This window comes from Ctenocephalides felis, unplaced genomic scaffold (assembly GCF_003426905.1).
Source record: "Ctenocephalides felis isolate EL2017-DRISC unplaced genomic scaffold, ASM342690v1 CF-g0.4_SCAFFOLD_01886, whole genome shotgun sequence".
Taxonomy (NCBI): domain Eukaryota; kingdom Metazoa; phylum Arthropoda; class Insecta; order Siphonaptera; family Pulicidae; genus Ctenocephalides; species Ctenocephalides felis.
In genome coordinates, this window is record NW_020538040.1 from 18577398 (window position 1) to 18639249 (window position 61852).

The 61852-nt window shown below is 30.1% G+C and overlaps 2 protein-coding genes across 2 annotated transcripts; both read left to right on the top strand.

Annotated features, from left to right (window-relative positions):
* Positions 1 to 29380: 29380 nt before the first annotated feature.
* Positions 29381 to 42533, top strand: LOC113377095 (probable fatty acid-binding protein). The gene is made up of 4 exons (XM_026617289.1): positions 29381 to 29545; positions 41863 to 42029; positions 42117 to 42221; positions 42290 to 42533. Exons 1-4 carry the CDS (start codon positions 29473 to 29475, stop codon positions 42338 to 42340), a joined length of 396 nt encoding a protein of 131 aa, XP_026473074.1. The 5' UTR covers positions 29381 to 29472; the 3' UTR covers positions 42341 to 42533.
* A 4477-nt stretch (positions 42534 to 47010) lies between these two features.
* LOC113377535 (nuclear speckle splicing regulatory protein 1-like) lies at positions 47011 to 54499 on the top strand. The gene is made up of 5 exons (XM_026617885.1): positions 47011 to 47149; positions 47222 to 47369; positions 51798 to 51998; positions 53514 to 53679; positions 53761 to 54499. Exons 1-5 carry the CDS (start codon positions 47139 to 47141, stop codon positions 54327 to 54329), a joined length of 1095 nt encoding a protein of 364 aa, XP_026473670.1. The 5' UTR covers positions 47011 to 47138; the 3' UTR covers positions 54330 to 54499.
* The last annotated feature ends 7353 nt before the right edge of the window (positions 54500 to 61852 follow it).

Below are 61852 nucleotides of genomic sequence, written 5' to 3' on the forward strand. Positions count from 1 at the left end.
ATATATAAACAAAAATTTGTTTTTTTTATGCAGTTTCTATAATTTACTTAGAATATAATTTAGAAGAAAAAAGTTTAAGTTAAATAGCAATTGCTCTTGATCAGCGAAAAATAACTCAAGACACATTTAACAGATGTCGTGTAGGGCATGTACTTGCTAACACACGCTTTATGGTACAGCTCAAAGAGTTTTTATTTCTGAGATTGTGTCCTATTTTTTTTTTTTTTTTATTTTATTCGAGACGAGAGATCCAAGTGTCAATAGATTTTGTGAAATAAGTAATAAGTCCGGAATTGATTCTAAATCTTGCCTTTTTAAAGGCACCGGGCTTAATACTTACAAGGTAATATACACCTTGTTCAGTGTTCTAAATTTTAAAGGTGAACGTGCCTTTTGCTGACTCCTCTTTCCAAACACTGGGTCGGTGTTGGTAATGGTTAGAGGATAAGCGCATTTTAGAAAGTGATTTTTCTAAATTTATTTGTTTTAAGTACTTTTGATTTATTTTCTTAAAATCAGTGCCGAGTATATTGAAGAGCCCAAGGATATTCCCAGGCAGAAGCCTGGGAAGAAGATCAAAATGAGCATGGAGGTACAGACCAGCGGTGCCCTCAAAAACAAATTCAATGCACTATCGGACCGATCGGACATGGATACAGACAGGGAGTTGAACGATATAGAAAAGTGTCACGGAGAAAGAGAGCTAAGAAGAGGAACCAGAGGGAAATGTTGGACAGCAGCCATCCGAGTCTGGCAATCGAGAATCACCGAACAAGTTAAGCAAAACACCTGAGAAAATACCACCCATCATCATCAAGGCAAACTTAGAATTGAAAACAATAAAGTACATCAGAGACATAACTAAGATCCAATTTAGATATCAGTTTTTCAACACGCAATTACACAAAATTTTTACAGATACAATCCAGGAACACGAGCAAGTTAAAAAGGTATTGAGAGAATGCCATTACCAATTCTACACATACTCGATGAGAAAAGATTTGCCGAAGAAAATTACAATGACTGGACTTCATCCTTCGATACCCGAAGCTGAAGTTTGCGAAGACCTCTTATTGAAAGGAGTTAAAGTCAGACAAGTGATACAGATCAAACGAAAGTTATCGGATGGCAGCCAACATAAGCTGCCCATATACATTGTCTCTCTGGAGAAAGATCAAGACATGTCGGAGCTGAAGCAAATTAGTAACATTGGAGGGCACATCTTCTCTTGGGAGACATACAGGTCACAAAATAGGGCTCTACAGTGTCACAACTGTTTGAATTTTGGACACACATCGTACACCTGCGATATGAAGTACAGGTGTATAAAGTGCCTCGAGATGCACGCGCCAGGTGCGTGCAAGAAACTACTAACCGAGGCACCGATGTGTGTCAATTGTAAGAAAGAACACCCGGCGAACTATTCTCAGTGCTCCGCACTCCTTAATTTCATTGAGAAGAAGGAAAACGATACTCTTAAGAGAAAAAAGTATATGCGCAGCGCCACTCCAACACCAATGCCACTGACAAGAAGTTTCTCGTCAGCTCTAAATCCGACAAACACCGGCCCTAACTTCAAACCTGATTATCCTCAACTCTCTGTCCCACGGACATCATACCGACCTCCGCTGCAGTCCACACTATCACCACGGCCTGGCCTTCACCATCACCAAGACCAGCACCGATCCGGCCAACACCATCAATGGTCGAGTTTACAACAACCAACCAGTCAGATCCAGATCTCAACACTCCGGAAGGACTCTTTACTGCTATGGGCGAGATCAGGAAGCTATTTGCGGATCCCCAGGTAAAGCAAATTTTCAGTGAGCTATACAAACTGACAAAAACACTAAACACAAACATGACTTATAACGACAAATACACAACATTTTGAACTTTCTTACATCATCACAATAAACCAATCGCAAGACTTACAAATAATGCATTTCAATTCTAATGGACTTAAAAACAACATTGACGAACTGAGACAGACGATAACAAAATACGATCTGGACATAGTACTGATTAACGAGACACACTTCAAACCTACGGACAGACTCTATATGAACAATTACAAAGTTACAGAAACGACAGACAGACGGACGCACGCGGATGGGGCGGCACTGCGATTTTGATTAAGTCTAACATCAGACACGAGCAAGTGCCAAACCTGACAGCGGGCAGTTCTGAAATAACAGCTATTAATGTATACAAGAGAGGTCAAAAAGTAACCATAATATCGATTTACATCCCGGCAAGCAGACTAGAACATACGGACTTACAAAACTACTGGACTCGAACAGATTTGTACTTATGGCAGGAGACTTTAACGCACAACACACATCTTGGAACTGTAACTTCAACAACGCGAACGGAACAGACTTTACGAATACCTGACCGAACACAACACCACAGACGCACAACTACATTATCCTGACACGCCGACCAGATACGCCACCGTACAGACGCACCACCACAGTACGATCGATTTGGCATTGACAAAAAATCTACACGTAACATCCGAACCCATAACAAGAACACTTTTCAACTCCGACCATAATCCAGTTTTCATGACCATTTCAGACAGACTAGACGTCGACCAGACTCCCAAACGCAAATTTTTAGATTACACCAGAGCCAACTGGCCAATTTTCAGAGACATCATCACAGACAACACACGACACACTATGCCAATCGATACCAACACTGACATTGAGGAGGCTGTAACACACACCTTACACTGACAATCACAGACGCCGTACAACAGACTATACCGACACTAGACTCAAGAACAACACCAGCCAACGACTTGCCAGAACATATTTTATTGAAAATACAACTTAAAAATCATACAAAGAAACTGTGGCAACGTACCGGTGACAGACTACTCAAGGAACATGTTAACAGACTGACAAAAATTATTTCCAACGAAATACGTGACCACCGAAACAGCACTTGGACCAAAAGACTCGAGAACATAAATACTGACCCACACACAATTTGGCAGACAGCAAAAAGACTGACGCAAAAACCAACATCCATACCTCCACTCAAATTAACTGACAATAATTACGCAACGACACCAGCAGACAAGGCGGAAATATTGGCAAAAAACTTTGAAAACATACATAAACAAAATGCCAATATGTCAAACGCAGACCTGAAACAAGACGTACACGAGACAATTCAAGACTTCACTGACCTCCACAGGGACAAAGACTTACGAATAGACCCTGCCACAGTTTCCGAAATAAAGACAATAGTTAAAAAATTACCGAACAGAAAAGCACCAGGACCGGACGGACTACAAAACATAATACTTAAACAACTGCCGACGAACGCCTACATTTTACTTACGCGCATAATAAATAGACTAATGACAAAAGGCTGCTTTCCCGCTTCTTGGAAAACCTCCATCATATTTCCAATAGTGAAGCCAAGGAAACAGCCAGACATACCACAGAACTACAGACCGATCAGCCTCCTCAACACAATGAGTAAGGTAGCCGAAAAGGTACTACTCAAAAGACTTAACAAACACATAAGACACAACAAAATTATACCTGACACACAATACGGATTCAAAGAACGACACTCACTACACTACACCCACTGACAAACTCATAGAAAATACAGTACTCAACTTCAACAGACGAAACCATACCGGATTGGTGTGTTACTCGACTTTGAGAAGGCATTTGACACCATCTGGATGGACGGACTTGTACATAAACTTATCCAACTCAACTTTCCACCGTACATAACGAGAACTTTACACTCATACCTTTCAGACCGTAACTTCACTGTACAAGTAGACAACGGACTTTCGACGGTTAAACAAGTGACGGCGGGAGTACCGCAGGGCTCGATCCTGGGACCATCCTTGTTTAACGTCTACATTCACGACATACCCACTGACGCCGACACAACGTTACTGACGTTTGCTGACGACACTGCCATATACAAATCATCACGATCACCGACGCTACTGACTACAAAGATACAGACACACATAGACAAGCTGATGAAATATACTGACAAATGGCAGATTAAAATCAATCCGCAAAAGACGGAGGCAATTTTTTTACAAAGAGCCAAAATGCCATGACTAGACTGACTGACTTGGACAAAATTAAAGTATTGGACTGTGAAGTTGAGTGGTCGAAGGATGTCAAATATCTTGGTGTGACCCTGGACCATAGACTCAGCTTCACAAAACATATTAATACAAAAATTGGACAGGCTTACGGGATGTTGAATCTACTGAGACCTCTCTTGAACCAGAACAGCCCGCTAAGCGTGAAGAACAAGCGAACACTTTACTTGACACTAATAAGACCGATACTGACATACGCCGCTCCGGCATGGAACGCGACGACTAAGACTAACTTACGAAAACTACAGACATTACAAAATAAGACACTACGACTCGTACTCAACAAAATAAGGAACCCACTGACTAGACATTACTACTCTTCAAAATACATACACAAACAGACTGACTTACCAACCATACTAGACTTTATAAAAAGCTCACTGAGAATTTTTATCTAAAATGTGGGGATCATCCTAATGTTAACATCGCGGGCCTCGGCCAATACACAAGAGACGATATTTGGTATGGCAATCACGCCATGCCAAAATATATACTGATCGACCCATAGCGGTAATGATACTTGGATGAGAATAAATCTTTTATTTTTGTTTTTCTTTTTATTTGTATAATTAACTATTATTATAAATATTGCTTTGTGGTTTTTTTGGGGGAAAAAGTTTCTTTCCTCTTTTTTGCCACACGATTTGTCAAAAAGTTTTACATATACTTTAATTATTGTTTGAAAAACCAAATCCAATGAAGGATACAATACCTACGGGTAATAAACCCATGTTATAATATGCAATGTACATACTTTTATATATTGAAATATATAGTCTTTGAATTGAATTGAATATTTTTATTCGAACGCTGGCTACAGTGATTAAAATGACACATTTTAATTATAACTAGTTCCTAGTAAATTTGTTATGTTCTTTACTTGAAAAAAATTTCAGTACAAAGTTAAATAATTCACAAAAATGACCTTTATTTAAGGTCGAAATCATAAAGGAATAATTTACATGGGAAGAAGTTATTATATAAGTGTCTGCTAATCAAAATAATGAGCCTCTAATTTTTTGACAGCCTCTCGTAAAGAGAGGCGCACAATATCTATAATATATTAATAAACACTTTTGCTACGAGAGTGTTTTCCGCAGGAGTGCTGCTGTACGGGCAGCGTGCCCCCTAGTAGCGCTATTGAACGGATAAGACACAACATACATTAAAATTTTCCAGTAATTTCGAACAATTTAGTTCCAAAAAAAACTCTCGCTAACCTAATCAAGTTCCTTCTTTCCGAGTTTAATAGATGCTTTTTATTAAGTTCCCGTAGGGTAAGTTATAGTAATCACAAAAAAATCGAAAATGAAAATTTTTATATATTTTTACGTTTCAACAGTTTCCGAACATTTTGGCATACCTTAAAAAAATTGATGTATGTGTGTGTGTATGCGCGCGTGTGTGCGGATACAAATTTTCGTCGACGATTTCGGGAATACGGATCAACCGATTTGAATAATTTAAAAAACATTTTATTCGTATTAATAAGGAGTTGTTCAATTATAAAAATTAATTAAAATATAAATTAATTAGCCGCGTTTTTTTTACGTATTTTATTTCAATAATGTTCAAAAAAAATTACAAAATTGAATAATCTGCAAAAGTTTCTCACATTATAATGATCTGAACCAACTTGGTATACTCATAAATTAATATATCGATTTTTTTTATTGAATAAGGCAATTATTTACACTTGTCGGGAAGTTCATGCAACTTGCCTTAAGGTAAAATGACACTTTAAAGAATTTTTTTTACAAAATTGAATAATCTACAGAAGTTTTTCACATTCGAATGATCTGCACCAACTTGGTATACTTATTAATTACTCAAACATTATTATATTAATATTTTTATTGATTGAGTCGATTATTCATACATGTCGGAAAATTCATGCAACTTGCCTTAAGGCAAATTGACATTTTTAAGAAAAAAATGAACAAAATTGAATAATCTGCAATAGATTCTCACATAATAACCAAAACTTATTTTTTTAAAAAAGATAAACATTTTTGAAAAAAAAATTACTCTGAAAAAATTAGATTTTTGAGAAACTATAAATTTGAAAAAAAAAACTTTTTGAAGAAAAATTTATATTGAAATTTTCTTGACAGACAGACAGAAATAAAAATTTATTCAATATATATAGTGTAAAATACAGTGAATTATATGTGGGTTTGTCTACCCTGGGGGTATTTTACCCAAAAGTTTATGGTTTACAAAATTGTCTATATATTCATATTTGTACAATATTTTATTCATTATTTCGCAAGGACAAAAAAAGGAGACGATTTTTGTCACCTAAAAAAAATCCTTCATTCATTGTTTTATGGCTTATGTATTCACTGCGGGCTCGATCAGGTAGTTAGGCATGGCATAGTTCCCGTACCAGATCATTTCTGATGTGTACTGGCCTAACGCGCGGATGGTACTGTTATCGTGATCCCTACACTTCCGGTAAAAATTTTCAGTAAGCTTTTTTATGTGTTCTAGTATGGTCGGTATGTCCGTCTGTTCGTGTAAATATTTCGTTGGGTAGTAGTGTCTCGTCAGTGGGTCTCTTGATTTGTCGAGTACTAGTCTCAGTGCTTTGTTCTGTGCTATTTGTAGTCTCCGTCTGTTGGTCTTGGTTGTCGCGTTCCATGCCGGAGCGGCGTATGTCAGTAATGGTCTTATGAGTGTCAAGTAAAGTGTCCGCTTGTTCTTCACGCTTAGCGGGCTGTTGTGGTTCAAAAGAGGTCTCAGTAGATTCATCATCCCGTAAGCCTGTCCAATTTTTGTATTCGTATGTTTTGTGAAGCTGAGTCTATAGTCCAAGGTTACGCCAAGGTATTTGACTTCCTTGGACCACTCAGCTTCATGGCCCATTACCTTTAGTTTCGTCAAGTCAGTAAGTGTAATGGACCAACGGCTTTTTGTAAAGAAAATTGCTTCTGTTTTAGAAGGATTAATTTTAATTTGCCATTTTTCCGTGTAATCAGTCAGGGAGTCTATATGTCTCTGTATTTTTGTAGTCAGTAGCGTAGGTGAACGTGATGATCTGTAAATGGCAGTGTCGTCAGCAAATGTCAACAGTGTTGTGTCGGCGTCAGTGGGCATGTCGTGGATGTAGACGTTAAACAAGGACGGTCCCAGGATCGAGCCCTGCGGAACTCCCGCCGTCACTTGTTTAATCGTCGAGGGTGTGTTGTCTACTTGAACTGTGAAATTACGGTCTGCGAGGTAAGAATGGAGTAGTTTTGTGATGTATGGTGGAAAGTTAAGGGTTATGAATTTGTGTATCAGTCCGTCCATCCAGATGGTGTCAAAAGCCTTCTCGAAATCGAGCAACACCAATCCGGTATGGTTTCGTCTATTGAAGTTGAGTACAGTGTTTTCTATTAGTTGTGTCAGTGGATGTAACGTAGAGTGCTGTTCCTTAAAGCCGTACTGTGTGTCCGGTATAATCTTGTTTCGTCTGATGTGTCTGTTGATGCGTTTGAGCAATACCTTTTCAGTTACTTTGCTCATTGTATTGAGGAGGCTGATTGGTCTGTAATTTTGCGGAGAGTCTGGCTGTTTCCTCGGCTTCAGGATAGGAAATATGGTTGATGTTTTCCATGAAGCAGGAAAGTGGCCTTTGGCCATTATACGGTTAACCAGTCGTGTGATTAGTATGTATGCGTTCGTTGGTAGTTGTTTCAGTATTATATTTTGTAGTCCGTCCGGTCCGGGTGCTTTCCTGTTCGGTAGTTTTCTGATTGTCGACTTTATTTCTGAAACTGTGGCAGGGTCTATTCGTAGGTCTTTGTCGTTAAATTGTTCAGTAAAATTTTGAATAGAATTGCGTACGTCTCGTCTTAAGTCTGCGTTGGACATGTCGGCGTTTTGTCTGTGTATGTTTTCAAAGTGTGTTGCTAAAATTTCAGCTTTGTCTGCTGGTGTCGTGGCGTAGTTGTTGTCAGGTAGTTTGAGTGGCGGGATAGGTGTTGTTTTCCTCGTCAGCCTTTTGGCTGTTTTCCAAACTTTGTGCGGGTCAGTGTTGATGGTTTCTAGTTTTTTAGTCCAAGTGTCGTTCCGGTGCTCACGTATCTCATTATGAATAATTTTTGTCAGTCTGTTTACGTGTTCCTTTAGTAGTCTGTCACCAGTACGTTGCCACAGTTTCTTTATATTGTTCTTTAATTTAATTTTTACTAATATTTGTTGAGGAAGCGTGTCAAATGTGGATGTATTTGCGTGTCGCTGCGGTATTGTGTGTTGGATGGTGTCCGTGATCGTCCGTGTCAGATGTGTCACAGCCTCCTCTATGTCTGTATTGGTCTCTATGGGTATCGTGTGTCGTATATTGTCTGTAATAATTTCTCTAAAAAGTGGCCAGTTGGCTCTGGAATAATCCAAAATGTTGCGTTCTGGAGTATTGTCGACGTCGAGTCTGTCAGAGATAGTCATAAAAACAGGGTTATGGTCAGAGTTGAAAAGTGTTCTAGTTATGGGTTCGGATGTTATGTGAAGATTTTTTGTCAAGGCCAGGTCGATCGTGCTGTGATGGTGCGTCTGTACGGTGGCGTATCTGGTCGGCGTGTCAGGATAGTGTAGTTGTGCGTCCGTGGTGTTGTGTTCCGTCAGATATTCGTAGAGTCGGATTCCGTTCGCGTTGTTGTAGTTGCAGTTCCAGGATGTATGTTGCGCGTTGAAGTCTCCTGCCATTAAGACGTGTGTATTTGAGTCAAGTAGGTTTTGTAGGTCCGTCAGTTGCAGTCCGCTTGCCGGGATGTAAATCGATATTATAGTCACTTTTTGACCCCTTTTGTATACATTAATAGTTGTTATTTCAGAACAGCCCGCTGTCAGGTTTGGCACTTGTTCGTGTCTGATATTAGACTTGATCAATATTGCAGTGCCTCCCCATCCGCGTGAGTTTGTCGGTCTGTCGTTCCTGTATACTTTATAGTTGCTGATGTAAAGTCTATCCGTAGGTTTCAGGTGTGTCTCGTTAATTAGTACAATGTCCAAGTCATATTTTGTTATGGTCTGTTTCAGTTCGTCTACGTTGTTTTTGAGTCCGTTGGAGTTGAAGTACATTATGTGTATGTCGCGTGCGTGATTTATGGGCATGCCGTTAAAAAGTTAAGTATGGTTGTGTATTTGTCATTGTAAGTCATATTTGTGTTCAATGTCTTTGTCAGTTTATAAAGCTCACTGAAAATTTGTCTTACCTCGGGATCCGCGAATAACTTCCTGATCTCACCCATAACAGTAAATAGTCCCTCCGGTGTACTCAGGTCTGGATCGGACTGGCTGGTGGTAGGCCGAATTTGTGAGGATGCTGGCCGGATCGGTTCTGGTGTTGGCTGGATCTTCGGCGATGGATACTGGGAGGCCGGCTGTGTTCGTGGTGATGATGGTACCGGGAGTTCAGGAAACGCAGATCTGTTGTTATGGCCATCGTTGGTGGGTTTTAAAGCTGACGAGAAGCTCCTCGTCAGCGGCGCGGGTGTTGGCGCTGGTCTGTATGTTTGGTGTCTCTTTTGCGCATCTTTATCCCTTTTTGCTCTATAGTTAATTAGAGCTGGACATTGTGAGTAGTTAGCCGGGTGGTTCTCTTGGCAGTTCACGCATTTCGGTTCCTCGGTTGTTGGCTTCGTGCACACTCCCGGTGGGTGCACGTTCGTGCATTTTATGCATCTATACCGCATGTCGCACGTGTACGAGGTATGGCCGAAGTTCAGGCACTTGTGGCACTGTATAGTCTTATTTAGTGGCCTGTAACTCTCCCATTTGAATATATGCCCTTCTATATTGTTTATTTCCTTCAGTTTGGCCATCTCTTGTTCCTTATCTAGAAGGACAATATATATAGGGAGTTTGCGCTGACTGCCGTCCGATTCCTTCTTCTTAATTTGGACCACCTGCTTTACCTTAATGCCCTTGGCTTTCAGCTCTTCTAGAACCACCGTTTCAGTCATGTCTGGATTTAGGCCAGTGATAGTGATTTTCTTAGGGATGTCGTGCTGCATAGTATAGGTGTAAAATTGAAAATCACAATCCCTTAGTATGCTTTTTAATTTTTCGTGATCTGCAATCGTATCGGCGAAAATTTTGTGTAATTGGGGTTTTAAATATTGGGTCCTGAATATTATTTTCGTCGTATCTTTGATATATTTGATCACTTTTAAATCCAGCTGGCCTTTGACGATGATAGGTGGAATCTTTGGATCTGTTACGGTGGTGTTCTTGGGTGCTAAATTCCCCGTTTTCGATGCAGATGGCTTCAGAGTGTTAACAGTCTGGTTTCCTATCACATTGTCTGCGTTGTTTTGCTTCAACCGCTTCTTGCGTTTGACTGTCCGGTACTCGTCTATCTCTCGATCCGTGTCCATTTCACTCCGGTCCGATAATGCCTGGTACTTGTTTTTTAGGACGGTGCTCGTCAAGACGTCCATCATGTCTTGCGACATTTCCCGAGGCTCCCGCCCGGGAATTCTGGCGTTTTTCTTACGATGTCCACTGAATTTATTAAAATATAAAATACTGTACTGGTTTTAGAAAATTTTGAATAACACTTTCAAATGTGCTGACTTTCAATCCATTACCAATTCCGACCCAGAATTTGAAATGAAAGTAGCAAAAGGCACGTTCACCTTATAATTTAGCGTCGGAAGCGGAGCAAGCCCCTGACAAATTTGCGCTTTGTTTACAAAAGACGCAATACAAGACCGATACTTAGCGATCAATCCAGTTGTTCATTGAAATTTTCTGGAAATTCTGAACTTTTTTCAAAGCAATCGTACTGCTTTAACCGCATAGAAACAAAATATCGAAGCGCGTAAGCGCCGCGTCGCCCTCTAACGGATAAACACTGGTACGGAACCCTTAGGAATGTAAACAAAATGTATACTCTATAAAATATCTGATAATTTGATGTGCATATGTCTAATGATCATTTTTGACCGCCAAATGGCATTTTTTTCATTTTTTTTACTAGATCTCCGAAACCGCTAGACCTACCTTCATGAAAATTTGATCAGTTCTTCATCTTGTTAATACAAGTAAAATGTTTTTTGAAATATTCCGTTCTCTTAAAAACTGAGTTACCGTTTTTGGCACTTTTGTTCCCATATCTTCGGAACGGCTAAACCTGCCTTTGCCAAAAACTAATCAGCATGTCTCCTTATCAATACGAATCGAAGGTTTTTTGAATTATTCAAATCGCTTCATCCGTCCGAAATCGTCGACAAAAATTTGTATCCGAACACACACACATACACACACGCACATACATCAATTTTTCTAAGGTATGCCAAAAAGTTCAGAAGGTTTTGAAACGTAGATATATAATATTAAATTCATTTTAGATTTTTTTCGATTACTTTCCCTACGGGAAGTTAATAATATACAATAGTTTCTCACATTAAAATGCTCTACACCAAATTGGTATACTTATTAATTTCTGATTGATTTAGTCGATTATTTACACTTGTCGGAAAGTTCAGGCAACTTGCCTTTAGGCAAAAGTTACACTTGCAACAAAAAAAAATTGTATGATATTGAATAATCTGCAATTGTTTCTCGCTTTATAATCATCTGTACCAACTTTTGGTATACTTATTAATTACTCATAAATTAAGCAAAATGACAGTTGCAACTAGTTTGCAAATATGGCTTAACCTATGTTTAGAAGATTTGGCACATAAATTTATTTGAGATATTTATATAAATATAGAAATAAATAAATTAGTATTTTATTTCGTAATTTGTAAATAAAAACAAATTGAAGGGTATAATAACAAAAACAAGTAGTACTTAAAAAAATCACATGTTATGCTTCACATACCTGTAGCATATTTTTATTCTCTAATTACCCTCTACGCACACACGCCCCCTTTCGTAGACTCTGCTTTATTAAGCAATAAACACACAGTAACACATCGGACTTCAAACGAATACAAGAGTCACAACAAACAGATTTACTTGCTACGATTTTTTTATTACAATATTAACAAATTTTTTACTTTTGAAATTGTTCTGTAAAAATCAAATCGGGTTATGTGAGAGAATTAACCGTGTTTTAATACATCGAAACGTTTAACTCATACAAGTAATTGTCATACAAGTGGACTCATACAGGGAGCCTGCACGTAGCTGTTGTGTGTTTGATATTGATTTGCTACGAGCTACGAGCTACGAAAACGCGCTACGCGGCGGGATGCTGAACGAGCGATTGCTACTATCCCACTGCGTCAAAGTACGCCCACACGCTTTCTATTATATGTATATACCTATAATATTTATATACATACATACATACATATATATTATAAATGTATGCATTTACATGTAGGTGTTTACAGTTCAGAGCCGGCCAGGGGCTGGTGGCTGTAAAGAGCCCAGCGCTGGGCGAGGCAATTTTTTATTAACTTCCCGTAGAGAAAGTTATAGTAATCGCAAAAAAATCGAAAATGAAAATTTTTGTATATTTTTACGTTTCAGAGGTGTTTCTGAATATTTTGGCATACCGTAGAAAAAATTGATGTATGTGTGTGTGTGTGTGTGTGCTTGTATGTATGCATGTGCGGATACAAATTTTCGTCGACGATTTCGGAAACACGGATCAACCTATTTGAATAATTCAAAAAGCATTCGATTTGTATTGATGAGGAGACGTGCTGATTAGTTTTTGGTGAAAGCAGGTCTAGCCGTTCCGAAGATACGGGGCAAGAAGTGCCGAAAACGGTAACTCAGTTTTTAAGAGAACGGAGCGTCCGATTTGAATAATTCAAAAAACATTTTATTTGTATTGACTAAATGAAGAACTGTTCAAATTTTTGGAAAGACAGGTCCAACGACTTTGGAGATATGGAGGAAAAAGTAAAAAAATGAGCCATCTGGCGGTCAAAAATGATCATTAGACATATGCACATCAAATTATCAGATATTTTATAGAGATTTTAACAATAAGTATAAATTTTGTTTGCATTCCTATGGGTTCCGCGCTTTGATATTTAGTCTCTATGCAGTAAGATTGCTTTGAAAAAAAGTTCAGAATTTCCAAAATATGTCAAAATAAATAAAGTAATTTTTTGTCAAATTCCTAGTTTGTCAAAAATCTAATTTTTTTGAAGTAAAATTTTTTCAAAAATGTTAATCCTTTTTGAAAAAATAATAATATTTGGTACGGGAAGTTCCAGCAATTTGCCTTATGGCACGATGCCTTAATTGCCTTAAGATAGAATTCCACTTACAACTAGTTATTTAACACGTTTATCGCCATGTCAGTAGTATGCGTCTGACGTTTAAAAGTTCTACATGAGCCTCGTCAGACATATATGTCAGATATACGCGATTTGGTAGAAGGCTATGTCAACAATAGATGTCCAACGCAAACGATACATTTGCAGTATGTTTCGAAAACTTGGTGTATCAGGAACAAAAACTTAAAATTTCTTGGGTTCCTCAAAAAATTTGTGATATATCCGTGTCAGTCATGTATGTGTGACAAAAAGAGTATTTTCCCAGGAATTTTGTCAAAAAAATACGTTATTGGGCCAATTATGTTGTAACATAGACGATAAGATAGAATTGTTATTGCAACATTGTTATGCTTGTCCCTTGGTAACAAAAACTGAAAATGCTATCTATTTGCTGTGCTATCAGGCGTATTTTTACATATAAGCAAAGCAAGAAAGAATGTTATGATAACAGCAGTTAACTGATTGAAGAGATGAATGAATTTGTAATCTACCTACTATTTTGGCGTTAGGTTTGGGTTTCTAAACTTAAAATTGTTTTGAATATGTCAATAACTGTAGTTTTAGCACAGAGATCTTTTTATTTCCTGGAAGATTTCTTTATAGTGATCCAGTGGTTTCTAACCTTTTATGCACCGCGCCCCCTGCTTTATAAAAGAATGTAGCACCCCCCCCCTTAATTTTTTTCATTTCCCCCCCATTTCATAAATATTCAACTGATATCACCAGACTACAAATTAATATGCAATATTATGTAAAAATATGCACAAAAACCTTTTTTTTATATTGTTTCCAAAGTGTTTATTAAGGATTCTTTTCGATAATAGTATTCTGGAAACTGATGTACGCGCTCCCCTTAGAACAGCCTGGTACCCTCCTGAGGGAGCCCCCGCTCTACAGGTTGGCTACCGCTGTATTAATCCATACTCGCAATTGAAACTGAAATGGCTAATCCATCTTAAAAATCTTCAACTAGTTTTTTTAAATTTCAAATTAATTTGGTATGAGTATAATTTTTGTTCTTATTCATAGTATTAAATACATATTTGTATATTTTCGGAATTAAATTTTGATGTTAAAGGTAAATATTTGTTGCACGTACTATTGCTTGATTTATCAAGAAGAAAATAACTTTTCTTTCGCTGCCACTTTTCACCTGGCCCTGGGGGTCGTGCGGCTGGTTCTGCATATATGTATACATATAGGTATGTTTACATATGTATATATATATACACATATATATATATATATAAATAAATGAATTTGTATATGTATATGTACACGTAGAACCATGTTTACGTATGAGCTGATTGTGCTACGTCTGAGGGCTGCAGGGCTGCATATATGTTTCACATCAAAACAAATTTTAGTGTCGAAATATTCAGAATAGTCTCGCTTAACGAGCGTTAATTGATGACAAGTAACACGTATTAGTATCGAAGAGACCTGTTTGAAACATTTCTTATCGTTACAAAAATTCTATGCAAATTCTATAAACTTTTAATATAACTGTATCATTATTAGAAATATAAGATTTTTTATTTTAAATTATTTATGAAAAATCATGTTTTCTGCTGTATAAGGTAAAATTATGACGTTATTGCCTTTTGGAGGTTAGGTCTTTTGAGTAAAACATAACATCTTATAAATAGCAAATATTCTCGTTATTACACAAAATTCTACCTTTTCTCCATGATGAGTTCACTTCACTTCACCTCATTGGATGAAGTGCAACAATAAAAAAATTTTGTTGTTTATAGATGTCTGACATTTACTCTTACCATGTTATAACTAAAAAAGTCGAAATAATAAAACTTCTAATTAAAATGCATCTTCTTTTTGATGCAAAATAAAATATTGTTTAAATTGATTTAAATTTTATATTTTTTGTTTGTATTTTTCTTTCAAATATTTATTTAACAGCTATTGTAAATATAATTTATATTATTTAAAAAAAATATTTTTATATTTCCAATTCAAATCTAAAGATGTAACGGTTTCTTTCTAAATAACTAAGAAATTTACGAACAATCTATGTTTCAATCAATTTTTATATGTTTGAAATTTGCTTTTCTCAGGCATTCTTCCATTAAATTGAAAAATATTAGTATTACAAAAAATCTAATAATAAAATCTAATATGAATAGCCCATTCGTTGGGATATCTTCTAAACAGCCACATTTTTTAAGGAAAAGGCTTTTTAACAGCTTTTTTTTATTTTTATATTTTTATTTTTATCAAAATTGTGTTTATTATAGCTAATGTCTAAAGATCAAAGCAAAATTATTATTATACAAGTAGCCTAATGAATTTTGTTTATCTGCTTAACATATGTTATCAATGGCCTATAATTGAGGTAGATTAGATATTTTATTCTTGAATAATTACAATGTTGTATATTAAATAACTGATAAAGTCATATTAGTAGCAAATGACTTTGTTATGTAGTACGAAATGCAAATATGTTCCACATAATTATTTCTATATGACATATTTAATGATTTATATCCTAACGTTTATTAAAATCATTCCATCTATTAAATTTTAGCCAAGCACATCACAACTTGGCGCTTCGGTTGCATCAATAGATGGCACCACAATCTACGATGAAACCAACTTAAATTTTCAATTTTTTTTGGCTTAATGACTTTTTACAAAAACAAATTGGTACATCCACTATGCATAATAGTATTATATTTTAGGATAGCAAATTTTCTTCGAGAGTTCGAATAGATAGCTATTTAAATTATTAAAATAAGAGTGATATATGACTTCATATTGTGGTCTATTTTATATATACATCCATGACCTTTTTGCATGCAAAAATACAGCGTTTTTAATTTTTGCCAATGATACAGCTATTTAAACTACTACTAAAATTCATAAGTACATTCACAATCAGGAATACAGAAAAAAATATAATTACTAACAATGAAATCCACGTTGTATGTTCAGTTAGATATTATTTATTTTAACTGAAGGAAACTTACAATTCTTAGTACCAACTTTAGATCATAAACTTTATTGGTAAGCATCTACTAAGAATAAAATAAAATTATATTTATAATCTAGAATAAAATTATATTTATAATATATATAATATAAAAATGAAATAGTGCTTTTTTAACAGCCAGAACAACTCTTGTTTTATGCTACAAACGCCCAAAATATTGAAAATAATCAAGAAGGTGACCAAAGACAATACAATTTCCATTTTCGATGTCGTTCTTTAAGTTATTGTAAACGATGTCTAGGTTTCTAGGTTTAGGCAATCTAGTGATTGACCTTACCACTTGATATGTATATTTTATTTATTTTTGAACTCTATTGGAAGGCAACCCAAATAGCCCTTCTTTCTAATTACGATATAGCAGCAATGCACTGAAAAACTATTTTCACTTGATTCATACATATAGGAGTTAGTTTTAGAAGTTATTGTGAACGATCTTATTACTAGGTCTGGGCAATGCAATGATAGTCGTTACTACTTGAGATTTAAATTTAATTTACTTCTGAACTCTACCAGAAGGCAACCCAAACGGTCCTATTTCTAATTGTGATGTAGCAGCAATACCCTGAAAAAACTATTCACTTGGGAACATTTTTTGGGGGTTCTATAAGATGTTGTGAACCGTGATATAGTAGCATTTACCAGTCTATATATTTTCAAGTGAAAACTTCTATCACTACTGCTTGATATAAGGATGCTCTAAACGCGCATTTGAACCTGTAACTCCTGGTTACGCGGTTCGAACCCCCAAAATAGTAAACATGAAAACTTCATGATTCTCGCAATTAAACCAAATTGATATTTTCAAATCAATTACAATCAAACTCAAATTCTAAGAATAACAATAATCCATGGTTTCAAATTGATATTTTCAAATCGAATATAAGTTGTTTTAAAAAATTATGGATAATGGATAATAATAGTTCATGGTTTCAAATTGTTATTTTCAAATGGACTAAAAGTTGTTATAAAAACACATGAATAATAAAAGTCCTTGATATTAAATTTCATTTTAGATGCCGTTGCGTGTTGTCACAAAAACTTCTCGTTTTTAAATAAATTTTAATACCATGATTTTTGTTATTTGTTTAATCTTATGGGCTCATATACTTTAGTGTTAAAGATTTAAGTTTCGTTGTGTTCTTATTATTTTTTCTTAATTTTTTTAAATTTTTTTTTTGTTAAAATTATAATTTGATTCCATCATTGCAGTGATGTAGAATAATTGTATAGAGAATAATGTAATAAAACATAGCATATTGATGTATGGTCATTAATTTCAAAATGTATATATAGTATATGTAAATGTAAATGTAATATAAATAATTTCTGATAGTGTGATAGTCTACATATGTTTATGAACACTATCAAAATGCTTCGTATGACATGCCATATATGATTTAGTTTATCTTTATCGTTTGTTTACAAAATTATTTCATGTATCTGGATATATATATATATATATATATATATATATATATATGCATCTGTATAATTTTCTTATATGTATCATATTGTATATTAATTTGTTTTTAATCGATTTCGTTTCAGTACCATTTGAGTTGCAGTTGAGAGAAGATTTGATATTAGTTTTATTGGATTTGCAGTTGAAAGTTTATTTATCACAATGGTTGATACATATTTGAACAAAAAATATAAGCTCAGTTCGAGTGAAAATTTTGATGATTATATGAAGAAATTGGGTAAGTGCTAGTGTATTTGTATTTTATTTATATAATATTTGAACTGAAATTTTTGACTTTATATTTCTGACGCATGTTGATATTTTGCTTATATGGTAAAATATTATTTTTAACGTTTGTTATATGAAAACCGTTAATTAAGACAATTACTTACCAATTTTAAATTAAGCTTTCATAATAATAGTATCAATTGTGTCGCGTCGTGTCTCAATTTTTATTGATTGTGCATAATTATACCTAAAATATATATGTGTATACTTACATATAATATCATAAAAAGAAATATATATATGAAGTAACCTGGCCCATATTATAAGAAGAATATGATATTTACATATGTGTATGCACTTTGTGAATATTCTTTTTAAATTAATGGCATTTTAAAAGCTTCCATTTGCTGCTGATAAAACCTATCTTTTTTTTCAAAGTTTTGTGAAAAATTCTAAGAATGCATGTTGGACCAATAGATAATTTCATGTACATTGTTTGAAAAATTCTTTTCTTTTTTATCTTCAAATTTATTTTTAAAACAATCATTATGCGAACAATCACCCATTTCTATATGAAATGAGATTTTTCCAAAAAAAAAAATGTATAATAATTCTATAAATCAAAAAGAGGTTGGAGTTTTTTTTACCTAGGAGTCTTCTAAAACTTGAATTAATTAAAATTAATTCAATCGATATTAAAAACTCATTTGTCGTAAAAATTGGAAAGACTGCAAACGTTTCATGTGATTTAACAACAAATTATGTATATATATATATATATATATATATATATATATAACAATCAGAACATTAGTTATATTCTATGAGCTATATTGATTGACATTAATAAAATTTAATCTGATAAAATAGTTCTAATTAATTAGAACTATTAATGATAATTGGCAATAATTATCAATGATTAATTTTAATTATCAATATAGTTTTAAAATTATACCGAATTATTCAATGGCTGTTTTCGTGTTTACAATAAAAATATAAGGTTTTTTTTACAGAATATTTGTTTTGGTACACATTTGTAACAATTTAAATTGCTATAAATTATAATACAGCAGTCTAGTATAAATTAATTTCTAACTTTATAATTTGAAATTTAGTATTTTTTGTACAAACATTTGTTCTATGAGCTGTTGTAATGGTGTGATTTTTATATTTATTAGAATGCAACCCAACGGTTGACCATTATCTATCTAATGGGATTTTATTAAATTTTTTATTTGATAGTGCTATTTTTGATTTATTACAGTCTATTTGAATTAATTTCTAACTTTATAATTTGAAATTTTATATTTTTTGCCCAAATATTTGTTCCATGAGCTATTGTAGTGGTATGATTTCTTAATCCTTGTATTTAGTAGAAGGCAACCTAATGGACCATTATCTATCTGATGAGATTTCATTAGCTTTTTATGTAATACTGATATTTTTAATTTATTACATTCTATTTGAATTAATTTCTAACTTCACTATTTAAAATTTTATTATTTTTGTTCAAACTTTTGATCTATGAGCGGTTGCAGTTAATGATGAAAGCAATTTTCACTGCTTCAATATCATTTTAAGAACATACTGAGTTATTGAAAAAAAAATTTTGTGCTCACATTTAAAAAATATGTCCTGATTATTTTTCTATTTAAAAAAAAAATTACAGAATATTTTATTTTATACAAATAGAATATCTGCCTTTTTTTCAATTCAAAAGGATAGATTTCACTATATATAATGTATACAACTATATGGTGGATTGCTAAATAAGTCTACCCTTGGGTATTATACTTCATCATTACATATTTTAGATCAGCACATTTATATGTAATATAAAAATATCTGTCTATTATAGATTTGTTTTTAACCAATTTTAAGATACTACTATGACACTATCTCCATAACAACTATTTTTGAACAAAACTGTCATTTCAAGTATTCAACTGTTGGTTATAGATAATGTCAACTGGTAGTAATTATAGATTACGTCGTTTTGATAGCGCTTACTTTTATCTACATTATACAAACAATACATATCCATCTGTAAATTGAGTATTTAAAAACATTTATTTTTGGACCGTGTCCGTAAGCAGATAAACCAATTGTACTTTCATCTTTAAGATAATTTTTCCTAATGGCAAATGATCTCGTGAGAAAAAGCAACGGTCAAAATTAAATCACGACGTCTCGGACGATCAAAATACAAAGCGCAGATCAACGATGCCAGGTCACATGTAAAAGACACACACTTATATAGATATATATATGTGTGTATATATATATATATATATATATATATATATATATATGTAATCGTATAATTAGCAGTCAATTCGTCGAATTAAAAATGATAATTTAATTCTCACTCTTCTTACTTTTCATTCGGTAAATTCAGTCAGTCAAACCAGGAACTGCTGCCTTAGGACAAGTTGCATTTCCCGATATGACGGGGGATTGTTGGACCCCCCTCCCCCTTGTTGATATCTGGTGATATTCAAAATTATCCACCGTCCCTCCCCCACCAAACATCAAGTGTATTTTTAGTTACGTAATAAAACTGACACTTTTTTTTTTTTTTTTTAAATGTTTGAAATTTTTTTAAAAAATTAGTTAAAAAATAAATACACGTGATATCTAACTATACTCTTCCCCCCACGTGATATTTCGTGATTATTTGCCAAACCCCCCCCTCCCCTTAAACGTGATTAATGGACGCCCCCTGATTTAATTATTTGACCGAATTGACTTAACTTCCCAAAGAAAGTTTTTTCATCAAAAAATCCGATTCGCTAATTTTATGTTTTCTCGACGTTTCAAGCCATTCTGAATCGAATGAGAGCAAATTTGGAAAAAGTGTGCGTGTGTGTATGTGAACACATTTTTTGCCGTACATCGACGTTTTCTCAAAAACGGCTGGACCGATTTCAAATATTTAAAAGCCATTCGACGTATCTCGATGAGGACTATCGTTTGTCAGTTTTGAGCTACGATCGACCGAAGAGTTTCTTTGTAAATCGCAGAAATATGAAAAAAAATTCGTCCACGTTTGAGCACACAATTCTGAATCGATTTTGAAAATTCAAAAACTGTTCGAAAGATATTGGTTGGGAATCGTGCTGATTAGTTTTTGATAAAGATTCGCGGCGCCGTTTTCTTGTAATAAAGTGTTAAATTTTTTTTGGATGTGGATACCATAGTCTTAGAGGTACATACTAAAATATTGCGGCCCTACAACAAGTCGTTTAATTTTAAAAATTCTTCTAAGTTTGCAAAAATTAGTATCGTTTTTTTTTGGCATTTGTCAAAATTAGACCCTTAGACATTTAAAAGTCGTTTGATGTAATTCAATTAGGAAGGACTATCGTTTGTCAGTTTTGTGCGACGATATGCCAAGCCATTTCTTTGTGATTTGGAAAAAAGTGTCAAACTTTTCGTCCACATTTAAGTTCATACTACCAAACCGATTTTGGAAAATCAAAAGCTGTTCAAAAGATATTAGTTGGGAATCATACTGATTAGTTCTAGGTGAAAATCTACAGAGCCGTTCTCTTTTAATTAACTGTTGAAAAAAACTTAAGCCGATTTTTATGAAACTTTTTTTGACGATATATATCATGGTCTTATAGAACTTACTGAAACATTACGGCCTTACGAAAAGATCATCAAAATTCATCAAAGTTTGAGAAAATTATTTGTCTTGATACGGATATATAAATTAAATTGAACACTAAAAATATAAATTTAGTATACAAAATATTTACAATTAATTAAAAAACATAGATTGGGGAAATAAATAGAATAAGAGTTTTATTTTATTACTTTAAATATATCTATGCAATTTTATCAAATTTGAAATTAATGTTAATATAATGACTAGCTCGTGGATTATACGTGCAATTTTTTTCAAAAAAAAGGCCACGTTAATTCGTAACATTTCTTATCACGGGTCCCGGTTCGGGGGCTCTTCCGTATGTTCCTTCAGCCAGATCTGTATATATATATATATATATATATATATGTATGTATATATGTATGTATTTACATGTGTCCATGTGTATATATGTGTGTTTATGTATGCATCCGTTGCACGGTCTTTTGAAGATTTATTAGAACATTCTGTCGTTTTATATGACAATTGGTAGTGATTCTATTTGACCTTTGCCGACAATTTATCATCGTTTAATTCTGTTCTCACTGTTAAGTGTTTATAATAATACCATAATTATATTATACGCTTACGTTTGACAGGATCAAAATGAATAATTGAATCGTTCTCTTCAAGAAGGGCGTATGCGACACTCGACAGCCTTACGATAATGAAATTAGGGACCGAAATTATTATATAATTAAGTACTATAGAAAAATAATATTTAGTCCGGATGTATCTAAAAACAAGTTGTAATTTTTGGAGCCTATGAAATAGGGTAATGAGCCGATTCTATCGTAAAATAGAACAATGTTATGGCAAGGCTATGTTACGTATCAGTTTTCATACAAAATGGTATTCAATGCTGCTAAAATGACATGTATTCGCTGTGCGATCAGGCGTTTTACACATAAAATGCAACTTTACTCATGTTATTATGCAACACCACAAAGATGTAGTTATGATAACAGCGTTTTCTAGGTAAGGTTTTCTATCTAAAACTCCTGATATGGCTTTTGACAGTATTTAGTACAATTTTGTATAAAACCTGTCACATAATATAGCCTTGATATAACATTTGTCTATTTTATGACAGAATCGGCCCCTAGGTTGCCAATTGATATACATACTTCCATATTGTTGATTCATTAACCCTCTATAGGCCCTCGTAACTTTCAGGTTGCATTCAAAATCTTTCCATATTTTACCAATGAATTATGTTTATTTTTTCGTGAGATGACGCTGAAATCTTAATTCTATAACATTTTCAAGACATCCAATATCAATATTTATTACCTTTGCTAGGCTCCTAGACAATATTAGAATACCCCGTGGCTAGGCTTCACAACCTGAAATAACATTTTCATACACAGTGCAAAGATTGTAGACCGCTGTGACTGGAAAGTCACATAATATATTATACCTACCAAAAGAATATTTGAAACAATTTTTTGCTTTTTATTTGCATATATAGACTTGTAATTACTGAACTTTTCCCTGAAAACAAAAATTCCATAGGCCCATAAAGAATTAAGCAACCTATTTTGCACCGTGCCCCCTGCTCTAATAAACATAAAATGTTGCGCGGCCCCTTATTTTTTTTAACAAGTCAATTTTATAAATAAATATGCAATATTATGTAAACATATGCATAAAAACTAATTTTTTGTTTATTTCACAATATCATTTCAAAAAATTTGCGTTATTTTTGAAAATAGTATTCTGGAAACAGGTGTGCGCGCCCTTCTTAGAACAGCTTGGCGCCCCCTTGAGAGGCTACTGTTTGATCGATTTCTGTATATTGTTCTGTAACTTTTCGAACAACTTCGTTTTCGCTAGAAAATACGATTTGCAAATTTTGTTTCCTCGATGTTTCAAGTCATTTCTGAATCGTTTTACATCAAAATTGGAAGACTACAAAATCAGTTTCTATTACCATATGTTATTATAAAACTTATTTTAGTTGTTCATATTCGTAATTTGTAACGTAACATAAAATATAACATAATCACGTGGTCGTTTTTTGTAGGATTATTGGACCCCCCATTTCCTTTGGTGATACGTGGTGATATTCAAAATTACCCCCCCTGCTCCGCCACCAAACATCACGTGCATTTTTAGTTACGAGAAAAATGTATTTTTTTTTTTTTGAAAATTTTTTGATTAAAAAAAAATCAAGTAAAAATTAATACACGTGATATCTTACTATACCCCTCCCTCCCCCACGTTATATTTGGTGATTTTTTGTCAAATTCTCTACCCCCCCCCCCCCCCTAAAAACCTCACGTGATTAATGGATGCCCCCTAAAATAATATTTTGCATAATTTCTGCATAATTTTTCACTCACTTTAGTACAAAAATACAATTTTGCTAGTCATTTCACATATGTTATGTTTATATTTATATATTTATTTTTTGTTATTACATAGATAATCATACATCATTGGACTATAAGAATCATCTGTTTTTCTAAATCAGGGTCACACAAACAGATGCATCATGCATCACTCATAAAGTCCAACAAAATAATTTCCATAGACATTTGGGCGATTTTACGTTTATTTTTATTACAATAAACAATTATAAAATTATCGTCTTCAAACAAAAAAGTCTGGGTGATTATTTGCAATCAGCATTAGTTTAATTAACGAGTCTGCCGTTTTCATGAGATAATTTTTTATTTACTTAATGTGAAATTATTGATAATTCATTTATGTTTCTATACATTGTAACGCACACTGTATAAAATCACTATCACTGGATTAAATTTTTAAATTAATTTGATGGTTTGTATGAGTTTATAGTAGATAGTACCTTCAGAATGGAAAATTTTAATCATTATTTGCTACCTAATCTTATTTTCTAATCATTATCTGGAAAAGTATATAGATTACTACTTGAATCTGGATTGGAAATGTTTTATCTGATTGTTACAGCTTTATCAAACTAAAATTTTGACTCAGTTTTTATTGCGAAAACTGTCTTATCGTCTTTAATAAATAAATATCGTTCGCAAAATTTATTTTGATATTTTAATCAATACAGTAATAAATTATCTCCCAAAACACCTGCAGTTACACCTCTGTAGATTTTAGATTTAAATCGAGTAGATAATTAGTATCTTTAATCAGTACCGTAATAAACGTCGCGTCAATCATTTTGAGTCCTCAAATTAGAGTATCCAGGAAAATAACCGCACCAGGAGCTGCACACGTGCCCACAAATACATAAATAATCAGATTCATAATACAAACACTAGTTTGTTCCAGCCCACTTTAAAGTGACTCTAACAAGAGCCTTTTAAAATAAAAGTGTCATTCGAAGGAGCCAAAATGAAAATGTGGGTACCAAAATGATGTCATTCGAAGGAACCACCAAAGTGATGTCATTCGAAGGAACCACCAAAGTGATGTCATTCGAAGGAGCCAAAATAAAAATGTAGGCACCAAAATGATGTCATTCGAAGGAGCCAAAATAAAAATGTTGGCACCAAAATCATGTCATTCGAAGAAGCCAAATTTAAAATATTGGTACCAAAATTGTCTTTCGCAGAGACCATAATAAAAATGAGGGCACCAAAATGATGTCATTTGAAGGAGCCAAAATGAAAATGTTGAAACAAAAATGTTATTTGGAGGAGCCAAAATCAAAATGTAAGAACCAAAACTATGCCATTCGAAGGAGCCAAAATGAAAATTTAGCACCAAAATCATGTCATTCAAGGGAGCCAGAATAAAAATGTGATCACCAAAATGATGTCATTTCAAAGAGCCAAAATAAAATTGGGGGCACCAAAAACATGTCATTCGAAGGAGCCAAAATATAAATATTGGCACTAAAATGAGGTCATTCGAAAAAGCCAAAATAAAAATGTTGGCACCATAATTAAGTCAGAATAAAATTGTTGGCACCACAATAATATCATCCGTAGAAACCAAAATAAAAATGGGTACACCAAAATGATGTCCTTCGAAGGACTAAAATAAAAATGGGGGCACTAAAATGATGTCATTTGAAGGAGCTAAAATAAAAATGTTGGAACAACGATGATATTATTTGGAGGAACCAAAATGTAGGCGCCAAAATTGTTATTTGAATGAGCCAAAATCAAAATTTTAGCACCAAAATTGTCCTTCGAAGGAGCCAAAATCAAAATGTTGGCACCCAAATCATGTCATTCGAAGGTGCCAAAATATAAATGCTGGCACCAAAATGATGTCATTTGAAAGAGCTTAAATAAAAATGTTGAAACAAAAATTATGTTATTTGGAGAAACCAGAATCAAAATGTAGACACCAAAATTGTCTTCGAAGGAGGCAAAATCAAAATTTTGGCACCAAATCATGTCATTTGAAGAAGCCAAAATAAAAATGTTGGCACCCAAATCATGTCATTTGAAGAAGTCAAAATAAAAATGTTGGCACCAAATATAAATGTTGAAACTAAAATTATGTTATCTGAAGGAACCAAAATCAAAATGATGGCACCAAAATTGTGTCATTCAAAGAAAGTTTTTACGTTCTGGAACGGCTTTAATTTAAATTGCATTGTGATTCCATTTATTGCTTTAGATCATAAATTGTCAAATTCATGTCACGAAGTTCAATTGATATTAAAAGTGATTTATGAATTTAATATCGAATAATGCAAATAATTTACGGCCTTTTTTTAGTCTATTTCATTTAATAGTTTGGATGTTCGTAGCGCTGTGGTAGGCGCCTGGCTTCGAAATCACGATTGCCATTCCTGGTATTTCCGGATTGCAATTCGAAAATTTAATAGAGAATATATCAAATATAGATAGCAAATTTTTTTTTCTAGAAGGCTTAAACAGTATCATCACAATAGTCTGTAGGACTCTATTTGTACTGATTGCTGGTAACAAAAAAATGATTTAATAGTTATACAGTTGTACCATGGCGCATGATAATTACAATATTGAGTGTTTAAATATTCAAAAAAAAATTAAATAAAAAAAATTATATAGTCCAACGTTACGCTCCTGTTCCTACACAATATGATTTATGATTTGGCAGAAGCAGAGCCGATAATTTCGTGAAATGTTGACAAAGTACTTAATAAAAAAAACACTCCTTTTATGATAAACATGTTCATTTGATTTTTTTATCATATCTGCTACAAGATCCATTAAAAGTCGAGAGTGGCATGATTATTTATAAAATTAATATTATCAGTATCGCATTATGGTCGAATGCTTTTATAACAGCAATAGTGTTTTATTGATAACAGCACATGCCGTGCAAGGTGCATGTACTTTGTCCCAAAATGCAATCTGTTATCATGAAATCTAATTAATCTTTTTTAATCATATAGAATATTATAAAATTAATAGATTGTAATATAATAATATATTACATAGCCACTTAAAAAACAGATGATTGTGCATTAAGTGAAGAACAAAACTGAGGCGGTTTTAAAAATACACTTATTAACTCATAGGTATCCAAAAATATCTAGTCTCGCCTAAGATAGTTTTTTTACAAGTCAAAAGTAAACTAAATTTCAACAACAAAAATAGTATATATTTAATTGAACCTCGTTAAGACGATCATCCTCAGCACAATTTCTCGCATAATACGCGTCTTTGCTTGTCCTGCACATGCACTTTCTCGCATAATACGCGCTTTTGGTGTCAATGATGACACGTATCTAATGTTGAAACGTCTGCATAAAAAATTTTCATGTATGTATTTCATTTTCAAATTTGACGATTGGGTAGCTATATAATATAATTGATTTTTATTGGGTATTTTTATTTAATGTAATGGTTTTCATAATTCAGTTGATGGCTTAAGTGATGTCTTTTGATTGATTTATAATAATTCCTGTAGAAAGATCATCCCATATCTCTGAAACTTAGAAAATATTTATGAACAAAAAATTAAATAATTTTTTAAAAGCTTTTAAATTTAAAAAAATGGTTTTAATAATTCAAAAGTAAAAAGTGAAGTCTTTCAATTTTTAAATATTTATAAATAAAAAATTAAATTTTTACAGGCGTTTGCTTGAAAAAAATTGGTTTTAATTATTCAAAGATAAAATTGGTATTTTAATTTTAAAATATTTATGTAAGTGTTCAAATAAAATTAAATGTATAAAACTTTTTTTTTATTGTATTCAAATAAGTCCTTGGGACATTCCATATATCCGAAACGTAGAAAATATTTATAAATGAAAAATTAAATAGTTTTTAGAAGCTTTACTATTTGAAAAAATAGTTTTATTGATTCAAAGTTAAAAAGTGAATCTTTTCAATTATCAATTATTTATATAAATGTATAAAACAATGTTTTATTCAATTTTTTATATCTAATAGTTCCTGATGAAGTAAGATGAAAAGAAAATCTCATCCTAAAAACGTAAAAAATATTTATAAATGAAATAATTTTTAGGGGATTTTAGTTCAGAAAAATCAAAAATAAAATCACACACACAGATATATATATATATATATATATATATATATATATATATATATATACCTTTATAAATAACAAATACAAGGTATTCAACTAAATAAATAAATAAAATAATTAATATTTAATTGAATCACAGTAAATTTTTGATACAAATTAATGAATTATTTATAAAACAATATTTAATTTTTATTAAATATAATTACTAAATTGAAATTACCTTTATTAATAATACTTTACTGCATTAAAAAATTCATGATGTGATGAAATGTACAATTATGGGCTTAAATGTCTATTGATTCAAAAAAAATCAGAACACAATTTTAATGAATTATTATTTGTTATAATATTTAACAAAGTTAATTTTTTTTAATAAAAGTATGAATGACAACTAAATAAATAAATAAAATAATTATTAATACTGTGATATACTGTGTGAGTAAATTTTTGGTACATATTAATAAAATATTTATTTAATATTAATTTTTAATAATTATAATTACTACATTGAAATTACCTTTATTAATAATAACTTACTACATTGAAAAATTCATAATTGAATAAAATGTATAGTTATGGACTTTTATAAATATCTTTTGATGTAATAAATTTCAGAACACAATTATAATAGAATATTATTTGTTATAAATTTTAATTAAATTAATTTCTTTTAATTAACAATATGAATAACCTCAATAAAATCAATAGTAAATGTACTAGTTGATTTTTAGTGAGTTATTATATCTAAAAATACTTGGTTTAAATTATTTAAAGATCAAAAGTGAAGTCTTTTAATTTTCAAATATCTATATAAGTATATATTTGTTTAATTTTAACTAAATTAATTTCTTTCAATCATAAGTATGAATAACATCTAATATATAACAACTGTGAATAAAAAATTCAAAAACAACATCCACATACATTGCAGATAAAATCTTCAAAATAACAAACGTCGCGACCATTACAAAATAACTGCAGGTAATTAGTTCTAAAATATCAATAACAAATAAATTAAATAAATATTAGCATAATTCTAATTCAACTAAATCCACCGTAATCAATTTTATCAACAAAGAAATACATAATACATAATCCATTTATTTATCTTTACAATTTTAAAATTGCCACGCTCTACAGCAGCGCCATCGCCTCGGCCGACTATAAATACAAGTTACGAGCGCGGTCGATCGTCATTGTTACTTTTGTGTTGGAGTTGTTTAGTCGTTTGTTGTGTTTTGATATTATTATCGTGTGTTTTTTCTAATTTATTATTAATTAATAAATCATTTTAAAATGGCCTGCTGGGAAGGAAAGAAATACAAATTGGACAAATCCGAGAACTTCGATGATTACATGAAAGCCTTAGGTGAGTTTTGAGGTTATCAACTTGCCGGCATTTGTAACCGACTTGTGTTTAATAACTGTAATTATAAATTGTATGACGTTGTAATATAATTGTTATGTTAGTTTATTTTATATATTTATATTTTATATATTACAACGTTAAAATCGATCACCTACCACATTTTTTTTAACTTTATATGCCAGTGTAAAACGTCATTTCTTTATAAGTGAATCCTAGCTAGATTCTTAGTGTAATTGTTTATACATTATAAACGTTATTATGTTCTATTAAAGTATATTCATAGAAATTTTTTCTTACATTTTCTTATAAAATGCTGGGAAAAATTGTATGACTGAGTGTACCGGCGTTTTAGATGTTGCAATAAGATCGATTTTTTTGCCGGTCGAGATGCTTACAAGAAATGTTTAGTTTCTTTTTTAACCAATTTCATATATTTTATTATTATTGATTTAGTTATTGTGTTTATTATAGTTTTTTTTTACATAATTTTCTTATTTCAATTTTTTTGCTGGATGTTGAGAAAATTGTGCAACGGAGTGTACCGCCCTTTTAGAAATTGCGAGATAAATCGATGCTTGCCGAAGGTTTACGAGACATATCTTCAAATTTTGATTTCATTTTAAATGGATTCTTATAATATTAAAATTAGAACCTGAAGAATATTCTTTAGTTGTACCGAGTATTACATTTTGTGATTCTTAACATCGAGGATCAAAGAATAATGTAGTACTAATTCTAATTCCCTTACTAGTTATTTTCCTATTATTTACATATTTACTTAATCATTTGATTATTATTTGGTTGAATGGTTTACTTCTTTCTTTTAATTTTTTGTACAATGTTGAGAAAATTGTACAACGGAGTGTACCGCCCTTTAACAAATTGCGAAATAAGTCGATGCCTGCCGAAGGCTTACGAAAGATTTCTTCAAATATTAGTTTAATTTTATTCTAAAGGGATTCTTAAAATATTACAATTAGAACCTGAAGAATATTCTTTGGTTGTACCGAGTATTACATTTAGTGATTCTTAACATCGAGGATCAAAGAATAATGTAGTACTAATTCTAATTCAATTACTAGTTATTTTCCTATTTGCATATTTACTTAATCATTTGATTATTACTTGGTTGAATGGTTTACTTCTTTCTCCTAATTTTTTGTGCAATGTTGAGAAAATTGTACAACTGAGTGTACCGCTCTTTTAGAAATTGCGAAGTAAATCGATGCCTGCCGAAGCATTACGAGGCATTTCTTCAAATTTTTAGTTTCATTTTAAATTGATTCTTATAATATTACAATGAGAACCTGAAGAATATTGATTTACAGAGCATTTTGTGATTCTTAACGTCGTGAATCAAAAAATAATGTAGTACTAATTCTAATTCAATTACTAATTATTTTCTTATTTACATATTTACTTAATCATTTGATTATTATTTGGTTGAATGGTTTACTTCTTTCTTCTAATTTTTTGTGCAATGTTGAAAAAATTGTACAACGGAGTGTACCGCCCTTTTAGAAATTGCGAAATAAATCGATGTCTGCCGAAGGCTTACGAAAGATTTCCTCAAATATTAGTTTAATTGTATTTTAAAGGGAGTCTTATAATATCACAATTAGAATCTGAAGAATATTATTTGGTTGTACCGAGTATTAAATTCAGTGATTCTTAACGTCGTGGATCAAAGAATATGTAGTACTAATTCTAATTCTTTAGTTATTTTCCTATTTACTTATTTACTTAGTTATTTATTTATTATCAGGTTGAATGGTTTACTTCTGTTTTTTTTTGGAAATTTTTGTAATGTCAGCGGCGTGGCTACCACATCAATTATAAGAGACCCAAAATTTTATGGGGGCTCCTAACGTGCCAAAGCAAAAATTAATAAACGTCGACAGTTTTTTTTTTACAAATTTGGTCTCATTCAATTCAGAATGACTTGCTACGTCGAGAAAACATAAAATTAGCAATTTGGATTTTCTCGTGAAGTACAAACGTTTCCTTCGGGTGTTGAAATTCTCGCAAATGAACTATAGAGTCAGAAATTTTAGGAAATCTATAATGATTATCAGTTATAAATAATTTATTAAATTAATTTTTTGAAAACGCGTGTAATTAAATGTTACTAACATAATAGTAACAGTTAGTTAGTTTGAATTGTTAGTAACATTTTTCGTTAAATTGATGTCTAAATATTTTCTTCAATTTAATGATTTCTTAATTTATGAAAAATCTTTATCATTTCCGTCGAACAAATTTTTATATGGAGCCCTGCCAAGGCACGCCTAGCTTTTGTCTTAACATTAATTAACTTCCCGTAGGGTAAGTTATAGTAATCGCAAAAAAATCGAAAATAAAAATTTTTATATATCTTTACGTTTTAGAGGTTTCTGAATATTTTGGCATACCTTAGAAAAAATGGATGTATGTGTGTGTGTGTGTGTGCGTGCGTGCGTGCGTGCGTGCGTGTATGTATGTGTGTGCGGATACAAATTTTCGTCGACGATTTCGGAACACGGATAAAGCAATTTGAATAATTTAAAAAACATTCGATTCGTATTGATAAGGAGACGTGCTGATTAGTTTTTGGCGTTGGTAGGTCTAGCCGATCCGAAGATATGGAGCAAAAAGTGCCAAAAACGGTACCTCAGTTTTAAGAGAACGGAGCGTCCGATTTTAATAATTCAAAAAACATTTTACTTGTATTGACAATATGAAGATTTGATCAAATTTTCATAAGGGCAGGTCTAACGGTTTCGGAGATCTAACGAAAAAAGTAAAAAAAAAAAGCCATTTGGCGGTCAAAAATGATTATTAGACATATGCACATCAAATTATCAGATATTTTTATAGAGATTTTAACAATAAGTATAAATTTTGTTTACATTTCTATGGGTTCCGTACCAATGTTTACTCGTTAGACAGCGACGCGGCGCTTACGCGCTTTATATTTTGTCTCTATGCAGTTAAAGCAGTACAATTGCTTTGAAAAAAAGTTCAGATCTTCCAAAATATGTCAAAATAAAGAAAACATTTTTTTTTTTAAAAAAAATAAAAAAAATTTTTTTTAATTTTTTTTTTTTTTAAATTTTTTTTTTTCAAAAAAAAAGTAATTTTTTGTCCAATTTATTGTTTCTCAAAAATATTATTTTTTTGAAGTAAATTTTTTTCAAAAATGTTAATCTTTTTAAAAAAATAATTTTTTGTACGGGAAGTTCCAGCAATTTGCCTTAAGGCACGATGCCCTAATTGCCTTAAGACAGAATTTCACTTACAGCTAGTTTTGAAAAATAACTACAAAATTAAAAACATTTTGAAAAAAGTTTTGTAATAAATTTGATATAACAACTTGGCAACTTGCTATAATTCTAACTTGGAGTAGGTACCACAGTTCTGACGGAAATTTTATATTATTTTGACCATGGTTTCGACCAAGCAAAAAATGAACAAAAACGAAGCGCGAATACAAAATAAAAAACCGACGACTTGAAACAGTGAAATATTGACATCGGAGCATTGGAGAATTTTCGCGCGCGTTCGTAACAGAATCTATCCTAAGGTATGCCGAAGCTTCCAATATGAATTCTTTGAATATAAAACGCAAGGAATGAAAAAAAAACTTGTTCCCGAGGCTGAGGAGAGACGGTGGTCATATTACGTGCGCTAAAAGCTAAAACACACATACAGAACAGGACTGATAACGACGTAACGTAACATACGAAACCCCCGCGGTCAGACAAGACAACGCCCAAACGAAATCCTAATGAACGAGACAAATATCACCGACGTTAATAAAACTAAATTTAAACAGAGCGAAACATTCTAAAAAATAACTAGTGGTTAAAAATTAAATAAAAAAAAACTTTCAATTTTTTTTTGAAAACAAAAAAAAAGTTTTTAGAAATTTTTAGAAAAAATTTAACTTTTTTTTCAAAAATATTTATTTTGAACTTTTTTGTAACTTTAAATATTTTTGAAAACTTTGGAAAAAATATTTTTGAAAATTGTCATTTTTTTAAAAAAAAAGACTTTTTTCAAAAATATTTTTATTAACTTCCCGTTGGGCAAGTTATAGTAATCGCAAAAAAATTGAAAATGAAAATTTTTGTATATCTTTACGTTTCAAAGGTTCCTGAACATTTTGGCATACCTGTGTGTGTGCGCGCGGATACAAATTTTCGTCGACGATTTCGGGAACACGGATGAAGCGATTTGAATAATTCAAAAAACATTCGATTCGTATTGATAAGGACACGTGCTGATTAGTTTTTGGCAAAGGCAGGTCTAGCCGTTCCAAAGATATGAGGCAAAAAGTGCCAAAAACGGTAACTCAGTTTTTAAGAGAACGGAGCGTCCGATTTGAATAATTCAAAAAACTTTTTACTAGTATTAACAAGATGAAAAACTGGTCAAATTTTCATGAAGGCAGATCTAGCGGTTTTGGAGATCTAGTAAAAAAAAATTTAAAAAAATGCCATTTGGCGGTCAAAAATAATCATTAGACATATGAAAATCAAATTATCAGATATTTTATATAGATTTTAACAATAAGTATAAATTTTGTTTTCATTCCTATGGGTTCCGTACCAATGTTTAGCCATTAGACGGCGACGCGGCGCTTACGCGCCTCGATATTGCTTCTCTATGCAGTTAAAGCAGTATGATTGCTTTGAAAAAAAAAGTTCAGAATTTCTAAAATATTTCAGAATAAATTTTTCTTCAGTCTTTTTTTTTTCAAAAAAATAAATTTTTGTCAAAAATTTATAGTTTCTCAAAAATCTAATTTTTTCAGCGTAATTTTTTTCATAAACGTTAATCTTTTTAAAAAAAATTAATATTTGGTACGTGAAGTTTCAGCAATTTGCCTTAAGGCACGATGCCATGCGGCCCACTAGTTTTGAAATCTTTTAAATAAGTATATTTTTTTGAACTTTTTTCAAAGCAAACGAGCTGTTAAAGAGCCAAAATATCGAAGCGCTTATGCGCCGCCTTGCAGTCTAACTTATCATAGAAAGATAAACAAAATTTACACTTACTATTAAAACCTGTATAAAATATCTGATAATTTGATGTGTATATTATGTCTAATGATCATTTTTGACTGCCAAATGGCATTTTTTTATTTTTTTATTGGATATTCGTAACCGCTGGACCTGCCTTCGCAAAAATTTAAGCAGTTCTTCGCTTCGTCTATACAAATGAAATGTCTTTTGAATAATTCAAATTGTTCCGTTCTCTCAAACACTGAATTACCATTTTCGTGCACTTTTTGGCCCGTATCTTCGAAACGACTGGACCTGCCTTTGTCAAAAACTAATCAGCACGTTTCTCTATCAATAGAAATGGAATGTTTTTTGAATCATTCAAATCGGATAATCCGTGTTCCCGAAATCGTCGACAAAAATTTGTATCCGCACGCACACACACACACATACATCCATTTTTACTAATTGTAAGGTATGCCAAAATGTTTAGAAACTTTTGAAACGTGAAGATATGCAAAAAATTTCATTTTCGATTTTTTGCAATTACTGTATCTTACTTTATGAGTAGTTTAAAAAAATTAACATTATTATTATAAATTGTAATATCACGTGTACTTCTATAAAAAAAAATATTTCAGTAAAATTTCACTGAAAATTGATTCCATGAAAAAAATTCTGACTTGATTAAATTCCCCTATTATAGGTGTGTTTCGTTAAATAATGATCTATATAAAATTTAATATGTGATCTAGAAATAATAGTAAAAAAAAATTATATAATTGTTCGAAATAAGTGTATAGATAACGGTTATATTTATTAATATATAACCAAGATTTTAACCTAATTAATTTCCAACACTGGGTATTTTTCTTTAGATAGATTGTCTAGAAATAATAATAGAAAAATATGATAAAATTGTTCGAAGTTGGTAGATATGGATATCACTCATAAGATTTGCATTGATTTTTTTAATAGATTTGTTACAAATTTTGAAGCCAATTTGGTGAAATCTTACTAAATCTCTTTTAAAAAACAAAATTCTGTCTCGATTAAATTCCAAAGTTAAGTGTACTTAGTACACATTTAATTATGGATTTTATTAGTAATTTACTAGACTTTACCTTACATTTTTTTGCTCATACATTAATTACAAAAATAATGTAAAAATATCGTTGCATATTCTCGTACTAATATTTTAAATATTATAATACCGGCATTTAATATTTAAATAGTTTAACTTCACCATCGAAGTTAATATTACTCATTCAATAAAACCTTGCTTATCATTTCGAACAACCCATTATTTAATTTCTTTAAACATCAAAGCATTAGTCATTATCATGAAAAGTTTACCTTTTGTACACACCCATGAAATTGAGTTTACCAAACCAAATATTCGTATTGTATTTCATTTATATAAGATTAAAGTGTTATCGTTGACTACTAATATTTCATGTTTTGTCTGTCTAAATGTATATAAATTTTTCGTTCATGGTTTAATTATAATTAGAACACAATATAATACATAGTTGCAATTGCAATTAAGATAATTCATTAATTTCTAACGGCAAGAGGATGCACTCGGATAGCAACAAGTTCGTTCTGAATATTTTTATACATCATGAATTTTATACCGCAAATACAAATCTGATAGACTCTAAAGAATTTATTTACGTGCCGTTAAATGCACAAATCAAAGTACAGAATAGTAATCATGCAAATAAAAATTCCGTACTGTGATTGGATCCATATTGTAGTTATGATTATGTAATGATGTAGTTCATAAAATTGATTTGTTTCGGTAAATGCGCATTCTGGCGATTTTATGTACTATTTTGGCATTTTTGTTATATTTTCTTATTGAGCCTTTAAAGAACGTAGACTGGCAAATGATCTAATCTCGGCCAGCTCGGTATCAAGCAGTATGCTACCAGATTTTAACTTTATTTCAAATATGATTTTATATTATCAAAGTCTAATAATCGGGCATAACATCAACAAAAAAAATCCTTAAAAGTACTTAAAATTTGCTAAGTTTAGGTTTAAAGATAGGAATTTTGATAATCCATGGTATTCTTCACAATTATACTTATATTAAATTATTACAAAAGAGTAAGTGTGCAATAAATGGGTTATCTATAAACTAGTAGGAGACATAATGAAGAAAAAAAATGTTTAAAATATTGTGATTTTTGCACATTTTTCGTAAAAAATTTTGGAATACTATCTCTAGATAGTAAAGGATATTCGTATCGGCATGTTGAGTTCATTTCTTTTATTTATTGTTCTATTATTATAAATAGTTAAATAAGATCTTTCATAAATTCGTCTTTTGTATAAATTTTCTTCAAAATATAGTACACTGCTATTAAAAAAACTGTATTATGTTTTATAGTTGTGTTCTGTAAGCATAGTTTTAAATTGTCGTTTTTTTTTTAACTTTTTATGTTGTTGTAATCGTTTCATTAAATTCTGGCTCGTTTTTTCAATATAAATTAAATAGCAATTTAAGCAGTTTATATTTAAATATTATAATACGGTTTATATACAAAAGAATGGTTGACCACTGGGGTGCCTGTCGTGCAATAGTAGATTTGTTTTGAAACAACTTATGAAACGAGTAATAATAAAAATAATTTTGCGAGATTCTAATGAAATTTGAATAGAAATTTCCAATTTGTCAATGGGTTTATAAAACAGGTAATTCATAAATATTAATAACTCAATCTATGTTCAGAATATTTTCTTTGTGGATACAAATTTTCTAATGGTCTGTAAGAAATACTTTTGGGACATAGATGTATTTTTAAAAAATCGCTATAAAATTGTCGTTGCATGCAACAAATCTTAAAATTCATTCAAACTATTGAATTACGAAAATGTTTTTGTACACAATGTTAATATTTTATTTGCATTTAGGAGAATTTTTCAGCGTTCACATATTCCATTTTACGTCGAAATTATGATTCAATAATTGTTCTCGTCTTGATTTCAATATAAGTTCTTAATTCAATTTAGATTTATGCAAAGTATTTGCGATGTGATCGTTTGTGATCAATAATTGTTAATTTTTCTGTTTGTATACATCACTTGGATTATGTAACAGATTAAAGCCCGAGTTGTAAAAATAGATTTTATATCTATCTTGGTATCAATTGTGTTGACGTGAGCAAGCATTTTTATTTATGTTCTAACAATCTACATACGATTTTTTTTTTGGCTCATGGCACAGAGGTCAAAATGCATATTCATTTTTTTTTTGTTCAACATTATTTTTGGTGTCATGCAGAATTTGATATTATTTATACGTCTAGCAAATAAAAATAGCTAAGTTATTTTTTATGCTTGGAATATTATGTTTAATAAACAATGGTATATTAATGAACTTTTTAATAAATTCTTTAAAAATAATGAAGGATTTGGACTCTTTTTCATTCAATTTTAGGCTCAATATATTATACCAAATTTAATATTTTAAATCTATAAATTATCGGGAATTTTACATACTTTCTGAATTTCTTCAGATTTTTCAAGTTTCAAATCATTTTGACCTTTCGTCGATGTTTTCTCAAAATCGTATAGTCCAATTTAAAAAATTGAAAAACCATTTGATGAAACTCGATTAGCTCTCGCTTGTCTTTTTTTTTCAGATGATATGGCGAGCCATTTTTTATAATTACCTGAAACGTGCCAATTTTTCGTCCGCTTTTCGTAAAAATTCTGAACCGATTTTGAAAATTCAAAATTATTTGAAAGAAATGATTTGGGAATCGTGCGGATAAGTTTTTAACAAATAATGATGAAAAATTTCGCGTTTTTAATGAATCTTTGTATGGCAATAGAGTATTTTGATACTAAAATATTAGAGGCCTACAATTGTTTTCAATATAAAAATTAATTTGGATTAATTGGCCGTGCTTTTTGAAAATACTCCGTGCATTAGGCGCGTGTTCGTTTTCTATAATGTGTAATATAAAAAAAACGTGTTAGGAAAATTTGAATAATCTGCAATAGTTTCTCACAATAGTGATCTATAGCGCCCCTGTTACTTATAAATAAATCTTGATTGAATATATTGATTTCTTATTAAGTCGATACTTCAAGCAAAATTCTACTTACACCTGGCCTATAATTTTTGAAACCATGTTTTAGATCGTGTATGTTTTATTCAAAATACATTTGAATGATGCAAGTTCTAGTACATTTCAATAGCGTTATATACTTTGTATTTGCATATGTAAATACATCGTATGATGTTTTAGTTGTAAACGCTCATTTTTTCCTCATTGAAACAGTGTTAGATTCATTAATACGTAAGGAATGAAATTAAAATTCAACTACTAATTTAAGTGTAATTTATATAAAGCAATTATTTAGTAGATGAAACTATTCTTTCATTTTCTATATTATTTTTTACTTGTACAATTTATTTCAAATTGTTATAATGTTAATTCATGTATTATCTACATCTCATGATTAATTCTTTTTATGAGCGATAAATTTGAATTCTCGTTAGTTTGTCGGAACGAAACGTCTCACGCGAATCGAATTATGAATATTTTAAAACCGTTATTAAGACTTTGTTTTGTTGCAAACAGATATAAATATTTTTTTTAAAAAGCGTGCATGTCATAGATGTATTTTGGAAAAGTCGTTCTATTTCATGTAACATGTTAGTCTGTTCAATCAAAATTCAAAAACCGTTCAAAAGATATTGGTTGGGAATCGTGCTGATTAGTTTTTGGTAGAGATCGGCCGGGCCGTTTTCTTGTAATAAGGTGTTAAAAAATTTTTTTCGGCGATTTTTATTATTATTATTTATACTAAAATATTACGGCCCTACGAAAACTCGTTTAGCTTTAAAAATTCGTCAAAGTTTGCAAAAATTAGTATGGTCTTTTTGGCATTTGTCAATATTAGCACTTTCATCGACATTTGCTCAAAAACGCCTGAACCGAATCGATTTTAAAAAATCAAAAACTGTTCGAAAGATATTAGTTGGGAATGATACTGATTAGTTTTAGGTGAAAATCTACCGAACCGTTTTCTCGTAATTAACTGTTGAAAAAAAAATTTAAGCCGATTTTCATGGAACTTTTTTTGGCGATATATATCATGGTCTTATGAACTGAAAATACTACTACTAAAAAAATACTTCGACCGGGTTGACGTGTTCGATTTTCAATAATGTGTAATAAATCCACTTCGAATACTTTTAACTACTCATAAATTAATTTATCTATCATGAATTAAGCCGATTATTTACACAAATCGGGAAGTTTATGTAACTTGCCTCAAGGCAAAATACCAATATCAACTAGTTATTATATAAACTTCTTGTTAAATACGGTAAAACGACTGAGCAATTCCTACAGCAAAATTTTCGTCAAAAAAGACAGATATGAAAACGATACATTACTGTTGTATGATATAAAAAAAAACGTTACGACGCTAAGTAATTATAACAGTCGAATTAATCCGCTATGCCTTTTGGAAATTGCTTTAAGTTTCAACATACTACAGAAAATAAATTTAGATATAAATATTGAAGTATGTTCAAGGTCCACAAAATCATATTGAGCAAATTGCATAATTCACACAATAATATCAAATTTGCAACAGCTTCGTTTTCGCCAGAATGCGGCGCCGAGTTGCTGATAGATTGCTTTTGAATCAGTGCCGAGCGGTAAGGGTTAATAATGGTTCCGTGATTGATTTTTTTTTTTATTATAGTATATTAAATCGATTTAGATTTATGGAAATTATTTGCGATATGATAGTTTCTGTTTAATTCTGCGAACAAATGTATTGTACAGAAATATATTTCTATGATGTGTCCGCAATTGCGCAAAGAGTAATCGTGACGGATTGTACTTCGTATTAGGAAGCTGCTCATTATGAATTTCATTGTTAGTTCAACGGACTATCACAAAGTTTTATATGTATTACGCTCATGCTTAGTCATGTAGGTAGCACGTAAATTATAGACAAAAATGATTACAATACTAATTACATGAAACGAGTTTTATAATTTTCGGAAGTGGACTTTATTTGAGTTTGACGACTTTGTCTCACATCAGAAACATTTATAATAGTTATTCTTATTTCTGCGAATAAGAATCAAAAATATCCAAATTTTATGAGATTGCGTTTTTTTTTATTATTTGGAACCACTATCATAACTCCTATGTTGGGGTAATTTGACTTAATACCTCGTCAGTTTTTACAGATGGCAACCCAAGCAGTTGTCTCATCTCTGTGTGATGAATTTTATTATTACAATTTCTGTAATATGGCGAATACATATTTCATTGATGCAGCAATATTGGACGAGAACTGTTTTTATTTGGAGGCTTACTGCTATTTATATTGCCAATGTTACTACTGCTTGACATCAGGGTTCTCGAAGCGAAATCGAACCCGGGATCTCTGATTTAGGTTCAGTCGATTGAGCTATTAATGGGTTGATCCACTGTAACTAGTTATTATATAAACTTTATGACTATTATAAACAGTTAAAAAACGTATATTTTTGAGATGTATAAAATTGAATTAATTAAATTTTGAGATATATAAAAAAACAAGAATAACATAAAGATAATAACAATATAATTTTGTTCAAATGTAAATTAAATTAAATTCTCTTGCATTACTAGGATATGATTAGGATGATTAAATGAAAATTTATAAAATTTGTTCCAATGAACAACTTCCTAGGGGGCGTCCAATAATCACGTGATCGATTTCTTAGGGATTTTTGGACAACTATATATGAATCTTTAATTTATAAGTCCAAAACGATTTCTATTCATTTTAAATTTTCGAATAACATTCTGCTGAAGGATGATACAACACAATTATTCCCATACGTTCACGTAGCCAGATGTGATGATGGCAGTATTGACAATTGGCTAACAATGAAATTTTATTAATGCTAATTGAATAAATCGTTTCTATCATTCTACTTAGTACCTGTACCTATTCTTAAGCCGTAAATATAACAGTAACTACTTCGTAATATCTTATGTTATTTCTACACATGAGCCACCGGTGGCGTAATCGGTAAGGACGTGGGCACAAACTAGTCAAATGATGTCAAATTTCCACTTGAGGTCATAGATCTGAAATATAATCTCAAGTGAAAATTGCCTTTTACGGGCATAGCTGAGCATAAAAATTATAAAAAGTAAAAATAAAAACTAATCTGCTCATAATAATAAACACGGTAATGGTAATAGAAACACACGGTGATACACATTAATGTGTATATGTATATAGTGTATATAAGTCTGTGTTTAAATATATTATTAATATATTCTGTATTTTTAGGTGTCAGTCTAGTCACCCGTAAATTGGGCAACCAAGTGAGCCCAGTGGTAGAGCTGACTAAGAATGGAGATACCTATACCTTGTCATCCACTAGCACCTTCAAAAATTCCATCATCACATTCAAACTTGGTGAAGAATTTGATGAAGAGACTCCTGATGGCCGCAAGGTAATTACATCTAGTTAATGAAAATAGTTCAGATCAAATTTTGATGTAAATTCAAAAATATTGATTTTTTTTAACTTTGCTATTCAGGTAAAATCGGTAGTCACCTTGGATGGTGATAAACTGACTCATGAACAAAAGGGAGATAAGCCCACCAAAATAGTCCGTGAGTTTGGACCAACTGAAATGAAAGCAGTAAGTACTTTGTAACAAATATATTACTTAAATTATTACATAATTTATTAATTTCATTTTTATTTTAGGTTATGACTGTTGATGATGTGGTCTGCACGAGAACTTACAAAGCATTGTAATTTCAACACTACGGTTTTCTATTTTTGTCCTTAAGTTATATGCATACTCGTATGGAATCTGTATATAATACAGAACTAATTTGACTAATTATGGTCATTGATAGTGATTGCTGCATTTGTTTCATACTTGTTAAAGTACTGATTTAAACTTTTTTTGTATTTATCGAAAGATGAAATATAAACATTAAAAAATTTAAAGGCTTTGAATTTCAATCATTGTTCCATTAAGTACTGATGATGATTTACCTAATATTATAGGTAAACACATTTTTACACAAAATTTATTTTACTAATTAGTTTTTTAGTTTTTTAGTTACTTATTTCCTAAAGTACTGCAATTTACTAACTATAAACAACTTAACTTACTTAATTACATAATAATATAAAATTGGAAGTCCTTTGTCTTCTCGTGAAGTGAAATAAAATAATCCTTACCTCGATTACGTTTCTATATAACTACTATATTGCTTTAAATGATTTATTTCAGTAAATACGTTAAATTCAGGAAACTTTGTGAAATATGAAATATGACTCAAATAAAGATTTATATGTTAATTTATTAAAAGTGAATTAAATTATATAGTTAATACTTTGCCAACCTTGTACATAAGAAAAATACAATATAAAATAAAAGTATAATGAAAAATAGTTACATCAAAACACCCGACTTTCTGAATCGTTTGATCCTAAATTTGGAAAAGTTTGTATGCGTGTGCCTTTTAGTTAAAATTCCTGAACTGATTTTAAAAATTTAAAACCGAAATATGATCACTTTAAATTGGCTGGAACCTTTCTTCTTAATTATGTTACGTTATTTTTTGCGTTTTTAATGAAAAGTATCATTGCGAATATAGTTTATGGTTCATATGAACATCCTTTAATATTAAAGTCCTGCGAAAAGTGGTTGTAATATAATCGTAAAAATTTGGGAAAAGGAAGGGTGGCGCTTACTACTTAAAAGTTTTTGGTAATTTAATATTAATTAGTTAGTATGACAGTATGAGCAATATATTGTTAAGTGTAATTTTACCAACTCATGCAAAACTTTACCAAGGAAGGAGCACGGGCACTGTTGCATTCCAACCGCCATGACTCTGATTAGATCAAATACATTATTAGATAAAATATTCTTATTACTAGTCTTTATTACATTCATCGCCGTTTCATAATGATAGTATTAAACCAACCAGTGTTGGATTTTATTTCTAAACTTTAAATATAGTCTTCAAACTTTTTTGGCTAATGACTAATTAAGGCATATTGAAATCGAACATATCTCTTTATAAACTATATATATATATATATATATATATATAAATTTATACATTTATATGAGAAATTAAGCATAAGTCATATTTAAATAATAGGGATAATACTGTTTATATCTGATATAGTTTTTTTTAATTTAGTTTTAAATTTATTTAAGTTCGTCAATATTTTTATTTCGACAGGTAATTTGTTGAAAAGGCTGCTTGCACTTCTAAGGGGGTTTGTACGTCCTTTATTAACTTCCCGTAGGGTAGTTATAGTAATGGGCTGAAAATCGAAAATGAAATTTTCTGCATTTCTCGACGTTTTGAAGGTTTCTGAACATTTTAGCATACCTCAGAAAAAATGGATGTGTGTGTGTGTGTGTTTTGTATGTCCGCATTTTTTCGTCCACGTTTTCAGGCGCACGGATCAACCGATTTGAATGTTCAAAAAACATTCGATTTCTAGATCCTATTAATAGGAAGATATGCTGATTAGTTTTTGGCAAAGGCAGGTCCAGCCATTGTGGAGATACGGAGCAAAGAGTGCAGAAAATACAAATCGAGTTTTTGAGAGAACGGAGTATCCGATTTGAATGATCTAAAAACATTTAATTTGTAATGATTGGGAGAAGAGGTGATTAGTTTTTGGCAAAAACAGGTTAGACTGTTTCGAAGATCCAGAGCTGAATTGTACATTCAAAAATGGCAGTTTTTGAGAGAATTAAGCGTCCGATTTGAATGATTCAAAGAACTTTCTGCTTGTTTCAACAAAATAATTGCTTTTGGAAAAAAATTTTTTTGTTTCAAGATTTTTTTTTTTAATTTTTTTTTCAGATTCAGATTTTAATTTTAATTCGGACTAACGTTCTAATATACTTTAAACAAATAATTTCAACTTTGCAATTCAGTTTATATAAGACGATGTTACAGTATTTATAATAATCTATTTGAAAATATTTAATATTCCTCTAACATTTTGTTACAGTACGGGTAACAAGTAAGTTCCAGCAATTTGCCTTAAGGCACGATGCCATGCACCCCACTAGTTCTACTTAAGTAGAAAAACAATTGTTTTATTTGAACATCGTTGATGAAAAATGTTTAATTTGTCTTTATTTTTTATATTTTGTTTTGTTGGAAATAAATGTAGTACTTAGTTTTCTCTGTATTTTATTATTATTATGGTAATAGATGTAATAAAATTTCAGATTTAGGAGTTCTATTTGATTCTGGTTTGTTTTTCACGGATCATATAACTGATATTTGTAATAGAGCACACAAATCTTTAGGTTTGATACTGAGAAATTGTAAACAATTTAAATCTACCAATGCGCTTATTTGCATGTACTATTCTATTGTACGTTCAAAATTAGAATATGGTTCGATTATTTGGTATCCTCATCAAGCCAACAACTCTGATGCGATAGAAAAGGTTCAGCAAAAATTTCTGAAATACCTTTATTATAAAACATATAAAATTTACCCTGAACGTGGCTTTGACCACAACACTTTACTAAAAGAATTTGGTATTCCTTCCCTTGCCTCACGTCGATTTATCTGTACAATTATGTTCTTATTTAAACTTTGCAACAATTCTATATACTGTCCTCTTATTCTTAATCAACTATCCTTTAATGTTCCGAGGCTATCTACGCGTTCACAATTATTTTTCAATTATCCTACTCCTAAATCTAATTCTCTCTTAAATTTGCCTATTCTACTTATGTCCTCTAACTTTAACTTAATTAACCCTCCGTCGGTCGGCGTGGTCTGGCCAGACTTTTTTCGACTTCAATTAAAAAAAAAAAATACTTCTAGTAATCCTATATCGACTTGAAATTTCTTGACTTTTCCTAAAATTTCATTAGCTGTCGATCAATGAAAAAATCAGGACAAAAATATGTACAGAAGGATAATTATAAGGATATTGACTTTTTTATACTTCGAACGGTCGGAAAGGTCTGTCTAGACCACCCATACATTTTGTATGAAATATACGCTTTTTTATGGTATTTTCTATTCAAACTGCGTTGTTTATATTCTTTGCTATGTGTTGTAACATGAATGTTAGTATTTTTATGACGAGAGTTCCTTGAAAACCTACCAAACTTATTGGTAATCGCAAACACTGAAAATCGGATGAGTAATGCGCACATTCATGTCAAAGGCGCCGAAAAAGAATAAATATTGTTTTTCATTGATTTAAAACAGAAAAATTAACAAAAAAAGCAACGATTTTTTTTTATATTTCTTGATTTTTTTATATAATCGTTAATACATAAGACACCAAAAACTCATTTATCCCATATAAATGCATGTAAAATGAATGGTGGTCCAGCCAGACCTTTCCGACCGTTCGAAGGTGAAAAAATATCCGACCGACGGAGGGTTAATAATGAAATAGATATTCACAACACTTCACCTAATCAAATAATCTCCATCTGCACAAGTTAACCATTTTATTTTCTTTTCAAATATCTCATTATTTTATCTTATTCTGTTTATAAATAATATTGTTACATTCTGCATTATATGTAATTTTATGTTAATAACTATATATTGTAATTTTGTATATATTTCAATTGTTATTCATTATGTAAAATAACTGTATTTTTGAGTCCTCTTGGAGTAATCTGTGGGCTATATATTTAAATAAATAAATATCCGTTAGCCACGTATATTACCATAATACACCTAAGTCTGTTTTTACACGGTCTTTTTGTACACGGTTTTGATATAACACGGTTTGAAAATTGAATACTTTTAATTTTTTTACACGATTTTATTTCATTTAGCACGATTTGAATTTTTATGTACTTAAATTTTTTTTGTCAAATTTAATTTTTGCGAAGTATGTTCATATCACAAAAAAGTATTTATGAAAGAAAAAAGTCTGAAACCATCGATAGTATCGATAGTTTGCGAACACTAGCTTAAAGATTTAAGTGAATTCCCCTTTAGCGCGTACAAACAATTTTTACTGGTCAAAGCAAATGTGAATAGCACTAATTTAATTCTTGTTCTTAAAAATTCTTGTTTTTCACCAATTTTAATAGGTTTTAGAGATTAGGAACAAATCACCCATTTTTGTATAATCTCAATGTCTTTTTTTACACGTTTTTTTTTTACACGGATTCTTCTGGAACCAATCTCCGTGTAAAAACAGACTTAGGTGTATACTACATTAGATAAACGCAAGTTTTTGTCGAAACAAATTTGTAATGCTATTAATAAAATATTTAAAAAATAACGGAATAAAATGATTAATAATTTGTAATGCTATTAATAAAATATTTAAAAAATAACGGAATAAAATGATTATAATTTGTGGTTGTAATCATAGGTAAAAAAAACTTAGCGCGCAAAGCGACTTTACTGCCACCTGTAACGCTAAAAGTAATTAATTTCAACACAACGATTTTGACGTTTGTAACAACAACAGCACATAACCTCAAATTGAGTTATTCAATTATTTTAATTCATTGTATAATGTTTTAATAATATGTGTATTTTTAACTACAAGAAGCTATAGGAGTCAACACGACATGGCTAAACAGTATGTATATTCCTTTAATATTATAAAACTTCGACAACTTTAGAAAAACTTAACTTTGTTCTACCTGTACAGGTACGGTTTAATAATACCCGGCAAAGAAAAACCTAAATTGCCAACTGGAATTGCGAAGGGTAATGTTTTTGGCAGTGATAGCGAAGATGAAGGCGATGAGGCTAAATTCACGTTTAGTATGGGCGGCACGACTACTTTAAAACGACAGGTAAACATTTTTTTTTGTGATTTATTTTCTTAACACTAGAATGAAGGAGCGAGTCACCAAAAATTTCAAGTCATTATTTTAAAAAATATTTCTTTGGTGTTTCATAGTGCTATGAAAGGTAGAGTCAACACTCAATTAACACGGCACTCTGGGTGCACAGTTCCCATTAGGGAATGCAACACCGATAAAAAATTTCAATACCGGTTATTCGGTAATTTTTTATTTTAAAACCGGAATAGCGGTAAATTACCGGTATTTTTATTATCTTAAACAAACGTAAACAAAATTGAAAGTTACTAGTACAAATATAAAAAAATGTATATACAACTACAACTATATTCAACTAAACAATAAAATAAAACAATAAGTTTATCTTTTTAAATAATAATTTAACATAAGTATATGCAATTTAATTAATTCATTCTTCTATCGAGAATATTGAGTACTTTTTACCAGAAACAAACGTACGAGTAAGAAAGACCAAAAACTCATAAAAGATCATATTAAATTATTATAATAAACTGTATTTTTTGTATCCGATGTGTTAAATTAGCATAATCTCCAATATTTAAAAAAAATAATTTTTGTACACTAATTTAAGATCAGATTCTTTGTCGAGATAAATAATAAGTTACTATAATTGCTGAGTATTGTTATTTAAAACAATGTGATGCTTCTGTAGTATTTTCAAACTTCGAAACGTTTTCGAAAAATAATATTTTATAATTGTAATAAGAAGCAAAAAATATTTAGTAATTATCATAATTATTATGTATAAAGTTATAAAAAAAATAAAGATTACGCAGGGGTAATTTGTATGATATAAAATATTTTGGCGCAAATATTACTTAAAAAACCGTTACATTTTTACAAAAGATGTAGCAAACATCATTATCTATCAGTCGAATTCTTTTTATTGTAACACGATATGAAGCCCTTAGTAAAGCAATAAATATTCAGTTTAATGACGAGTTGAGATAATATTTGACATTTGTTTATCTTATAGAATCACTTGAAGATATAGCTGTTTATGCGGTTATGGAATTTAAAGATAAATTTGTTCCGAGAAATTTAAACTTTAGTTTATTATGTATCAAATAGCGCTTACGTAATCATACCGAAAATACCGGTAAATTTGAGATAAATACCGGTAAAAATACCGCCAAAAAATCGGTCGGTTTACCGGTAATTCGGTATACCGGTATTGCATTCTCTAGTTCCCATACTACGCGGAGCTAAAAATCTGACATCCCTCCGACTACACGGACTTCCTATTACACGGTTTTTGTTTATCAGCCCACAAGTTCCTTGCGCAACCTATGAGTGATTCTAGGAACTTGATATCAAAAGGGTATTAATGTAAGTTTTGTTATCAATTTTTATCTTTTAGACATGCCTGATTATATAATATCTGTCTAAGAACATGTTTGAACTGACTACTGCGTTGTACCAATTTTTGAATGAGTTGTCTATGTCATACATGTCATTTCGTCCGTATTACTCCTACTTCAAGTTGTATTTCTTGGTCTCCATATAGCACGTTAAAAATTGTGCGATTTGAACTAACTTTGAGTCTCTCATAGCGCGGTTTTCATACTGCACTATATAAGTTTCCATAGAGCACATTATGAATTAACCTGAATTGTATGTTAAATACGAGTTTTTTATAGCACGATACGGACTTGACGCGTTAACTGAGGGTTGACTGTATACAAAAATTAATTTCTATTCCTTTCTAATCCCTTACCCAAATTGACTTTCAATCAGGCAAAATAGGTATGTAACCAACCTCCGTCATTCTAGTGTTAAGGGAATATTCTAGTGTAGAGACATGAGTTTTAGGTCACAAGAGTACAGAAAAACAAAAAAAAAAATAATTTTAGCTTTAAGTAATTATGTCTAAGCATATGTTGTCTTCTCGTGTTGCATATGGAGCTACTAATTACAAGTGAGGTTCACACTTGAATAAAATATACTTTTAAAACACGAAGTAGATGAAATGAAATGTTTTAAACTAGTTAATTTATAAAAGTTTGAAAGACATTAATTGGAAATCGTATTGATTGATTTTAAATGAAAGCGAAAATGTTACATTAAAAATAAACAGTTGAATATTGTATCTAAATAGCTGAATCTCAATTCTTATTGAATAAGAGGGTTTTCCAATGTTGAGATATGAATTTTAGGTCATTTTTAAATCATTTTTATACTGTCATCTTTTTTTTATAATTCCTTTATAAACGTTGCAAGAGTACAGAAAATTTAAAAAAAAAATTATAATTTTAAAAATTAGCAGTGGTTGATGTGGGGCTTTTCAAATTATTGACACGTGACCATGCTCATGATTGCAACCCTCCTAGTAATCTGAAATGCAAAAAAAAGATCATTAATCTGGAGTTATGCCACTATGGTATAAACTAGGATTAAGTTAAAAAAAAAGTTCTTTGACAAAAAGGGCACTATTTGGAAAACAGAGATCATTTTCTTATGGGTTTTCTTAGTTTCTCGATTTTTTTAAATTTAGTAAAAATTAAAATTTGAAGATGAGGTAGTATTATATGCCAGAGAGAAGTCTATAAAGAAGATTCTCTGAAATTTTCAAGTAAATCGGCCCAGTAGAACTCGTGAAATCGTATTCATCGTATTGAAAAAGATAGGTTTGAGAAAAACGAATTTAAAGTTTTGCTAAATAAAGTAAACAGAAGAGGATTATCATGGTCAAATAGCTGTATATTCAAAAATAAATTAAACTTTTAAAAACCTTCTCATACACTATATTCTTGAACAGTTAAGCTCTGAAAATATGAAAAAATAAAAACAAAATAACGATTGTTTGGAATTTCTACACTGTCAATACAATATCACCTCAAGCAATAATCTTTGGTTCTCTTTCAAAGCAATTTGAAAAGATTACACGTTCATTCATTTCAAATTGTTTTGCATTTGCGGAACCTTATTTTGTAGAATGGTTATTATAGATCTAAATGATCTAATATACTTATAGGCCAATTTTTGTTGTCATATCTTACGACAAGGTCACACTTCAAAATGTTATGATAACTACAGAGGTAATTCTCGGTTACATGTTTTATGTCATATGGCAGCATGGTGATAATATCAAGCAGTTCAAAATAAGCGTTACTCTGGCATTGCATTTATAAATAATATATGTGAGAAGTCAAACTAATGTTAATGCTAGCTTTTTGCAGTTTTGTCACAACGAACAAGGTGTTTTATCTAAGAATTGGCCTATTAATGTATATAAAACAATAATTTTCTTTAAACAAAATTCATAATTAGCTCCTAAACTTTATATAAATATTGCTTATATAGAAGTTAATAATAAATAAGAAAATAAATCACTCTTTATCAATAACTCTTTAAATCGAGTTATGAAATATACTCTAGTTAAAAAATGAACTGAAGTTGAAACAGGAGTAGGAGCAATGGGTAATCGAGATAAGAAGAGAATTTGCTCCCTTTAATTTAATTTAAATTAAAAATATAATTACACTTATTTCAATTCTTTATTATCGGACCAGAACAAAAGAGAATGACATGCCATAATATATATTTTTATGAACAAATATTTTGTAATACATTTTTATAAAGTTGGGAATTATTAATTATAAATGAACCCATTTCCGCGATCTACTTTTCATTATTCAATTCTTTATTATATACTTTTTATAAAATAAATAATTTTTAATACGATAATTCATTGTTCAAAAAAATCATATTAATAAGGTAACATCTTTAATTTGATTTATTAATATGGTTACTATTTCATTGAGATTTAATTTACTAATTATTATTACTAATAAAACAATAAAAAACTTATTCTGCGCATCTCAATTTAATAAAATTCTAATTAAAATTGGACTAATAATTATCATTATTATAGAAAATACAAACATTAATACTAAAATTAAAAATTGATATTCTAAAAATATACATTGTTGAATTAATCCCAATAATTTCTCAAGCACTAATGCAAATATTAAAAATAAAATACAAAACTAATTACCAAAAAATATTCTTATTTCTAATAAATATATAATTATTATAAAATATAAATTCTTGATAATTTAAAGTTTTAAAAACGTGTGCACCACAAGTGTATATTTTAATTAAACTATTTAAAAATAGATAAATTAAATGTTTTTAAATTAACAAACTTAAAAGAAATTTACGTAAATCTATATTTGCAAACTCTTCCTGAAGAACATAATTATATTCTTATTCCTCTAATTCTATTATAAATGAATTTAATATAATCCTCTCTAAAATCAACTTACATTAAATCTTTTTATACATTATACACTAGTAATCAAATGGATCTCTATAAATGCCTTCTAAATGAGTTAACTTTTCGAATTATTTATGATTAAGTGGTTCTTGAAAAAACTTATTTATGTGTTTTTTCAGGCTCGAATTGTTCAGCAAAAAGCTCTCGAAGAAGACCCTACCGTGTATCAATACGATGAAATATATGATGAGATGGAATCTAAGAAAGTTGATGAAGAAAAAATAGCCGAAAAGAAAAACAGAAAACCTCGTTATATAGGAAAGTTATTAGAGTCTGCATCAAAGAGAAAATTGGAGCAAGAACGCAGAGTTGAACGACAGGTGGGCAATTAAAGATTTTAAAATATTAGATATGTTAAAATTACGGAAATTACATAGTTAAATTTAATATTATAAGGATTATAATAGTTCAAATAATTCATTTTGCATCTATTATTATAAATGTGGTAGCAGCAATAGAAGAATTGATGGTGATGTATCTAAATAGATCATCACCACACATTATTTAATACATTATTTTTAAATAAATTGGTAAAACTAAAAATGAAATTTAACAATTTACTATTTGAATCAATCTGAAATTCTGTATTTTCTATTTTGATAATGAATTTTGTAGCTTTCAATATCGTACAGATTTTGTTCTAAATTCTGAAACTTCTAATGGTTGAATGCATGAAGAATTTTTTAAACTTTCTGAAAAAAAAAATAATTTGCTTAACTATTCGCATTTGTTTTTAAATAATTGTTTGATCTTAGTGAACAATGCAAATAAGCACTTTAAATAATGCAATGTGCCTCTCTATTCACATTCTTATTGATTTTCAATAACACTTTCAACGACACTTTAAAATTGAATTGATCAATCAAGATATAACATGAGTTCTTTATACTATGTGATAAAATTGCGCAGTGTGTTAACTTTAATGTCCCATAAGAAAAAGAAACGCTATAATTTTAATACCGTCGTCATTTAGAAATAACCTCATAATCACCGCGACCATTGTTCCTTCTGTGTGGTAAATATCAATGGAATAAATTCAGGTAATAGGAGCAAATGGTAATACCCCATGACCTTAATGGTTTTGGGGTCTTCTTACATTCAACAACTCCTATCCATGCTAATGATGATCAATTTAGAACATCAAAATCTTCTACCTACCATATAAAGAATCGAGAGACCAACATTAAAAGAGAAGACAGCAAGAGTTAAAAACTGATATATTCATAAAAACTCATAAAAAATAGAATTCTTTCGTAATTTCTTTGAATGAAATCGAGAAGAAAACCAGGGAGTCAGGTGAGAGAATCCTCCAAGACATCAGGACTTTGGAGGAGCGATATCAAGGGAGGTGAGACGTCTACATGATGGCTGACAATTGTTGGAGCTGATACATAATCAGTCAGGTCTTGTCCATGCTCGAGAATTATATAAAAAGACTTTTGAAGGCATAAAATAAAATATGTTTCATTGCAATTCGAAGCAATACTAGCGCATTTGTATATCTCGAAAACTAGAGTTGTTAGCAAATTCATGTCATTTTTTTTTGGAATCAGCATCCTCGAATTACTTAATAATCATTATAACATCTCAGGAATTTTTTTTACTGTCACGCAGTGTTATCATTATGATGGTTTCTAAAAACATTTTCTATAAAACAAATATATTGAATTATAAAAATGTGATAGAAAACTTGGAAACAAATTCATACTTTTTCCTTAGCGTGGGGCAATGAAGTCTTTAAAAGTAATTGTACTAAAAAAATCAATATTATTAATCAAAATTAGCAGTGCTCTTCTTTTATTATCTATATTAATTATATAAATGATTACTTGCAGGTACAAAAGGAGCGTGAAGCTGAGGGTCAAGAATTTGCTGATAAAGAAACGTTTGTAACCACATCTTATAGGAAAAAGTTGGAAGAACTTAAAAAGTTAGAAGATGAAGAAAAACGTGAAGATTATTTAGAAGCAATTGGAGATGTAACAAAGCAGCAAGATTTAGGTATAATTATTCATATTTCCAAAATATAAACTGATATTCATGTAAGCAATTAAATGTTTATAGAATGATATATAATTTCAGGTGGATTTTATAGACACTTATATTCTCAAAAAATCGGTGATGATAAATGCAAATCAGATGTTTCTGAAAGTTCTGCAAAATCTAAATGTGACAGTGATAAAATATCTCGCACTCAAAACAGAAAGAGGCATTATAGACAGCGCAGTCTCACTCCAGAGATAGAAAATGCAACAGACCCAGTGGAGGATCTTCATGAGGGTAATAAGCAACATCTGCAATCAAATTTGGATGCAGATTCGGACTTCAGCATTGATTCAAGTGATTCAGAACAAGAAAATAGTGAAGACAAGCAGACAGTGACAATAGCAAGCCAGGAATTAAATACAGGTGATCAAGTTGAAATCAAGCAAGAAAAACAGGATGAAAATGATGTCAAATCCCAGATTCCGCAATGGAATGAAGGATTTAAAATACCAGAAAGGATAAAAAGAGAAGAAGAACTTAAACCTGTAATAGAAGTTAAAAAACCCAAAATAGACATTTGGAAAAAACGTACTGTTGATGATGTGTTCTTGGAAGCACAATTAAGGTATTATAACAGAAAATCTTTGAGACAATGTGCTTTTTAACTTTTTTTACAATGTTGTATAAATTTGTGCATTAGTCCTACCCTTTTCAATATATTAAAGAAGAATCTATATATCGTCATTGAAACATGTTCGAATAATTTCCAGCAAACTGTGAATAAATCAACTTATAAGTTAGCAAATAGTTATTATTTTAAAATGAATTGCATGCAGAGAGCAGTTAGATTGTTTTAATTAATAAAACAAAAATTGATTTTTTACGTCTGAAAGAATTCAACACTTCTTGCGACGTTTGCTATTACTATAGTGTGTATCTTACATCAACTTATTGCTTAGTATATAAAACATATATAATAGTAAAAACAAAACAGATATAAATTTGTTCTAATTTTGCTTCAAAACTTTTATGGAATTAATTTAAATTTCCATGTATATTTAGATTACAACAATAGAAATATTGATTAAAAATTGATTCTGAATTCTACTAAAAATGCATAAGCACACGTATCAAACATTATTAAAAAATGAAGAAAATTTATACTTCTTATATTAGTACATGTACTGTGACGATAATAAAAATTTTGTAACAGAAAATTGACATCAGAATAAATTAGACTGGTTATTTTTAATTTTAATCAATCAAAGGCTCAAGCTTTTGTTTGATCAATATTTATGCATTTTTTTTGTGTACATTTTAAATATATATATATATATATATATATATATATTATTAGGATGGTCCTTAAAATAGTCATTTTTGAATTTCCTTGCTCCCAGGGGCTCAAATGGTTCCAAATAGATAAAAAACAATTCTGAAAATTTTAGCTCTTAATATTAACGTTTAGATAGAGCGCAATTCAATCAAAGTTTTGTATGGAAATAGCATGGAAAAATTTTTAAAAAAATTAAAAATGTTTTTTAAATGTAATTTAGCGAACAAATGAATGAATAAAACTCATTCATTTGTCGCTAAGTTATACCTAAAACTTTTTTTTTTTTAATTTTCAAAAATTTTTCCATGCTCTTTCCATACAAACTTTGATTGAATTGCGCTCTATCTAAACGTTAATATTAAGAGCTAAAACTTTCAGAGAATTGTTTTTTATCAATTTGAAACCATTTGAGCCCCTGGGAGCAAGGAAATTCGGAAATGACTATTTTAAGGACCACCCTAATATGTATATATTTAAATATATACATATATATATATATATATATATATATATATATATTTTTGACCAAAATATATAAGGTTGTCAAATATCTCCCTTGCGCCTTTTTGTCTTAAACCAAGAGCTGTATATATATATATAATTCGAGTTTAAATTCGGGCGTAACATCAATAAAAATAGTATGAGAGTTTTTTTAAAAGTTTATTTATTTAAAATCCATACGTTTCGGCTAGCATCTTAGCCGTCATTCAGTGTTAATCAAATTAAAATTTTGTATCCTAATATAGCATATAAAACCATTATTAATCCATGGTATAACTATGTTCACATTGATAAGATAAATATTTTTTAAGATAGAAATTTCTATTTTAAACTCCGAAGAGTAAATACATAGTTTCAACAACTTGTTAAGTTATCATGGTTATTAGTGTGTTTTACCAATTGTGATGTTAAAAAATATATATCTTATCATACCATGGATTACACTACACTATTACACTGTGATAAACCAAGCTATTAATAACTGGAACATTTGAACTAATTATTATTTTTGACAATTTTTGGTTACATTCTAGTGTGTACAGATTGACTTGAAAAAAAAACTGGCAAACATATTTTTTTTTAGTTTTTTAGTTTAGTTTTTAGTAAAATAATAAAATAATAAAATACACGCTTCATTCAGATATGGTGGTGTTTTGGAAATAGTCAAGGATTATTTTATAGTCATTGCAAAGCGAAGTCTTTTATTTATGGCAGTGTCGTTGGCCGATGATTGACCGATATTTCTTCAGAAAATTTTGGGGAAAAATTGTTTGGAAAAAAAAAATTGGCGAATATCGGTCAATATTGGTCAACATTGGCCAACATCGGTTTTCAAAAAAAAATTTTCCCAAATTTGTTTTTTCCAAAAATTTTTTTCCCAAAAATTTTTTTCCCAAAATTTTTTATTTTCAAAAATTTTTTTCCTTAATTTTTTTTTTCAAAAAATTTTTTTTCCAAAACATTTTTTCCAAAAATTTTTTTCCCCAAACTTTTTTTTTTTAATTTTTTTTTCCCTAACTAGCGATCGCGACAAATTTCAGTCTTCGTCGATCTCAGAGTTGGATTGATTTTTGACAAAAAATATTGAAGGAAAAATGTTGGTTTATTTGTTTTTTTTTCCAAAAATTTTTTTCCTAAACATTTTTTCCACAAATTTTTTTCCAAAAATTTTTTTGTTACCAAAAATTTTATCCCCAAAATTTTTTGACCAAAATTTTTTTGACTAAAATTTTTTGGGCCAAAATTTTTTTGACCAAAATTTTTTTCCCTAAATTTTTTGGGCCAAAATTTTACGACTAAAATTTTTTTTCCCAAAATTTTTTTGACCAACAATTTTTTGGACCAAAATTTTTTTGACTAAAAATTTCTTTCCGAAAATTTTTTGGGCCAAAATTTTTTTGACAAAATTTTTTTTGACCAAAATTTTTTTGGGCCAAAATTTTTTTCTCAAAATTTTTTTGACTAAAATTTTTTGGGCCAAATTTTTTTTGACCAAAATTTTTTTCCCTAAATTTTTTGGGCCAAAATTTTTTGACTAAAATTTTTTTTTCCAAAATTTTTTTGACCAACAATTTTTTGGACCAAAATTTTTTTGACTAAAAATTTCTTTCCGAAAATTTTTTGGGCGAAAATGTTTTTGACCAAATTTTTTTTGACCAAAAATTTTTTTGACCAAAATTTTTTTTCCCAAGTTTTTTTGACCAAAAATTTTTTTCCGAAAATTTTTTGGGCCAAATTTTTTGACCAAAAATTTTTTGACCAAAATTTTTTTGACCAAAATTTTTTTTGATCAATATTGGTCAATATCGGTCCAATATTGGTCAATATCGGTCCAATATTGGTCAATATCGGTCCAATATTGGTCAATATCGGTCTAATATTGGTCAATATCGGTCCAATATCGGTCCAATATCGGTCAATATCGGTCAATATCGGTCCAATATCGGTCCAATATCGGTCAATATCGGTCAATATCGGCCCAATATCGGTCAATATCGGTCCAATATTGGTCAATATCGGTCTAATAAAAAAAAAAAAAATTCCCAAAACTTTTTGGACCAAAATTTTTTTCCCAAAATTTTTTGGACCAAAATTTTTTTCCGAAATCTTTTTGGGCCAAATTTTTTTTCCCAATTTTTTTTTGACGAAAATTTTTTAGACCAAAATTTTTTTCCAAAATTTTTTTGGACAAAATTTTTCTATCCAAAAATTTTTTGGACCAAAATTTTTTTGACCAAAAATTTTTTTGACCAAAATTTTTTGGACCGATATTTTTTTGACCAAAATTTTGGTCAAATATTGGGACAATGTTGACCGATATTAACCGATATTTATGCAAAAAAATTTGGGAAAGAATTTTTGGGGAAAAAATTTTTTTGGAAAAAATGTTTGGGAAAAAAATTTTTCAGAAAAAAAATTTTTTCTCACAAATTTTTTTGACCAAATATTTTTTGGACCAAAATTTTTTTCCCAATTTTTTCCCCCAATTTTTTTCCCCAAATTTTTTTGACCAAAATTTTTTTTCTTAAATTTTTTTGACCAAAAATTTTTTTGGCCAAAAATTTTTTGACCAAAATTTTTTTTGATCAATATCGGTCTAATATTGGTCAATATCGGTCCAATATTGGTCAATATCGGTCAAGAATTTTTGGGGAAAAAAATTTGTTGGAAAAAATGTCTGGGAAAAAAAATTTTCAGAAAAAAAATTTTTTCTCCCAAATTTTTTTGCCCAAATATTTTTTCACCCAAAATTTTTTCCCCAAATTATTTTGGCCAAATATTTTTTTGAACAACAATTTTTTGGACCAAAATTTTTTTGACTAAAAATTTCTTTCCGAAAATTTTTTGGGCCAAAATTTTTTTGACCAAATTTTTTTTGACCAAAAATTTTTTTCCCAAAATTGTTTTGACCAAAATTTTTTTGACTAAAATTTTTTGGGCCAAAATTTTTTTAACCAAATTTTTTTTTCCCTAAATTTTTTGGGCCAAAATTTTTTGACTAAAATTTTTTTTCCCAAAATTTTTTTGACCAACAATTTTTTGGACCAAAATTTTTTTGACTAAAAATTTCTTTCCGAAAATTTTTTGGACCAACAATTTTTTGGACCAAAATTTTTTTTGATCAATATCGGTCTAATATTGGTCAATATCGGTCGAATATTGGTCAATATCGGTCTAATATTGGTCAATATCGGTCCAATATTGGTCAATATCGGTCTAATATTGGTCAATATCGGTCCAATATCGGTCCAATATCGGTCCAATATGGGTCCAATATCGGTTAATATCGGTCAATATCGGTCCAATATCGGTCCAATAATGGTCAATATCGGTCCAATATTGGTCAATATCGGTCTAATATAAAAAAAAAAATTCCCAAAATTTTTTTCCGAAATTTTTTTGGGCCAAATTTTTTTTTCCAATTTTTTTTTTGACGAAAATTTTTTGGACCATAATTTTTTTTCCAAAATTTTTTTATCCAAAAATTTTTTGACCAAGATTTTTTTGGGTCAAATTTTTTTGGTCAAAATTTTTTTGGGTCAAAATTTTTTTGACCAAAATTTTTTTGGGTCAAAATTTTTTTGACCAAAATTTTTTTGGGTCAAAATTTTTTTGATCAAAATTTTTTGACCAAGATTTTTTTGGGTCAAAATTTTTTTGACCAAAATTTTTTTGGGTCAAAATTTTTTGATCAAAATTTTTTTGACCAAGATTTTTTTGGGTCAAAATTTTTTGGGTCAAAATTTTTTGGGTCAAAATTTTTTGACCAAAATTTTTTTGACAAAGATTTTTTGGGTCAAAATTTTTTTGACCAAAATTTTTTTGACCAAGATTTTTTTGGGTCAAATTTTTTTGACCAAAATTTTTTTGGGTCAAAATTTTTTTGGCCAAAATTTTTTTGGGTCAAATTTTTTTTGACCAAAATTTTTTTGGGTCAAATTTTTTTGGGTCAAAATTTTTGACCTAAATTTTTTTGACCAAAATTTTTTTTGGCCAAAATTTTTTTGGGTCAAAATTTTTTTGACCAAAATTTTTTTGGGTCAAAATTTTTTTTTTCTAAAATTTTTTTGGGCCAAAATTTTTTTGACCAAATTTTTTTTGACCAAAATTTTTTGGGTCAAAATTTTTTTGATCAAAATTTTTTTGACCAAGATTTTTTGGGTCAAAATTTTTTGGGTCAAAATTTTTTTGACCAAAATTTTTTGGGCCAAAATTTTTTGGGTCAAAATTTTTTTGACCAAAATTTTTTGGTCAAAAATTTTTTGACCTAAATTTTTTTGACCAAAATTTTTTTTGGCCAAAATTTTTTTGGGTCAAAATTTTTTTGACCAAAATTTTTTGGGTCAAAATTTTTTTGGGTCAAATTTTTTTGGCCAAAATTTTTTTGGGTCAAAATTTTTTTGACCAAAATTTTTTTGGGTCAAAATTTTTTTGGGTCAAAATTTTTTGGGTCAAAATTTTTTTGGGTCAAAATTTTTTTGACAAAAATTTTTTGGGTCAAAATTTTTTTGATCAAAATTTTTTGACCAAGATTTTTTGGGTCAAAATTTTTTGGGTCAAAATTTTTTTGACCCAGATTTTTTTGGGTCAAATTTTTTTGACCAAAATTTTTTTGGGTCAAAATTTTATTGGCCAAAATTTTTTTGGGTCAAATTTTTTTGGGTCAAATTTTTTTGGGTCAAATTTTTTTTGACCAAAATTTTTTTGGGTCAAATTTTTTTGGGTCAAAATTTTTCTGACCAAAATTTTTTTGGGTCAAAATTTTTTTGACCAAAATTTTTTTGGGTCAAAATTTTTTTGACTAAAATTTTTTTGGGCCAAAATTTTTTTGACCAAATTTTTTTTGACCAAAATTTTTTTGGGGCAAATTTTTTTGGATCAAAATTTTTTTGGCCAAAATTTTTTTGGGTCAAAATTTTTTTGACCAAAATTTTTTTGGGTCAAAATTTTTTTGGGTCAAAATTTTTTTGACCAAAATTTTTTTGGGTCAAAATTTTTTTGACCAAGTTTTTTTGGGTCAAAATTTTTTTGACCAAAATTTTTGTGACCAAGATTTTTTTGGGTCAAAATTTTTTTGACCAAAATTTTTTTGACCAAAATTTTTTTGGGTCAAAATTTTTTTGGCCAAAATTTTTTGGGTCAAAATTTTTTTGACCAAAATTTTTTTGGGTCAAAAATTTTTTTGACCAAAATTTTTTGACCAAAATTTTTTTGACCGAAATTTTTTTGGGTCAAATTTTTTTGACCAAAATTTTCTTGGGTCAAAATTTTTTTGGGTCATATTTTTTTGGGTCAAATTTTTTTTGACCAAAATTTTTTTGGGCCAAATTTTTTTGGGTCAAAATTTTTCTGACCAAAATTTTTTCGGGTCAAAATTTTTTTGGCCAAAATTTTTTTGGGTCAAAATTTTTTTGACCAAAATTTTTTTGGGTCAAAAATTTTTTGACCTAAATTTTTTTGACCAAAATTTTTTTTAGCCAAAATTTTTTTTGGCCAAAATTTTTTTGGGTCAAAATTTTTTTGACCAAAATTTTTTTGGGTCAAAATTTTTTTGATCAAAATTTTTTTGACCAAGATTTTTTTGGGTCAAAATTTTTTTGACCAAGATTTTTTTGGGTCAAATTTTTTTGACCAAAATTTTTTTGGGTCAAAATTTTATTGGCCAAAATTTTTTTGGGTCAAATTTTTTTGGGTCAAATTTTTTTTGACCAAAATTTTTTTGGGTCAAATTTTTTTGGGTCAAAATTTTTCTGACCAAAATTTTTTTGGGTCAAAATTTTTTTGACCAAAATTTTTTTGGGTCAAAATTTTTTTGACTAAAATTTTTTTGGGCCAAAATTTTTTTGACCAAATTTTTTTTGACCAAAATTTTTTGGGTCAAATTTTTTTGGGTCAAAATTTTTTGGCCAAAATTTTTTGGGTCAAAATTTTTTTGACAAAATTTTTTTGGGTCAAAATTTTTTGGGTCAAAATTTTTTGACCAAAATTTTTTTGACCAAATTTTTTTGGGTCAAAATTTTTTTGACCAAGATTTTTTTGGGTCAAAATTTTTTTGACCAAAATTTTTGTGACCAAGATTTTTTTGGGTCAAAATTTTTTTGACCAAAATTTTTTTGACCAAGATTTTTTTGGGTCAAAATTTTTTGACCAAAATTTTTTTGACCAAATTTTTTTGGGTCAAAATTTTTTGGCCAAAATTTTTTTGGGTCAAAATTTTTTGACCAAAATTTTTTGGGTCAAAAATTTTTTGACCAAAATTTTTTGACCAAAATTTTTTTGACCGAAATTTTTTGGGTCAAATTTTTTTGACCAAAATTTTCTTGGGTCAAAATTTTTTTGGGTCATATTTTT

Excerpts from the sequence above, each read along its gene's own strand:
- LOC113377095 (XM_026617289.1), top strand. The coding sequence starts at position 29,473 with ATGGCCTGCTGGGAAGGAAAGAAATACAAATTGGACAAATCCGAGAAC. Across the intron at positions 29,546-41,862 it reads TGATTACATGAAAGCCTTAG|GTGTCAGTCTAGTCACCCGT; the intron begins GTGAGTTTTGAG and ends CTGTATTTTTAG. Across the intron at positions 42,222-42,289 it reads GACCAACTGAAATGAAAGCA|GTTATGACTGTTGATGATGT; the intron begins GTAAGTACTTTG and ends TTTTTATTTTAG.
- LOC113377535 (XM_026617885.1), top strand. Across the intron at positions 47,370-51,797 it reads CGACTACTTTAAAACGACAG|GCTCGAATTGTTCAGCAAAA; the intron begins GTAAACATTTTT and ends GTGTTTTTTCAG. Across the intron at positions 51,999-53,513 it reads AACGCAGAGTTGAACGACAG|GTACAAAAGGAGCGTGAAGC; the intron begins GTGGGCAATTAA and ends GATTACTTGCAG.